Here is a 72,089-nt window from a genome sequence, read left to right on the forward strand (position 1 = left end):
GTGGTTCTAAGTGGAGAGGGGTCTGTCTCATAAGTTCATTCATTTCAAAATAAATTTTATAAGATAGGACAGAAGGACACAAACAACTTTCTGAATTTTAAAAAAAGTTTTTCCTGTGCCAATAGCAAGCCAAGAAGAGTCCTAACATGCCTCACCAACTGGATTGTCAGAAACACACGCCTGCAAGAGCAGAGATCTCCACCCTCACCACAGGGAGGAACGTGACTGAAGGTGATGTACCTTATATTTCAAATATGTACAGAAAGTAAAGGCACACAGACTAATTACAGGGTGATCACCTTCATTAGCCAGCTATAGAAGTCCAATGACAAATTTGATCAGGACCCCAATTATAGGATGATGTTCCCACCACTCAAGGAAACAAATATGATCAGATGTAACTTCAGCCATGATTACAGGGAAGCCAGAGCCCTTTTCCTCATCCTCTAACTTGTTTCATTCATCACAGTTCTTTAAATGCTTCCTTTTTTGTTCACAGGTACCTTTCCAGAGCTGGTGGGTAACAGAGAGAGAGCAGAAAAAATCTGACAACAAGACTTAAAAGTCCCCCAACAATACCAAACCTGTGGATGCCATGGGACAGAGAGAAACGGCAAGCATTTCTCACAGTGGCTTGTGAGAATTTTATCATGTAGGGACATGATTTTATCATGTAGGGACATGATAATTTGTTAAATATAAATAATTATCAGGTGGTGTTTTTCTACTTCTGATTTTTCTCCTTCTCAAGGACAGTGTGTGAAGACGATGTTTTTGTTAGTTAGCCAATCAAACAGAATCTATCGTAACACTCTATTAAAACCATGCGGTTCTTTTGAATAAAGGCTTCTTGTTCTTTTGCACAAGATTGCCTCTGTCTGTTTCTGTGTTCTTCACGGCGCAAGAGTGACACAAACCCACAGCAGAATGTTTGAAGTTCTCCTTCTAAGGCTGTTCTATTCTATTCTATTCTATTCTATTCTATTCTATTCTATTCTATTCTATTCTATTCTATTCTATTCTATTCTATTCTATTCTACTCCCCTTCAGTGAGCAGGATTCAGCATACTCCTGGGACAAAATTTTCCAATGCCTCTTACTTGAAAACCATCTGCTACAAGTTCTTCTTTGAACTCTTGCACACTACAGTTCAAAACAGAAAATGTAACGACATCGAATAAAATTCTGATATCTCTTCCAAAAAACATGTCTATACTCAGACTTATCTTGCATTTGGTGAAGAAAAGCTGCTGCAAAATCTCTCCTCTTCAGCAGCAAGTATGAGGCAAGATCTCAAGCCTTGCTTGCAGAACTCCAGGTAAGGTCTTTACAAGACATTAGTAAACAGCCCGACTTTTCCCCAAAGTCTCAAGACTGAAACCCAAACTCCTATGTTTTCATGAAGAGGGGAGCACTTCTGGACATGGTATCAGGAATGTGCCATTCAGTGTAAAGACAAGACTTTTTCACCAGGGAAAAAATATGTTCTCTCCCATGGCACAGAGCAAAAAAATCTCTCTTCAAGGTATAAAAGAAGAGCTCACTGCAAAATATTACCTCTGCCAGTACTAATATACTAGTCCTCCTGCTCTAGTAAAGAAAGAGTGAGATGAGACCTATCACTGCCCAGCATAAAACACAAACAAAAGGTCTGTATTTTTTATAGAGCAGGGGATCATGCCAGTAAGATTTCCTAAATGAACTGCTGGAAGGCATGATATCACATGGGAAAATACCTGGACTCCAATTACAGAAAGAAATTCTAACTCAAGGCAGAAGTGCTTAGAGGTGGAGGCTCATAAATACACTCTTATTACAGAGTTGCCAAGCTGTCTAAATTGTACTGGAGTATTAAGTCAGTACAGCAGAGACCCGAGTCACAATTATAGGGGGATGACATCATTTGCAGTCATTGCTTTTTCCTCCCTCTTCTGAGTCTTTTTACCTTTTATTTAGACTTTCTGATATGCTTCCTCTGGCTTGTAAATATATCTTTGAAGTGGTTTAATGACTGTGGATGGAGAGAGCTGGTGGGATAGTGGGGAGACAGGGCAGAACGTCCCCTCTGGATGCCACTGCACAGGGAAATCAGCCTAATCTGCCTCGGGAGCCACAGCTCCAGGAAGAAACACACAACAAACATGCCAGAAAGATATGGGTGGAGATCTCCCATTTCGAGTTTCAGTTCTGGAGCCATTCCAGGCCCAGCTTGTGCTCAAGGCATCTGTCATCAGACAGCAGCAGCACGATGGAAAAGTTCAGCTGTTTCCTTTTCCCTGGCTAAACCACAAAGCAGAGCTTTGGCTGTTTCCAGGCTCGGTTCCTTCTGCACCACTCTGTTATAGAGACAGAGCTCAAGTCTTTAGCTTGGCACCTGCAGTATTAAAGAGGCAGCCTTAATGACCTACACTACACCTGAGGGACTGATGGCTTAAAACATGAGAACATGCAAATTTAATGTCATCAGAGCTGGATAGGAAACAAGAACTGCTCAGAATAGAGCACAAGCCTTGTGGTGAGGGTTCCTCAGTGAAAAGTCTGCCTAAGCATTCCATGCTGGTAACTGAGAGTTGTAATGGCCATGCACAGTTAGACACACACCACTCAAATACACAGAATGTGGAAGCAAGAGGAAAGAGGGGAACTGAAAGAAACACTTCACAGTTCAAACCTGCAAATAGCAATCAAAAATGACTCCTCAAAGTAAACGTTCATTATACCAGAGAAAGTAATGCACACCCACAACAGCATGTTCTTTTTGTTAGTTTGCCTTGTCTTTTCACATTAGTCATTGCAAATGACCACCAGAGCTGAGCACAAACTCCATGAGTCACAACCATATTCAGTCTAAAAAGTCTGACATCCTGTTTTATGCAAATACTCAGGGATCTGAGTACCCACTCCAAGCCCCATCCCTTCCCAGGACATTGAACTCCATCAGCCTGTTCTGCAGAGCATATTTGTGCAAGTGTTTCAAGGGGTTTTGTAGTAATATTCTTGTTTGGGTAACAGTCCTTCCTCCCTTCAAGGTGGTACCATGTTGTCTGCCCTGTTACTGTTTTAGGCTGAGGAAGAAGGGCTGCCAGAAGCATTGCAATGTGTTTGAGAGAAGGCTGACTCCTAAGATATTTTACATTTTATTCATATAAAAATCACAAGCTGAAGCTGAAGGACATTCCTAGGAGTTCTAACACCTGCTTCAAGAGGTCTTGCAGTTATGCCTGGACCTTTTCCTTTTCTACAACATGCAGTTTCTACACATACCTACAAGATTTCAGTAACTTCCAGGTTTCTTTTTAAGGAAAGTGCTAAATTTTGAAGGAGCTGAAAAAGTCTTTCTCCAGTTTTAGGAAACTGCCACTGAGGAGAGCTGAGAGTTCACGGGTTTCTGTTTTGAGGGGGTTCTTTGGTCATTTTGGTTTTTTTTCTGATTAGTTTTTGTTGTTGTTGGTTTTTTATTGTTTTTTATTGTTTTGTTTTGTTTTGTTTTAAATTACTCTGTGAAGCTAACACAGAACTTAATTTATTGTTTATAACACAAGCACACTTGCTTATTTAAAGACATGGGTATTACTGGTTAACCAAGTTCGTAGTAACAAGAATTCAGGATGAAAAAGACTAGAAAAGGGAAAAGGCTGGTGATACCCACCTTCACGTGAATCAGCTCATGCAACATTGTTTGTGATAGCTTGCATAGTAACCAGGCACTTATGTCAACTATAATCCTAATAGGTGGTGTGGAAAGACAAATGAAAATGACATCAGAAATTTAAACACATTGAGAAACTGAAAGCCACAGAAGACAAATTAAGTAGAAGACCTAAGAGGGTACTAAAGAAATAAAAGTATAGGGCAGCTTGCTCTGTTGTCCCCAGTTCAGGAAGCTACAAAACATTTGGAATCTTTCAGACAGAAGGAAAAGTTATAATTTTCTCCACAGGTAATTATATTGCAAAACCATCCATTAGAAGAGATTACTCATTCTAAGGTCAACAATACTCAGTTACTCTGATAAGCAAAAATGCTGACAGGGTTTTACATATCCAGCTGATCTCTAAATACGTCATGTAGAAATGCATCTCAGGGTAGGACAAGTTACACACGAGGGATTTCTCATGTTTCAGCCCGACGATCGGATACCAGTCACTCTTAAAGGAGACAGGATGCTGGGGCAGGTGGATGGGCAGAGCTGCTCGATGCTCCAGCTGCAGCCTGACAGGGCTGGAGCAGCTGACAGACCCCTCACACACTGCTTTTCCCAGGGCTGTGTTCCTCCTGCAGAACCGATCCCGCTGCACTCCTGGAGATGCCAGAGTCTGTGTTGCACAGGCAGCTTCCACTCTTCTTCCAGGAACTTAAAAAGTTTCAAAACACGTTTGGAAGGCTGAAAGATTTCATGCTTGCTCTCCAAGAATAAATTCCACTTTCACGTACATGGTTTAGTAATTTGAAATAATAGCTTGGATGAGGGAAAAGGGAAAACTTGCAAATGCAAATGGCTTTTTATTTTGAATGAACATATAAGGCACTGTGAAATTCAGGCAGATTGTAAGAAATGCCTAAACATGATCATCTGGATAGGGAAGTGCCAGTCTTTCAGAAGCTCTGCACGTGCTCAGTAAGCTGGATGAGGACATCCAGCACATATACCAGTGATTACAGTTTTACTTCTGGCCTCTCCTAAGCTCTACTTCAGATAATGAAGGCATCATATTCTGCTGCCAAAAAGGAAAGAGCAGAAAGAATTCCTTAGCTACAGATGACTTTAAAAGCATAAAATGAAGGAAGATCTAATATGTAGTTATTTGAATTGTCATTGTTGTAGTAATTATCTTTTACATGATGCTAATCATGTGAGAATTCTCTTGATACACTCCAAGAAGTAGAAATGTCTTTGGATTTTAATATGGACAGGAATCATCAGAATCTTGTGAAGAAAAATAAAATGTTCTCAAAAGAGACTTCAATCCCAGTTATTTGCTAAAGTTGTAACCGCACTTTTCTGGATTCCTGAATTTGATATAACAACATCAGTTTAAGTAAAGACATGCAAGACTGCTAGAAATGGTTTTCTTTTTTTTAATTCTAGAGGCTGATAGGTAAAGAAATTGCATCAATAAATCATTACAGTTTGCCCATTTCCTTTAAAATTCCCAACACAAGTCTATCAAATATCCTGGTATGCTAAAAATCAGAAGTATCTGTGATTCTGATTATATTCTACCTCCTTTATGAAAATCTGAGATGCAACAGGGTATGTAAAACCCCCTCACACTTTTTTAGAACTGAATAAACTACCAGCAAATACTATACAAAAATTTAACATGTATTAAAATATGCAAAACTGCTTTTAAACAAAACATAATTCAAGTAATTTTTACATAATAACAGACACGTATTTGGGGTATTGCATAAATTCATTGCCAGCTAAGCCTCAGACCTCCCTGCTCCCCGTACTGGCTACTGAATTTCTGCAGGGTTACATCCTGCCTGCAAAGACAAATACAGTCCAAAACTTCCAACTGCAGAAATCAGTGACTGAAGTTTTAATTAGCTCTTCATTTATCCACCTTGAAACTTCTTCATAAAATTCTTAAAATCTACCTGGTGAAAAAACTTGATTCCACATTTAATATTACTGAAGAGCTCTTGACTCTCAGGATTACTAACAACTGATTTTGGCTTTTTGCAAACACCAGCCATGACAAATCTATCTTTTCAGTATCTGACCCAATTTACAGAAAGCCAAAGCAGAACAAAATTACCTGCCCCGCTCATCTTTCCTTCACTGCCATGAGAAGCACTACACCAAGATTAATAAATGGGTTTATTTCTAGTAAGCTTCAGAACAAAATAAAGAACTGAGCTAAGTAACGCTTCTCAGGGAGCTGCATCATGCGCCCTACCATTGTAAGAGCTTCACAGGCTCTAATTTCTTCTACAGGAACTTCCATACTGCTTCCTTGGTTAAAGACATACAAGATGTTGCATTGTAGAACAAAGACATGAAAGGGATACCCGCTGTCAGTATTTAAAATACTGAACATTTGAACTCATCACCCAAAGACTTGCTTAGCTGGGGCTGGGAAGCATCTTCCCTGGGAAATCTTAAATTTCTAGTGAAACAGACATGTGTTATACTATGCAATGTGGAAGACACTTAAAGAAAAGTTCAATTCCTAGAATGGCTAGAGAGCTACTTTGGACAATTCAGCATATTATTTAAGCAGATACGAAAGTATGTCTTTTATCTCTTCTCCTAAGCCTTACTTAAGTAGGCAACAAGCTTGTTGAACTTCACAGTATTTCCCTTGGTGGGATTAATCTTTAATCCGTATCTTCTGCTACAGTGGCGTGATCCAAGCCATCGTAAGAGAAACTGTGATTTAGATCACAGAATGCTGAGTTGGAAGGGACCAGGGCTTATGTGGTCTGACACCTCTGCTCAAGCAGGCTCATCCCAAGACACACGGCACAGGATTGCATCCAGATGGCTTTTGAATTATCTCCAGTGAGGGAGACTCCACAGCCTCTCTGGGCAATCTGTTCCAGTGCTCAGCCACCTGCACTGTAAAATTCTTCCTCATGCTCAGGTGGAACTTTCTGTGCATTGGTTTTCTGCTGTTGCCTCTTGTCCTGTTGCTGGGCATCACTGAGCAGAGCCTGGCTCCCTCCCCTTCACACCCTCCCTTCAGATGCTTAGAAACACTGAGGTCCCCTCTCTGTTGTCTCTTCTCGAGGCTGAACAGACCCAGCTCCCTCAGCCTTTCCTCATAAGAGATGCTCCAGTCCCCTCATCGCCCTTGTGGCCTCTGCTGGACCCACTCCAGGAGCTCCATGTCCCTCTTGTGCTGAGGAGCCCAGAACTGGACACAGCATTCCAGATGTGCCTCACCAGGGCTGAGCAGAGGGGCAGGATCACATCCCTCAACCAGCTGGCAATGCTCTTCCCAATGCACCCCAGGATGCCATTGGCCTTCTTGGCCACAAGGACACTGCAGGCTCATGGATAGTTTGTTGTCCACCAGGAGCCCCAGCTCCTTCTCAGAGAGATACTCTTGCCATGCCTGCAGATACTCTATTGATCAAAAGACTAAAAGCAGTAGCCCGATTCCTGAGATGTTTCAAATTCAAGGTATTTCCATGAGACTAGATTGTTAAAATTTAAACCAAAAATCAGTCAGAATGGAGATGTACTCTATAATTAATAAAAAAATAACTATATTCTCTGTGCTGTGTAATAATTTTACTGAACAAATAGCTTTAAAGATGTACTTTTCATACTTTTTATATACAAAAACTATACTAGAAGAATAAAGCTTTAAGAAATGATTTTACAGAATATGTTGCAATTAATCATGGCATAATGTGTTCCCAGATATCAATACCAAACTCACAAATCCAAAGCATCTTCATGGAGCATTTGAAATGTTAACATGCTCTTCTCATCTTCACAAATACAAACGATTTTTAAGATGCCCCACTCTTCAGCAGCACTTATCTTTCACCCAGTGCACATTACTTTACAAACAAGCACTGAAATCCTGAAGGTCTGATTTCGGGACAACATTCAGCATTGCCTCAGATGTTTATTACATGATAAATTAAGTTACTAAATGGAAAGTTTCTCTTATGTAATTCTTTGGGTAACTTAAACACATTTAGGTAAGGACAACACACAAATATAAGGTATCTTCTCCAAACAATGAGTTTGTGCTAACATGCAGAGTAACACTACTGGCGCAATTTAACTGTTGTAGCTTTTAAAGCATTTGCAAACCATAGCTAGTACATTTTCTCCTTGAATATTTGATTCAGGGGCTATAGCAGTTAAAATACAATGTCAGCATTTTCAAGGCTACATTAAATAAAAATGTAATCATATTAATCATAATTTACTTTTTTGTACCTAATTATTCCATTGTAGTCACATTTCATTAAACCAAACAGATAAACAAAGTTCAGGAAACTAAGTGTAACTGATTGTGCTTTATGAATTAATTCTAATGTGTCTCTAAAAAAAGGCCAAAGAAAACCGTCCCAACTTAACGAAACTGAAAAAATCTGTTATTAATCTATCAAAAAGCCCAAACCCTTGAGTTACCAAAACATTAGCAAGAATAAAGTTTCTGAAATATGCAAGTGTGATTACATTTTGAATTTTGTAATTTTAAAGCCTTTACTTTCACTGATGTAATGTAATTAATTTTTACATCCCTTCTTGTTTTTCTTTAGATCACAGCAGAAGTCAAATCTACAAGTGGTGAGTGATTACCCACACTAACTCTAAATGGCAGACAACACAAGTTACAGATACCTGGACCAAGACTACAGTAGTTATAAAAAGCAAAACAAGGTTAACAGATATGCCTTAGAAGGAGTTTAGGAATTCTGTATCAAAACTCATTTCAGATTATGTGGTGTTTTCTCCTCCCTTCCACAGGTCTGTGAAATAAGGTGGTAAACATGTTTTCTTCAATATTCAGTTCGGTAAGAGTTTAGCTGGAAAATGATTATAGTTGCATAAATATAAAACCACATGATAAAGCAAAATATTTTAATTAGTAAGCCAATCATAAATAAATTCACCTAAAATTAACAGAAGCAGCAGCTATATTCCTTCTACATTGATACTTTTATCATGTTTTAATAGTCAACTTCATTGTCTAGCCTGGGACAAAACAATTCATCATCATCGAGCACTCAACAATTCTGCACAATGAGCTAGGTCTTTTTTTAGTTACATTTTTTACATTTTCTTTACAAATGTAATAGCTATGTACATTATATATTTTATTTCTACAATTGATTTACTTTACTGAAACTCTACAACTTTCACAGGGAATTTGCAGAAGTCTTTAGCAAGTATGAACTATTCCTTTTAAAAAGAAATTCATATAAACAACCAACATACATCACTGCCCTTTGACATCTCTGTTAAGGATTTGGATCTGGAAGGGCTACTATAACAAATGTAAGAAAAAAGGCTTTACCTAATTGTACATTTTGTTAAGAAATATCATCCCACATAGCTACATAAATTCATCAGCTTGCAATGAACAGAGCACCATACTGCTGCACAACTGGAAACGTGTACAAACCAATTTTAAAGTTTACTAGTGAAACAACTTCATCACTTGTAGCACTTTTAGACTGAAGGAAACCTGCAAAATTCTTTTGGAAATGTATACTCCTTTAGCTGTAAAGCTTTCAAAACAGTGCTGGTCACTGTATATTGTGAAGAACAAATATCCACTTCTGTAACTTCCCATATGGTTCTCTTGGCCCATGCTTCTGTCTGAAGTCAGACTTTTTCCTCTACCTCTTCCTTGGTCACTTACAAATCTGCTGTTGAATATTAAGTAGGAATTCATAATACGAGAAAGCTGCTTCTGTCCGATCCTCAATTAAATGCTGGAAAAAATCTGTTTTGGCAGGGTTCTCATCTCTGAAAGAAGAAGAGAAGGTACTGAGCAAAATCAAATTTTGAGCAAAAAAATCCACTGCAAATTCAGAGTGATAGGTTCTAATAAATTGCTTACTATCTGTCATTTGGAATATAAATTCAGTACAAAGAGATTACAATTGCCAATAATCCAAAATCTAGAAAAAATATTGAAGTTTGCAATACACTATCAAAAAACAGCATCTTTTAAAGTATATAAAATTGTAGAAAAGCAGGTGAAATACAGCACTTAGAATTAGAAACACAAGAAAGGAAATGTAAGAATTTTGTTTTTGAAGCTAATAAATATGCTGATGGCAATGAAAAATGCAAAAACTACCTCTCTGTTTACATGTAATCTCAATCCCCTCCCCAGACTTTCTTCCTTAGCAACAAAATAGAAAAGGTAACATGTCAAAGATCTAGTATCCAAAATTATTGCCCCCATAAAAATTTGCTGGGACACAATCCTCTGTTCCAGTGTTGTGCAGCATGCAGCAAAGCTCTCCTACTTATTATGGTCTCTCAGAAATTCCTACAACTCAAGCAGCAGCCTCACTGCCAACAGCTCAAGACCTTCAGTCCTATATTTCAGTACCATTTCTCTGAGCAAGTCATCATACTCTCTAAAATGTGATCTCCTGCCCAGCTCAGTAAAACAAGTACTCTACAAGTGAAATGTAATCTCAAGTATAAACATTTTATAGAATTTAAACCTCCTTAAGCAAGTCATAGCTTGAAAAGGCTTCAGAACTTGGCTCATCTATCAGCTGCTGTCCTGCAGATCTCAGTAACAAACACATATAATTATTAAACGATCTACAGATTACTAACTTTACTTGAATCTTTTTTATAGACATATAATGAAATTATAAAAGCTATACCAGAAACTAACCTGGTTAACACCATTGATCATAAGGACATCCACTGAGGTTTAGTATATTCCTAATAAATATATGCAATTAATTCCTACCCATGAAACTATGAGCAACTGAATTTGCACTAGATTCAAAGAAAACCTTTGTCACTAGACAGTTTTATAAACAGCAGTTTATCAGCTGGGAAGGTGATGTTATTCAGTTTCTTCCGAGACAGATATACTCACTTTTCATCAGTCTTAATTAGAAATTGTAAATACAAGTTGCTAGCCAACAACTCAGTACATAACAGAAATACTCACTTTATTACTTGAAGAACTGGACTTAAAGGTCTACTATCTCTAAGCCAAGATATAAAAGATCGTGTCCTTTCTGAAGAAGGTGCATCCACCTCAGGAAGCTGTGTCTGGTTGAAGGTAATTGAAAGAAACCATCACCTGTTATTATTGAAACTATTAAAAAAAAACAGATCCTGAAAGTTGTAACATAATTCAAGCCACAATCTCTGCTAAGAAATTACCAACTATGGATTTACATACACAGATGTTTTTCTTCAGCTTAAAGGACAATAGTTCATATTATCTGTGCTGCACTGCTATCTAGGAGGGGGTACATCTAACTTAACTGTGTTTTAAGTGCAAAAGATTTTAGACAGCAAAGTCATCTTTTCAAAATGCTGCTTTTGCAGTCTTCTTGCCTGTATCTTCTTCTGTCAATCAAGTTTTTACATGTTGCACTTTGCATCACTGAAGAAACAAAAAGTAAAATCTGAATTTTATGTAAATATCAATGGAAAGATGCTACTCGACTTTTTGGCTAGGGAATAAGCTGAAAAAAATAGATTTAAAAGGGTTGAGCAATTCACTGAGTTAAGTGTATCATTTACTGAGTCAAGTGTATCACCTCTTCGGCCAATACAACACTTAAAGACAATTAACATGACACAAAGGAATTTATTTCAGTTAAAGTAGTTCTATTGCTACCTTTGTAGAATGAGGGTGTAATTAAAAAGCAAAGATAACTTTATGTAAGTTTTTGTCTCATTTTCATTAAAATAGATGCTATATAACCATTAAAAAGTATCATCCTTCCTTTATCTAAGTTCCTCCTGGAAACTCCATTAATCAGCTGGTCATAGGGGACAGTTCTGAATTGCTAATACATACAAAATACAAAATTCTGAACAAACAATCCAGTTTTTTAGTAGTCTTATAGATCTTAACCTGTTCTTGTCACTTTCTTCCTTGATACTATGCAACTTTAAGTGGAAAATACCTACCTATGTGTTTTTTGCTATCATTTTTTGGTACTATTTAGATATAACCATTTGATTCTCAGCTTTCCTAGAGTGTCTTAAAAGGGTCCATCCTTATTTGCCAATTGTTGATATTATGGAATCACTACTTACTGAAGAGGAGACTTCTCTTTAATTGCTGCTCTGTTTTACACACTAGACTACAAGTACAGGTTATAACATAAAAACCCCTCCACCAAAACACACATCCAAGGGTCTTTGAAGTTCTAACAGCTGAAAGTTTCTCTTTTTAACATTGAGTCAAGGCGTGGAAGCTGAGTAAAACTTTACTCTTACTGTTACCTACAGGTCTGTTGTGCCATACCACAGATTTGGTAACTTACACCATGTTTAGAGAACACAAGGCTTCTGAAAACTGTTATCAATGAACTAACTCTAATCTTAATTATTAACAGATCTGAACAGATAATTTTTGTATTCATCCTGTGAAATTATTTCCTATTCTTGTGAATGCACATGTATTTCCATTAAAATATTAAAAGCAGTTATGTTACAGAGCAACTGTTTGGCATTTCATGAATTATGAAATTTATATCTTTACATTCTTTCCTTGAAAACATCCGACAACTTCTATCTGGTTCCTATGAAGCTGACAAGAGGTTAGAAGGTACCTAACTATGAAAAAGCCCAACCTAACTCATAGTTACATAATTAAAAACTGAAAATGCAGAAATAAGTAGATTAAATGCACATTCCAAGTGTAAGCCGTATACAGTTCAACTCATTAGAATGCCTACCATTTTCTGTGGCACTGATGCATAATTTGGGTATCCAAGGACATCTTTTATGAAGTTATTATCACAGTTTTTTCCAATCCAAAGGTAAAAAATCTGTAAGATGTCAGAATCGGTTTTAGAAAAGGCCATGCATACATTTTAGAGAAAACAGTCAAGGGGTGATGCAACAGGAATAATACCAGAATAGTAACTTCCATGCAAATTAATCATTTGAGTGTTCCAGTTGCAGTTCATACATACATGTCTATATTCATAAGTAAGTGTGTAAATAATCAGTACATTGGTAACACTTAGATCATTAAATGTAAAAAAAAAAAATATAGCTAGAATTCAAATACTGAAATAATGAGGTTGCAGGACACATTTATAATGGAACACTTAATGCAGTAACTTCTCATGTTATCTCCTTAAATGAAACCCCTCAAATTATCTGAAGTCACACCATTCTGTTGGTTACTGCACACTGGCTTCCCAATCAGAAGCAAAGCACCAATTATCAAAGCTTATTGTAATAATTATTTCAGAGGTCTGGAGACAAAAGCTGGTTTTACATTCACACTCAGCCCTGAAGTGATTCAAGGTTAAAAGAACCTTCTAGACTGGAGTATGCCACTGGAGTAGCATAATGCTTTATTCAATTGAGTGTGTTTTAGTGCAATTTCTACAAATACCTTAAGCTGTACCTACAGATTTTGTTCAGTCTCCAATTCCCTCTCACTTGCAACTCTTACATAACACAGGCCACAAATCATAAACCCACTCTTTGTGTGTATCTGAGAACATTCCTGCATCAAGGGTTTGTAAAATCCTCTAGTATGTGCAATTTAATAGCCATTAAAAGAAATTCTGGAAAGTAAAAAATACATAAATTCCATAAAAAAAACATCTTGATGTGAACTCTTGGTATATTTTGACCAGTCTTGCATGAAAAAAATCAACCTCTACAGCCTCAAAGATAAATACAGCCTCAGATCAAAATATGAAAGCTTTTCACTGGAACACAGATTACTGTCAGGTTACCTGGAATGCTGATTCACAACACTGCTATTGCTGAGAGCTGACTGGTTTTAACAACACAGCAGGTACTGCTTTTTGGTTTTCTTTTTCCCTTTAGAAAATTTTTTTTAAAAGCATGTGTAAAATTTTAACTTACTGAACCACAATCCATAAGAAAAGCTCCTTCTCTTGTCAACTTCTCTGCAGACAACTTCTGAAGGGGTGGCTGAGGAACAACTCTGTCATTTACATGTATTGTACTCTGCAATAAAAACCCAATACTCAGTAACACTAGAATTTTACCTTTAAAGATAAAACAAAACAGGAAAAACACTGATAATATCTAGTAAAATTCTGAGGATTCTCATATAATCATTTTAGGCTTAACATAGTATTTTGTTATGTACATCAAACAGTTCTAGAATGTTACTTATTCTAAAGGCTACTTTAGTACCTAAAACATAATAATGCAAATTAATTTAAGATGCTTATGTAACATTTTTGATGCTACAGATGTCAAAATTTCAAAATTATTACTACTGTTGACACCTAAGTTTTCGACAAACAACCTCTGTTTTTTTTTCCATTGCATTCAATTTCACTAGAAATGCTGCAAGAACAGAAAACCATCAAATTCTAGTCTCTGTAAGGAAGGGTTCAGTGTATTATTGCATTCAATTAACAGGAAGTCCCCTGATTTAAGATCCTGCCTGAAGTGATCCTTGGGTTTGTTCACAGAGCCTGTGACTGATCTGATTAAAGAATCTGGCTGTTTGCACTAACATTATTAAAAAATACCCTGCCTTTCTCCCCAGCAATAAATAAACAAAAACAAAAATAAAAAAAAAACATGAACACAACCCCCCAGTATTTTCACAATAAAGTTGCTTCCTTCTCCAAAACAAAAACAGGCCAGACATCTCAAGAAACCCTGAAGCATTCTGCAAATAATATAGGGGAAAAACACTCTACTGACTGAGCACATACCATGTAGTATAAGATTATTTTAAAAAATCACTACTTAAAAAATTTCGTACCACAACGCCACAGATTAGCAGCTTCTGGGGATTTAGACATAGTTATGAAAATCAAGTTACTGAATTCCACTAGAGCAAGTTCCAGGCTTTACTCAATACTCTCAAGAATCAAGTGTTAAGAGAAAAGAAAACTAGCAAAAACATTTAAAAGGAATTCTGTATTATTTTAAAAATACTTCAAAATTTGAATTAAAATTTTTAATTTAATTTTTAGGTTTTTTTAATTTAAATTTTACATAATTTTTTAAGCAACAAGACATTGAAGAGCAGCCTCTTTCACAAATACTTTAAACTGAAGCAGTACTAAATGGCAGATTAGCGTCCTGTTATGATTTCACATCTGGTTTGACAATTAATTTCAGTAGGTAAAATAAGCCCTATTTTTGTATTATTGTACTCCAAAAACTGATCTGAAAGCATTTGCTAATAAAACTGGATCTCCTGAAGACACTGCAGATTCTTTACAGCACAAGCACACAGTTTGAAGTGCCACAAAAAGAACTTGACAAGGCCAGTTGAAGTTGGCATCTCAACGACTGGTAGGGGTGGAGTATAAGAAGAGCAACTCCACTGAAGAACACTGAGTTTAGACTCACCAATTTGAGTTTATGAAATACCTTAAAAGAAACTTTAAGACTACAAATAGCTCAGAGGTTGTGCTGAACAATACAATACCACTGCCAGTGAAACTATTCAGTTTACCATATAATCTTCTATCACGTAGAAACAAACTCTTACATATACTTTTCCAAAACTAGGGACTAATAAAATGATAAAATCTTATTTATAAACCCCCTCATTTTTGCCATTATAACTAACTTTGACCTTAAATAAAACCCCATCTCGCTTCTTACTATTAAAAAAAATGAATGCATTTCCTAGGCTAAATCTGTAGAAGATGAAATAATAAAAGCTGGTTTTGTACATGAAGTACTTTCTCAGTCTGATCACAACCATCTAGAAGTAAAATTCTGTTTTATCCTCTTCAATCTGAGAAACCACTGGAAGGCTGTTATTGCGGGCAACTCTATCTGATTTCTGTATATAAAACCTTGAATCATCCATCAGATCGACGACACTCATTTACCACAGACAGTTCTAAATAATAAAAACACACTGAAATGTCTCCAATATATATAATTTCTTTACTTTCTTGGTATGATAAAAAATTATGGCATTACTATGGTCATTGAAACAAGATGAAGTAAAACCACAGTTCTGCTCATACTGCACTACCATACTTGCAACTCAAAACTTGAAAATAATGTTTTTCTTGATTTTTTATAACTCAGGGGAAATGCTCCATTTGTATTACAATAACAACATAAAATTACTGCAGCACAACACCAAATTTAATGGGCCATTAAAACTAGGAAATGCCATAACCAGGCTTCATACATTACCTCATCAGTCAACTTGTCTATTCTGTACAAGTTGGGATGTATCATCTTCATCAAATGAACAAGAGGCTGGCTCTTCATCTGGCACATTGCATAGACACGATCATCCAAGCGTGTACTTGTGCCTGTTCTGAAGGCTTTCTGCAAGAGAACATTACCACTCAAACAAATCCTGTACTTTACTTTATGTAAGAGGTCATTTCGTACTTTCAAAGTGTCCAGCGAACGTGGTAAAGCTTTTGTAAAGAAATGTATCTTATTGGTAGAATCTTAATCATAGAGTTTCAGCAAGATTTTTAAAACATAATCTAGCCCCTCCTTATTGATGAAGGAGAATAAATTTCTCCCTCACTTTGTCTAAAATTTGCATGCAACTGGGCCAGCATTTCTCATTTTTATTCTCGACAAGTGACACTGGCTAGTGAAACTCACTAGTGCAAGCTAGCACAGGAAAAATATGAGGCAAGCAGAGTTCAGGCAAGGTACATATGTGCACAAGATTAACTCTGACTTTATAGTACTAAGAATTCAATGTTAAGGAAAAGTTTTGGAAAGGAAACATACTTTCATGTTTTATAGGAGAAACTAGACTCCCATGGGATAAAATTTATTTTTTAACTCTCTCCTACTGAATTTTTCAGATCTCCTTTAGAAGTAACTGGTACACAATTGCTGTGAGAAGCAACACAATGAATTAAACATCATATTCTAACTCAGTGGAGAACATTGCTATAATCAGAGTTCATATTCATTTCCACAGCAAAGCTAAGGACATCACTCCTTCTTGTCTGCCACAAGCATTTTGATTTTGGTTTCTCTATATCCCATATTTTATTATTGCTAATAAAGATAATAAAAAATCCAAACCTAAACAACTTTTCCCAGCCACTCTTATTTCTGTCTTTTACACAGATCTTGATAATAAACGCTCTGCTTTTTCCTCGCCATTAACTGCACTTGTCATGCAAGTATCAAAAAAATCATAATCAGTATATTAAAGACTGAAGTAATCACTTAGCCAAAGAAAATAAATTATTACGCTTGGATCTCTTAGAAGACTTATATAAAGGTTTATTCATCATAACAGAACCCAGAACTGTCAGACTTGAAAAACTTTAGGCAGTGAGATTTATTCATAACAAAACCCTGCAGGAAGCTCTCTTTTTAAGTATGAAGTATAGTAATCCAAACAAAGATATTATTAAAAAATAATATTAAAAAAGTAGTAACTACTTCTATGTGATCTTTCAACTATATCACTTGAGTTTCTATAATAAGTTTTACTGTATTTCCATGGAAACTCATTTTTTTTCTTGGAAATTTAAAGGACAAAAATATGTATTGGAAAATACTTGTTTCTTCCTTCATAAAATAAAAATGAAGAAGTACTAATAAGCAGTTTCCAACAACCTTTATGGGCTACACTAATGAGCTGTCAAAAGCTGAGAAATGCTGATTGTAAACTACATCTTTATTTTAACTGTAAGAATATAAGAAATTCAAAATCAAGGAAACTAATAAAAGGTTCAGTCATTAACAATTTAAAATAAGCTCCTATGGTCATCTTCTACAACAAAGTCCAGTCAGCATAAAGACAGTAAACCAATTTCCATAATTTTAGAGAAGTACAGACATTGCCTGACCTAGAACTGAAGAATTCCTCAAACGGAACAATGAACTATACATCAAACACTAATCCACTAGATCATACATACCTGTTTGAGAAGGGCCAAAATATAGAGTGGGAAAAGCTTGAGGGAATTTGGTGCTATCAGCATGGACTGCTGCAGATTTGAGGCAGTTGACATGTATGCTGACAAGGAGTCCACCACGGCATTGACTAAGGCATCTCTTGCATCTGCAAGGCTGGATGAAACTGAGCGATCCACAGCTGGGGGGTAGAAGGAGGGAAGAAGTTACCAGACACAGCTTCACTCATTCCCTTGAACTTTGAAAATTTGAGTTGCACTTCCAGGTCATGTTTTAAGACTAAAAAAAACTCCCAAACCCACATCTGCGGTCCTAATTTTTTTTAGGAGTAATTTAGATGATTGTCCATACAGAAACTCACTTTCATAATGCTCAAAGATATTGTGTAGCTAATTTTGGCTCCCTGTTTTGTACTCTTGGAGAATTAAAAGAAATTTTTAAAGCAATCATACATAGTGAAGTCTAAATGGAAATTTAAACATTATACAAACAACTTAGCTATTGTTGAAATGCTGTTGCCCAACCTCCAAGATAAGATCTGCCACAATTAATTTTGATTTTTTTTCACCCCCTCACATAAGAAATTTCTTCCATTACTTCAGTGACATAATAGTGATTACTTTAAATGCTGCTTTCTCTTTGTCTGCTGAGCAAGGACTACAAATCCTTTGGTTGGAGGAAGCCATCTGCTGGACTGAATGTGCATTTAAGAGGAGATCACAGAATGGTTGGGCTGGAAGGGACCTTAAAGGTCATCTAGTTACAATCCCACAAGACACAGAATTACAATTTACTTCTTTTAAGTGATTTCAATATTAATATATAATATAGCACGTGCTAAAATGCTGCACAGAGTCATACACATTTAACAGGAGAGAGCAGTCTATGAAACAGCTACTTATGACCCACAATTAAGGGATAAGGAAGAATTTTCAACCCTGAAACAACAGAAGGATGGAAAACCAATACTTCAGATACACTGCTGTCAGAAATTCCCTTTTAGTCTCCAGCAACTCGCTAAACTGAATCACTGTTTCTTAAGTAATCCTAGAATGCTAAAGCTTGAGTGAACAACAATGATAATGATGATACAAAAATGAGAGTTTTGATCCAAGTGTGTTAGGATTCTTTGTCCTTTACTTACCACCAGACAAACAAAGCAAGAAGGCTCCTTTTAAAAGACTAAAGTCAACTAAGTATTCAGAACAAGGAGTATTTCAGTTCACAGTTGCAGTATAAATTTGGTTTTGTCATCTTTTACACACACAGGTGTTCAGCACACTTCAGTGTGTTGCACTTCAACCTTTTTTAATAATACTCAGGCTCCGTTCACTACTTCATTTAAACGTCTGGCAGAATTAGGAACATGCCAAAATACATGTGAATGTTCCTGACCTGTACTCACCCATGTTTGCTAAGAGGCACACAACTGCTTGTACATCTGCTCCTGCATACACATCAGACAGGGAACTCACTACAGGCAAGCAAAGTGTGTGCACTCGAATTCGACGCTCACCTAAGAGAAATTAGTGGAAATCATTTTGCATTCTCTCCTGGTAGAAGTAAACAAATTCAGTCATTAGAGCATCTCCTCCCATTTAAGATGCACCCATTCTAGAAACCATAGCAGTCAAGAAACTGTGGCAACACTGTCTCCCGGTCTCAACTTGTTAAAATTCTACTCTAAAGCAGCACAAACTGGTAACACAAACTAGCAACATCCACAGTGTCTTTGATCCTACAAATGAAGTACGCTGACATCCATCCCAAAGTTTTGTGGCATCTTCCACCATAGAAATTAGCTGCTATTCTTTATGCTCACCCAGTGTAGTAATTGCGGCTTGATCCAATCCATCACAGGTCTGTGTGTTTGGACAAAGTGCCTGCCAAACATGTTACTACTTCTAACAATAGCCAGACTTTATAACTAAAAAAAGCCCTGCTGAATCAGCACTATGTCAAATGCAGATGAAATTTTCACATTAAAACAGTGTTTATAAGGATTTCCATTATGTGATTAACTGCCAAGTAGGCTTACTAGCTCTGACAAGATTCTTTTAGGGTATAGAGAACAAGAAAAGGCTATGGAACTAACTTTACAAACATTACACCATAAAGAGAAACAAAAACCCCAGTGACTAATTTGAATTTATTTACCTTTACTGGAAGTATACAAAAGAGCTGTTTGAAAACAAACCAAAGATGTGTCAGTCAGACTTTCCTCTATGGACATTTGTACTGCAAATCCAGCATCAGGATTGACATTGGCAAGGGACAGTAAATCAGTAGATCGTACAAAAAAATTCCCATGGAAAGTGTGTATTGAAAGACCTAGAATCAGATTAAATAATTCAGAGTGAGGTTAAAACAGCACGGAAAACTCTCACCAATAACTAAAACCCTAGCCCTCAAGCTAAGGTCGAAGAAAACAGTAAAAATTCTATCATGTAGAACCAATTACATGAATCATTAGACATTTCAGCATGATCCTGTAGAGTTCATGTTCAATTCTGAACACTCCAGAGGGAGTGATGTCCTACACTACACATATCAACTTACAGAGAGATGATACTATCAACCAAAAAAACCAAAAAATCAAACACCAAAAGCTAACTTAACATAAAGAAGGTAACTCTTTTACTCTTCAAAGAAGGAAAAATAACAGTCAATTTAATGTTGCTAAAGACTAAGCACATTCAAAATGATTCTAACACATTTACACCAACGGTTCCATAGTAATCAGTATTTAAGACACACCTTTTGTACATCTTATGCGCATAACTGCTTCAAATCCAATCTTCCTTGTAAGGTACCTTTTCAGGTCTTTTTGCAATTTTTCAGCCTGAGCAGGATTATGGCTACGATGGAAAGATGGATAGTAATAGATGCATCCAGCAGAATACTTGGACATGCAAGCTGTGAAGGAAGCAAAGATACAGTTAACAAGTAAAACTGTAACATGAAATCAGGACATAAAAATTGTGTCCAGACTTCCACAAGTCACATCTACCTTCATCTTGTCAATATCACCCACATCAGAAAGACAATGAGAACTGTCCCAGACCCAGGCAAGTGAAGATAGAATTGAATCACCTCAACACATAATGATGTAATTACACACCAAGCTCAATAAGCATCCTACATTTGGCAGCTAAGATTGAAGTGCTTGCAGAAATATCTAATGGTGTAGAGGTAAAATTAGGTGTTTGTACAGAGACAAATCTTGGATAATTATCAAAGGATGAAAACTGTTCTACCCCTATAATTAAACTTCATTTATTCCTGGCCACGTTTCTGTTTCCTGTTCTTGAGCAGGAGAATACTTCTCATTTAAAACTTTGAAATCTTAGAATAAATTGTCTGATACCACCAATGTAATATTTCTGTTCTTTACTTCCATCAACTTCAAGGTCAATTCCGTTGCAACATGAGCTGCAATTACGGAAGTGCTAAAATATTTACATGACTATAGAATTCCTGAGGTAGCCCATCCTTCTGAAGAGAGCAACAGTGCAGAAAGAGGGAATCATTCCTTACCAAGAGAAGCTAGATCAGAATATTGTGAACTTAAGAGAAATAAATCCACAGCAGTTTGCTGGCCGGAGCAGTCCAGTGCCAACTTCTTATAAAAGTCTGTTGCTGGACCTAGATGCTGGACCACCTTTAGTAAATAAATCATACAGGGAGGAGTTATGACAACAATCATGCTTTTTAGACTTCATGGGCCAAAAGACATACTATTCAGCAGCATCTGAGTAACTGAGTCACAAATATTTGCAGCTTCTTTTGCTTGCCAAGAAAAATTATGGCCCAAAGGCCAAAGACAGCTCATGCACTTCAAAACAAGTAATATCACACATACACGTATAAAGTAGGGATCTTAAATGCATAAACATAGACATAATTAAAATTTAGCTAACTGCTATAAATGAAGACAAAGCAACTGATCTGCAGAACTACAGGTCAGAAAGACATGGCCAGTCCTTAGTCTTTTGAAATTAATAGTAAGGGAAGTTTTTTACCTTTGTGCTTGACCTTTGATTGGGATCCTCTCTGGAATGCAAAAGCCCTGCTCCCAAAGACGGTAACTGAGTTTGAAACACAGAGATCCGACCACCCGTTGGAGACATCAGTTTAAATGCAGCCTGAAGAGCAGGGCCCAATGCACTGTGTGTTTCCCTTGTATTGGTGAACATGTTTGGTAATGCATTCAATAGATCTTTTATCAGCTGCAGAACAGATTGAAAAGTATTTTATGAGATTCTGCAAGCTTGAGATTTTCTGTTGTTTCCAAAAAGTACACTGCCACGACTGAAGTGGCAGAATTGGTACCAAATATTTCAGTTCTATTTTAACACACTAAGGAAAACAAACTTGTAATTTTAAAAGCTATGATGTATTAATGAAACATTTCCAAAATGAACAATTAGCATTGGAACTACATATTATGAAGATTAAGTTTGAATTCAAAGTTTAACAGGAACATCTGTTTTGAATATTTAACCTTAAATTTAATGATGTGTTTTGAGCAATCATACCTCTTTGCTTTCATGGAGATTTACAAGTAAACTATCTGGTGTAGGTAAGAAAACATCTGTGGAGAGAATGGAAAAAAATTTATTAAAGAAAAAATAACACTAAAATAGAACAATACATTTCATTGCCCACTGCTACAAACACCATGAAACAGTCTACTTTTCTACTGTGTGTGTTACAGCAAAATATTCCTTGCAGATAAGTAAATTATATGCAGATAAAAGTGTGTTAGAGTAATACGGTCCATACAAAGCTTGTCTGATTCAAAGCAAAATTAACTATTGAATTTCCCATTTTAAACATCACCTACTCTCTAGTTAGTGCAAGACTATTTTTCAAAAAATATTCAATAACATTGACCTAATACCAAATAGCTGGGAGACTCTAACCTTTGTTCTGGGAAAAAAAAATAATAGATTCTCAAAAATTCAGCTTCCATTTTCTTTTTACTCACCATCAATATCTGAGACAATCAGCATCTGAGGCTGTGATAAACCTTCTTGCAAGTTGTAAAACTGAACAGTGCTGTCAAACGTTATGAACCCTATTCTTGTTCTTGAATCTCCAGGCAGCCTGAAGCATTAAAAAATAAACTATTAAGCCCTAAATCTCTCTCTCAAGACATATAGATACTCAGGGCTCCTGCTCATGAGAGGAGAAACTCAGTTCATGTGTAAAGAAGTGAAGGGAGAACATAAGAAGGAAACACTAATACAATCAATACTTCCTCAACATTTTCTGAATGATACAGTTTACAAATGATACAGTTTATAAGACCAAGTGTTACAGATAAGCACTCACTAATATATTGATGCTTTGTTCCATAAGAGCTTAGTAAATTCATTTAAACATTAGACTGATACATGAAAGAAGGCAGCCTTCCCAGTTCTTTAATAGAAAACAAGGCATTCTGCCCTTTCCTGATTCAGAACCCACATTTACTAATGCAGTTACAGAGTACTTACAGCTCTAAACCAAAATCCAGTGTCTCTATTTTTTCTTATGTGGACCATATTTCACTGTATGGCATAATGCAAAATTAAAGACTACAGGGGATTTCTCAAGTAAAATATTAAAAACATCAGAAAGTGCTGAAAACTATGACGTGACCAAGAGCATTAAAGGCAAATATTGTTGTTACCATCTGGGTATATAAACGAGGTGGATGCACTGATTCTCCTGTGGACTTAGCATAGAATTTTATGAATTTTCCTAAAATAATCAAACATGTTTCTGAAATTCTGTTGACAAAATAGCTATAAAAAACCGAACAAAGAAAGACTGAACCAAAAAATGGAAGCAAAGATTTTTAGTGTAGATGTTGTCTTCTTCATGAGAAAACCAAGTTCACCAAGAAAAACTTGTAGAAAGGAATTTTCAAGGCAAAACCTCCACAGGATTAGTTGTCAAAAGGCATGAACACAGTGAAGCTCATTAACCCTCACTCAAAATGCACCCAGAACAATCCCATACATGCTGTCCCAGGGCAAAAAAAAACCCCACAGGGTAACTGTGATCTAAAAAAACCAAACTGATAACACAATTCACCCAGGCAGTCTCAGTCTCGTGGTTACAATGTTCCAGTTTGCAGCACCTCAGATCTTTTAGCACAAGAATCAGATAATTTAACCACTGTAATTTATTATTTTTCTTGGTCTCAGCAAGGGGGAAGAATGAAATTTAAAAATCTTTGTATAATCAACATGTTATTAGAAGTTACAGCTAAATATTCCTTACAGATAAATGATTAAATTATATGCAGATACACATGCGGAGAAGGAATCCCAGGCAATGGAACTTCTGCCCTTTAGGGACAGAATATTTAGGCACTTTGAAATTTCCTTCAAAATTTTCAGTTACAATTTTTCATAACAACATGTTATCTGACTTGAAAAAGTTATTTATACTCTTACTTGTCCAGGTTTTCCAGCAATGACTGGCAGAGTATTGTCAAATATCCAGCCTCCACTGCATTATGAGACACATCTAAAACAAATAAATATACCGCAGGCTGAGGAGGACGAAGCTACAAAGTAAAAAAAAAAATAAAAACACTCAAAAATCATATTCAAAGAAATGTTAAAAGTGATTAGTCATTAGAAAGGGAAGTAGGAAAAGGGAATACTTAGAAAAATGCAAGGTATACATTATGCAATAAAGATAATTTACTAAGCAATATGCAGACAGACTTAACCACATTCCCCAGTGGTTAATAACTGTCATTTGTAATAACAAAAATGTTATACTTCAGGGGAAAAAAGGATATTTAAGCCCCTCCTTCCAACTGTCAATTCAAACATGATGAAAGATACAGACTTCCATCTTTTAAATTCCATTGCTCTTTCAGTACATGGACAATGTGATCCATAAAACAGGGTTAAAGCATTCTACCTACACCCTTCCCCCAATTATGTACCTGTTTAAGCTGTTTATTCACTGTAAAATGTCTGCCACAATGTTTCAATTCAAAGACAAGAGAACTATTTATTTTTGTTGCTGCTAATAATGTCATTATGAAGTAGGCCTTTTCCCAGGCAGACAAGACCACCATCCCAGCAATTGTAAGCTGACTCCTAATAAGAAACATTTCTTCACAATTACTAACTAAAAATTAGAAGCTGAATTAATTTGCTCATCATTCTATGACTGGTCTTTCAAAACATCCTCAAAATAAAGGAGAAAGGTAAAAATCACACTGCATCAGATTCAAATCTGACTGTGCCACATTAAACTACACTGAATGACAACACACATTCAATTACTTTTTACTCAAAAGCTTATGACTGCTTACATCAGACAAAACTTAAAATATGAATTTAACTATTCCTTGGTGTTAAGAGGAGCTTCACAGAAAAATTAATACACACCATTGAATTGAAACTTAAATTTCAAGCACTATTATATTAATATGCAATTGCTGTTGAAGTTACTATGAAAACTTACCATATAGTCTGAAGAAGCAATGAATTCCACTGTAGAATTTTGCACCTCTGGCCGTTTGTGAGGCTCTCCATAAGACCGTGTCAGAGGATTATACATAAATTCTTCAGGAACTATTAAAAAAAAAAATTACCCCCCAAATACAGATTATATTTTTGTCAGAAAATAAAAACCATTATTGCAGCTAAATGCCAAGTAATGTGAGCACACTTCAATTACTGCAATAGCAAAAAATTTACATTAAAGATACATAAAAAAAGGAACATTTCAAATATCTCAAGCGTATCTTTAATATCAAAGTTCAGCAATTGGACAGAAAATTTATATATTTTAAACAACAATAGAGCCCCAACTATAAAACAGCAATGCAAGCAGAGCATTTCACAACAAGCAGCAATGTGTACTGTTTCTCATAACCTCTGGCCCCGTTTGTAGCTGTCATCATGTTTCCATTTGCATATTGCAACAGCAGTCAGTGGGATTAGCTGATTTCATTAGACAAGGAATCAGCATATTATGAATACATTTTCTTCATGTCCATAAAGATTGCAAAACGATCTTTTGCTTCAAGAAAAAGCACAACACATCTGCCTTTAGACATTTTTCAAACTCTCTGGATCATAAGGACATTGTCAGTGTAGTTTATGTTTTAATCTAAAATATCCCATGGACTGATACAATGTAAATACTCAAAGAGATTCTATAAATGCAAGCATCTCCTGCTACAGTCACTTACCATCATTAACTCTATAGCACAGGTTGCATTTCCACCGCCTTTGATCGATGAAAGAAACAAAAGGGTTGATGTAAGTCCTGCAGGATCTGCATCTCACTATTGTGCTTGATGTTATTACTGGCAATTGCTAAAAAGGAAACAATGAAAAGCTGTTACAAAGGTATGTAATATACTTTACAGAAATCATCTCTGTGCAGTACAGTTCATAAAAGCTTTGTGAGGCTTCATTTTCTATCATCTTTCCTTTTAGCTGTTCAGTTCAATTTCACAGAGTATGATGTCTATTAAAAACAATCTCCCTCTAAAACCAAAAAAATTAATACTTAATTATTGTCTTAATATAGTCTCAAAGTCAAAGATGTAGTAAGATCTTAAATGAAACTACTTTAAATTACAGCTACTATGGCAAAAGGACAACTTTTGAGTGACTCCATAAGAAATATGATGGACAGCAAATCTTACATAAAAACCACACAAAAAAAAAAAGTCATACCAGACAGTTATTCACATTTTTACATAAATGCTAATAAATTAGATTGAGAGGAGTTGCTTAACATGAATGAATGAAACTTATAAATATAGCGTCAATCTTATATTGTGTTTATGTTCTATTGACAGCAAGTATCAGGCCAGTCACACATTCAAACCAAGCACCTCTCCTCAGGAGAGCTCTGTGAACACCTTTTCAGGATGGATCTGACAGCTGTGAGCCCAACACACAGAGTGGCAAATCTTCGGAGAACCACAGTAACAAAAAAATGAACTTGAAGGGCTTTTCCCTTATGCATTTGAATGAAGTAGAAATTTCAAGGCTTTTTTTGCTCTCCTCCTCTCTAAGTCACAGACAATTTTTTTGTACTTCTGTTAAAGTACTTCTTAAAGTACTTCTTAAAGTACTGCTAAAGTCTTTTTGTACTTCTGTTAGGACTTAGAGTTCATTGTATTTCATTGTTTGAATGAAAAGAGAACAAATACATATATAAAACAAACACACACACACAAAAAGTAAGGTACTTTACCGTCAGGTCCCTGAAGGGATGCAGCAACAAACCCAAAGGAAGCTTAGCTTTGTTTAACAAAGCCTGTGTCTGTGGAATATTTGTTAATGTACATCGAAATGAGCTGAAAGAAAATAGAAACAATATGTTAAAAATGAAATTTTAAGAGATGTTGAAAACATTGTGTTAACACCTGATTTTAAAGAATTTAGAAATTTAAGAAATCCTATGTTTTACAAAGATGATTTAGTTAAAAAAAAATGCAGGAAGACTTTTAAGAAGGCTTCACAAAGAAACAAACAAAAAAAAAAAAACCCTTGTCCACAGTTTAGCAGTTCAGCAATGCAAGTTTACCAAAACCAACTTGCAATTAAGAGACAGGACTGTTTTAGATACAACACTCAATCAACACTATGCATTTTTCTGTTCATTATAAAGATTCTTCCAGTGAACCAAGAGAGTATTTAACTAGTACTCAGAATGTCATATTTTATATAATGAAATATATAAAAACAGTAGAAAAGGATCCCAAATACTGGGAGAGTCAGAACCTTTTGTTCCGTGCAACATGAAGGGACACTAAAAAAGCCCAATGCACAAATAGTGCTGTCAAAAGTGTTCCACATATAAGAATGATTCCCAGGCCTTCAGTTTTCTGATTTCTGTTTTCTGATAGGACCATGCACTGTCACTACAGGAATAAGGATACTGAGTCACTTTGAGGCAATGAAGAATACTTATTTTGGAATGACAAATGAAATCTTTGGGGAAAAGCACTTTCCACTGTACTTAGCTGCACTTGACTTGGGATAGCTGATAATACTACTTAATGTTAATTAGAGGTAAAAAGGTACCTGACTGCAGAATTATCATAGTAAAATATACTCATAAATTATTAAGTGTATTCAGGCATAATCATAATACTTTTGTGAAAAAATCCTATGCAATATTACAAAATATTCTATGAAACATATTGTGCAACATTAAGGTGTTTATTAAAATATCTTTTTAAAATGCCTAAATACACTCATTACATATAATATACTCTGATGGTAGGACAGTTACAGTATTTGTGTAATGATTCAGAGGATAAACTTATTTTCAGTTAAAAGGGGTTTTATTATTTATTTTTCATCGCTAAGATTCAAAGTTAGGAGTCACCTGAGACACTTTTTGAAATTTTAAATAATTATTGCCCACTAAAAATATAAGACACTCTCCTAGACACAGTAAACTTACTCTGGACTGCAGTTTAATTTCCTAAGATCAGAATTCAAGTTAGGCACAGGTGCTGGAACTGAAGACACCGGTAAAATATTTCTATCGTGTGTAAGGTTTACTGGTCTCAAGCTTTCTGGCTGCTGAGAATGCTGTAGACTTAATCCTCCTAAGGAAGAGGACAGCTGGTTCACACCTGGATATTGCTGTAAATTTAAGAGCATGACAAACAGGTAAACACACAATCATATTTAAACAACAACCTTCAATGTTCTTGTAGTGCCCTCCCTTTCAGACACGTATTTTAAAAAGATACAGCAGCAATTAGTAACAAACCCAAACAGACAAAAGGAGTGTTGTACTGTAGAAATTTAAAAATGCTACAACAAATGTGACACACCTTCCAAATGTGTAGCATAGGACAAAATTCAAATTCATTACACAAATCAACACTGGAAGTCACACATAATCCTTCAATCTCTCCAGGCATAAGAAAACAAGTTACTAAAAAGGCTGACACAATTTCTCTCCCACTCTGCTCTGAAATTTAACTTTTGTTACAATCAACTTTTCCAAGTCACAGACACTGACTTGAAATATTTATTTTTAAATTAAAACAAAACACCATAGAAGAGGAGAAAAAGTTAGGTTGGAAGGCACCTTTGAGGTCTGGTCGTCTAACCCCTTGCTCAAGCAAGGCTAACTTAAAAATTAGCTTAGGTTGCTCATACAGATTCACCCAGCTAAGTTTTCAAAATATCTAAGGATTGACAATTTCACAGCACAATCTGTTACAGTGCTTCCCCACTCCCATCCTGAAGCATTTTATCCTTATATGTTCAACCTGAATTCACTTGAAGCAACTGCTGTTCTTTTACTGTGTGCTCCTGAAAGAGCCTAACTTCATCTCACACTACAGTAAAGATGAAGCCAACCCTTCCATTTAAAAAACAAATAATTAAATGAAACATTTCTTCCAAGTCCCATTTTACATTATGCCTGTGACAGTGAGAGCCTTACTGGATGTTATATGCAGTAAGGAATTTTGATCACCTACCACAGCAGTTTCACTGTCTTTGCCAGTTCGCCTTTACTTCAGAGAGCAGGATTTGTGTATCAGTACATTTCTTTTTCTAGATCCCTTCACACATACATTCCTCTGCACTTCTTCAGCATTTGTGTCTTGCCTCAGTACCTGGCCCTTTTTCTGCCACTGTTCTCAGGGGATTCACGTGTACAACAGGAATCAGGTGATTGTACACAATTTCTTAGGTGTTTGGAGCGAACTTTATGAGGAAAACAGAGCAGATGCAGGCAGCCTGCTCCACTACACACAGCCAGCACAAGCTCTACAGAGCTTTTATCTGGACCCTATGCCATGCCTTGCTCATAAGGTCATTTAATGCTTGAGATCACAGCCTATAGCAATGCCCTGATATATGCTGATCAAGTACTTCCTTATGCTTCTTCATTGTTTCCTATCAATAAACTTCAGCTCTTTTAAACATCAAACCTTAAGAGTGTGAAGTTTGCTAATAAGTGGTGAAGCAAACTTGTTAAGCCTAACTACTTGGAGGCACACTTAAAACTTTCCTTCAAAAGCCTTCCAATAAGTTTAGAGCTACGACATCAACATTATACCTAATGTTTATTGTATCACAAACTACAAAAATATGAAATACGAAGAAAAAGTGGAAATATATCACACAGAAAAGGGTTTTCCCAGGAATTTACTTCATTAAGTAATTTTTAAATTAAAAATACAAGCCTGTGCATAGTGCTGAAAACCAGAATGGTGTCCTGGATTACTGGGCTGCACAGGAGTAGGTGGCGTTGCATTTTGGTAGCCTGGCTGCAGTGCTGGATATCCATAACCAAAGGGCTTAGAAGCTTTTGATGTTTGGAGGACTGATGGAGAGGGAACTGGGCTGCTAGTCACAGAATGTGTGTCTGGAAAGACAAAAGAAATGCCACAGGTATTGAATATACTTATTATTTCCTTCTTAATTTAAATGTAAACTCCTAAATGCTTCAAAACAGCATTGCCATTCATAAATTTTTTCATTATCCATCAAGTTATTTTTCTTCACTGAAAAAAGTAATTAAAAAGAAAGATTACTTCAAGAATTTTGAGAAAGACTGTGTATGGAAGATGACCAGGGACTTGTGTCACTACAAGCAAAATGTTACTTTACAAAAAGAGGCAACTTGAAAAAAAAATCATTTGAATTGAATAAAAACAGAACCACAATTTATTCCAATATATACATTTGATATAAACCACAAATGAGACCATCATGCTTAGCCTCCCCTCCATTTCTGAAAACTGTCATAGCATGACTAGAATCATTCTATGATTCTACGATTACTTCATGAAAAGCTGTACCTACAGTTAGAGAACAGTTCCATTGGCTCAGCCTTATGTTTGGACAGTATTCATAAATGGTAGAGGAGAAATAAAGCATGGTCTCTTTTGAAATTTTCACCTGATGCAAGTTTCTCTTGTATATGCCTGCAGCACAGCTTAGTTCTGCTACTTTTCAAGGTCAAACTGACAGTAATCCACAGTGAACTTAACACCTGTAAAAAGATCAAAGCACTCTTTCGAAATATCTACAGATGTGAACTAAGTTTCAGAAGAATTTAAGCTTGGTGAAGTCAACTGGAAAAAGTTCAAGCAAAGGAACAAAGCCCTCAAGAAACCAACTGCCAAGAAACTATGTTTGTCATGAACACTCCATGAGGGAAAAAACCCCAATAAAACAATAAAAAAACTGCAACAGATTTAAGAAACCTAATGTTGACTGTTTATCTTAAAAAAAGAAAGGAACACGTTATTTTTAGAATATGGTTTCAGCAGAACCAAAATGTAAGTTACTAGGCCAGAGGGTACAGAATTTGTAGTCCTGCTAGACTCTATGTGGATAACAATATCAGCTTTCTAACTGAGAGAGATCTCACTTTAATCAGGAACCCATCAAACTACGGCAAACACGGGGGCCAGAACAAGGCAAAGGAGCCAGGAGGGGGTAGGCTCTCCAAATTAATCCAATTATTCATTTAAAATAGTGGCTAAAATACTTTGAATAGCATCTTTTCCTCTTGCTCTCAGAGGCAGCTCTACAGATTTCATGACCAAGGCAGCTCTACAGATTTCAAGACCAAGGCAGTCAGCCAGTAGGCTCATTTAGAACCAACCTGACAGTCCTGATATTTTTAGAGCTAAGAGTAAGCAAACAGCAGCCATTTTCTTTAAATGAAGAAAAGTAAAAGACAATAACCTGATCCAAGCATCTCTGCAAGCTGATATTGTTGGTCTCCCAAAACTTCTGTGATGTGTCAACAACTATTATCAGCTCCTAATGTCAACAACACAATCAGGCACACAGTATAATCTAGAAAAAAGATGCTGCTTTCACACTTAGCATATTTTCAACATTACCCTCAATACAATGGAAAGTATGACTTATGATTCAGGGAAGTTTTATTAAATGGCTATATGAACTTCATTGTTAAAACTGTGAGAAATTATTTAAAAAGACATGTATGTTTCCTCTGATGATTTCCCCTGTTCCTTTCATAGGCACTTTCACCTACTCGTTAATTAACAATAAACAACACCAGAAGCAATAAAATACCACATTTATGTACTTGAATAAATAATTTAAAACAAACTGCTTACCTGGATAGCCACCTCCTTCCAGAGCATCATAGTTGTTCAGAACAGGAGAGGCACTGCTTGTAGTAGAGGAACTATCAAGTGCTGGGGGAGGAAAATAGTTTAACTTTAGGGATATCAGAAATAGCAAACTTTTCATAAATAAAAGACTGAGGTTTTTTTTCTGAAACATTTGATAAGAAACTGACAAGAAAGATCCTGGGAAAAAAACCCACCACTTCAGCCCTAAGACTTGAAAACTATTACCACTGTAAAGAGGAGAGGGAGAAAATCAGCAAGATAACTAGAAACAAACAAGCACATGCCCAACAAACAGCAAGAGAGATTAATGGCAAAAAGACAAAAACAATGAAAAAAGTTGTTTCCTGAAATAAAAAAATATTTTTCTAGTAAACCAAAAGTTCTTTCTAGACTGTATCAACTGAGGCCATGCACATTTTAAAAACACTATTCACGAGGTTCTTCACAAGTGCAGGCAACAGAAGATTCCCATCATCTTCAGAGTGATTATCCACCTTAAAGCCAAGCTGACAAGGATTTAATTCTTCCCTCCTTTCTGTACCATTCTAATTCACAGCTAGCTTTCCTCTCAGTCTAAAGATTCTATTTTCCCTTATAATTGACAAGAGTGTGAACTTCAGCTGGTATAAACAATTACTCTTGGCTCAGCCTAAAGTACCTAAGTAAAAAGTAACTATGTAAAATTAAGTACCTAAAGTTAACTAGGCAGATATAAAAAAGCACAATGAGCACAGACACAGCTGTTAGGACTGAAGAGACTTGATTGCTTAATTTTCAGTTCAACCTATGCACAGATCTTGAATATCTTATTGTAAAACATCTGGCAAACAAAAAATTATTTTAAAACATCTCTTCCAACGCGATTTCACATACATTTATTTCCAATGAAAAAAGGGCCAAGAAGATTAAAGGTATCTTCTTTTTAAAACACACCAAGCCATGAAGTGTGATAGAAAAAAAAGTGTCTATTTAAGAATTGAGAAAAAAAAAAGAAAATTGTATATATCATTTTTGTGGCAGAAAGACTGAAAAGATTCACTGATACTGTTCTACTCTGAAGGATCAACCATGACCACACATCCCCGTGCAAAGCTGAAAGTATTTCAAGGGAGAACTTCAATGGTGGAACATTTGAGACTTCCAGGTGAAGAGACTCTGCATATGAAAACATAACATCACTGACATTTGGGACGCAGAAATACCATGGCACCATCCTGACAGTATAGATAATTCTTGAGCATTTTGCCTTTAAAGCATTCAACTAGGAAATAGAAAAGCTATTTAAAAAATCCGTAAGAATAACAATAATACATTATTTAAAGGAAAATTTAATTCTGTGACATTCAGGCAATCTTAGTTTTCAGATTTTCACTGTAAATTTTCTTTTTTTTTAAATGCTGGAGGTTACTAAAGAACATAATTGCAAGATTTTATTTTCCATTCTAGAAGCTGAAGGAATTCGTGACTTTTTTTACTCTATCAGGATTAGGGCTTTTAAAGCTTTGCTAAGTCTTACTACAGAAAAGTCAAAATATATTTTTGTTAGTCCAACAAAACAATTGAGAAGTTACACAAACACAAGCAACCAGATTTCCAGCACCTACTCTTCATAAAACCAGTGTGACAGTCTGAGCCAGAAATTTGTCTACTGAAATCTGTTTAGGATTTGCATTAGCTCCTGCTGAAAGGGCATAAAACAGTATGCTGCTTATTAACCAGACAGCCTCTGTATGGAACCCGGGTGCCCTTTCACTCTTTTCCGTAACACGAATTTAAATGCAAGGCTACAGGTTTTAGTAAAGTGCAGAACTTGAGAAAGAAGGATGGTAGGGAGTATGAAACTTTGTTTAGGGAACAAAGTAAGGAGAAAAAGGTTACAACTGATAAAAAACCCATTCAACATCATTTGGACAGAAACCTTGGCATGCAAACCCAACACACTGTTCTTAATTATGACTTGGATGTCATCATTGCTTTGTTCCATTCTTCACAGAATTATTACGAGTACACTACACCATTTTCACAGTATTGTAGGTGATGATTTCATTATTTTAATAAAACTGGCACTGCTTTTTTTTTTTTTTTGATGATATGTATAATAAAATTAAAGAAAAAGCTACAATAGTTTCCTATTCCAAATCAATACTAAAAGCCAGCAGTACAAGGTATGTGCTGTTACTTCTATCTATCAACAGCGGTAGTAGTCTCATGTTTATCTCAAAAAAAACTTTTTATACTGTTAGCATTCATGCAGCCAGTAAAGACTTCTTCAAGTTTCAAAAGAAAAGGTTACCAAAATTGAAGAAACTAAACTGGTGAGGAACATTAAACTCACAAAACTGGGTCATTGTGACAAAACAGGCAAAATGCAAACAAGTATCTAACACCTCAAACAATTAAAAAAAAATCAACAAACTTTTAAAGTTTTCTACAGAGCAAGCAGCTTAACGCTGAACCTATGAGCCTGACCATTGAGACATACACCTCTAGAAGGAGAAAAAAATCAGCACTGATTAATTTACTGTCCTAAAAAGCACACTTACAACCTCTCAATGTTTACTACCTTAATTGTATGAGTTCCTTATGCATAAAATGAAAAATAAGGTAAACACTGTTTAATGTAATGATTCAAATGGCATCTGGTAGCTTAATCTGAACCATTATCAGTGTAAGTTCTACTGCTAATTATCTTCAGTTAAAACTCACTGCAAATCAAAATAATAACATGACAAAAAAAGGACCCATTTGTTGGTCACTACTGAAGTCCTTTTTGTTTACTATCCTAGTAACAGATGGGAAATCTCAAGCTGAAGAGTCAGGGTGATGCTTTGTCTTAAAGGAAGAAAAAGTTTCAGGGGATGGAAATATGGGGAAAACCTTGAGTAGGAAGAGAACAAGATACTGGTGTAAAGCTAAAGCCAACCTGCTTCCTCATCCTCCTCATCCTCTTCCTCATCATCTGAACTTGATGACAAGGGAGCTGGTGCAGAGCTAGCTTGATTATTAACATATCCACCATACTGCATGCCTGTGAATTGGAAAGCACAAACATCAGAGTCAGACAGACAGGAAAGACGAGAAATGGAAGTCACAAATCATTGCATTAAAAGTGAGAGAAATCAGCTGTTCCAGAGAAAATCCCAGCATGCAGCAAGTCAAATCTACACCCCTAGAAGCAGTTTTTAGTGGGCTAGTTCAGTAAATTATTAGTAGTACATGGAAGTTAGCAGATAATTTTATATGTGTGTATGTGCATGTGTACCAGGAAATTAAACACACAAACTTCCTACCTATCTCTTTAATACCGGTTTATCCAGTGGAGTACTTTCATAAATTAATACACAGAAATAAGGGATTATTTCCACATAAATTCAAATTATGTTATGAAAACATATGTTAGTATTAACTTTGGCTTAGCACACCTGTCCCTTTTAAGACAAGAATAATTCATGTTGGAATTCTGTCAGAAATGAATGACATATACTGCTGTTGCCACATGCAAGAGTACAAACACAGAGCACAACACAATCAGGGAAATAAAGCTAGGTAAACCTGAAAATTTGTGTTGTCTTATGTTTACCTGAGTGCCTAAATTCAGGCTCAAAAGCACGTGAGTATACCATGCACTTCTAGTATCTGGTGACAACGCAGCAACTGTTTGTTACTGCTGTCACCTCCACAGCACAACCTATTAGGTTTTTTTAGGTTTTTTTATTTGCTTTTACAATATCTACTCTAAACATATGTGAGCAATACACAAAAGCAACACAAACATACCATTTCAGAACAGAGTAAAGCATGCAGCAATGGCTTATAATTTATTTCCTACATTACTTGATATTGATGCATTTTCAGCATCTTCAAGAAATCTTACATTTCTCTTGTGACAAGGCAGGGTTAGCAAGGTTAGCAAATTTTAAATATGTTTCTAGTCAGGCAGTGACATCCTAAATAAATGCAAGTAATCACTGTTTCTCTCTTATCAATCTAACAGATTGCTATGGCAAGAAAATATCCTAAGTATTCAAAACTCTTCAAATATTTGGGAATTTGGTGCTCCATCTCTCTGTAGAAGTACTGTGGCACCAATGAATAGCATTCTTTATTTTAATACTATAAAACTACTATATTACAGAAGTGTTATATTACCTATAATCTGAAACCACCACGGTAACTAATAATATGCCCATCCATGACTTCAATCAACTGTATCAAACTTTATTTTATTAGAAATATGGTCTATAAATGCTATTAGTTTCATGACTCTTTCAAAAAGGGTTAGCAAACAAACCCAAGAGGAGCATTTTAATTTCACTTTAAAAACACCAACAGAATCAAGGTGAAGAGTATCTACTCAAATAGAAGGAAGCAAAAAGAAAACAAAGCAAAACTATATACCAACACTCTTGAGAAGGTGAACTTTCATAGAGAGACTGATGCAAGAAAAGATGGGCATCATATTCCTTTATCTAGTGCATTAGTACTTGTACAGTTTCAATCAAATTCCTCTTTAATTCAAGTAGTACAACAATGAATGAAAAATCATCCCAAGTGCCACTGAGTAGATTCCATGCTTCAGTTTTTCCATACTGTAAAAACACAGGGCTAATTTGAGTAATTTCTCGACCCATCTTTTATAAATTTGCTGGATGCACTTGGGAAGGAGAATATAAGGAAATCATTATCTGTGCAAGAACAGACTATGTCTTTTCTCAGGCCTGGGAGGAATAAAACAGAACAACTGAATTACTGCGGAAGAGAGGAAAAAAAAACCTACCTTAAAATAACTAACATGCAAGTGAAAGGGTTAAAAGTCAGGATGACAAGAAGGGCTGCACTGTAACAGCAAGAACCAAAGTAAAAGTAGATGTACCCAGTGTGAGAAGTAAAGAGCATAAAGACATCATGTGCATGGGTAAGAAGAAGAAAGAAAGGATATCTACCTGGTAAGTGCATGCCAATGCATAAATTCCAAACATGCACAGATGAGAGAAAAGGACTGGATTACTCATTACTGGTCACATGCATTAAGGATGCAGGTGTTCAGAAAGAATAATGAAGAAAAGAGATTGAAAAAGTATGGGAGTAACATAGATGTTTAGGAATCATGAATTATGTCACTATGAATGCTGTGAAGACTGGGCTGGCTTGATTCTTAGCAGCTTTATGAGTTTGCACAGATTTATTTTCATTGCCAATAGTATTACAGATTTCTGCCTTTGAGACTGTGCTGTGCTAGTACAACTGTCCAGCCAAAAAAAAAAAACTTTGGAGAATAGATCTGGCTAAAAAATAACATAGTTTAAAAAGTCATTGTCAGATGGGAAAGTCACCCTTTCTAGCTCACTGGCTAGCAATGCTAATAGTAGGCCAACACAGGGGAGAAAGCAATTGAGGGCAGAAATGGGTGGCTGCAGACTGCAATTCCAAGTGTCATCATGTGCCTAATCATGTTTTCTGTTGTGACAACTCAGTTCTGCTTAGTATCTTTTATAGATTTGATAATGGTGCAAAAATCTTCCACTTTTAAAAGTGCAAAAACCAATTTTGAAATCATTATTTTGAGTCATGTTAGTCCATAAATCTGGCCTAAAATGCAACGACATAATTAAAATCATCACAGATTTTTTAGACTGGAAATTTCTAAACCCTGCAAGCAGTGTACCTGTCATCTAATAATACTGCACTCTAAGGCTTTATCCCACTATAATTTAGGACATCTAGAAAGGTAGTGGCAGGACACAGAAGATAAATTGGGATAACAACACATTTGCCTGTGAAATAAACCAACTATTTAGGTATTTTAAGTTCAATCACCCACACCATAAAAGCTTTTCAAACATAAAGTGCACATTAAATTTTAACAGATTGTTATGTAAGATTAAATAGGCTTCAATACATTTTAAGGTTTTTGTCCTGTTAGAAGATAGTCAAGTAAACAATCAGAATTTTTTAGTTATTACAGGAATGCCCCAAGAGCAGCCTAAAACAATGAAATCCTTTTAAAAAATTAATTCAAAGTGTTATTTTTCAGAATGCTTTCATGTAGACAACGGTATTCTATAATTTAAAAAAATATTTTAAAAAATCAAGTCCGCCTGATTACTGCAGCTGAAACATACTTTGAATTCTAATCCAGACAATTATTTAGTACGTGTGTTCTGGTTTTTCAGTAGGTTCACTTCTACAAACAGTTATCACACTTAATTTTTGATAAAAAGGTTGTTGCTTAAAAAATGCAAGAGTACATTATTTATTTCAGACTCCTCAAACAAGACTAGCAGAGTTTGAAGTCTTCCAATGCTCATAAAACATTATCTGAACATAGAAACTTATGTGTGATGACATGTAAATAGATAAAATTAGATCAATAACAACTCCTGTCAACTTATCTTTATACTGCCAACATATTGTTGTTTTTAAAATGTGCTCATTCAGCTACTCAGTGCATTCACCTTCACTGAGTGGCAGCATCTGAATGCAGGGAAGTTCAGCAGCCACTGCACTGATCTGCTGTACCATTTCACAGGAATCACTTCCAGAACACACACGTTGCACATCAAGGCAATCACAGTTAAAAGAGCTAAAATCCTTTTTCTCATTAAAAACATGGTTTGCAATTTCTTTGGAAAAAGAAGCAACACTTTTTTCCTAGTAAGGACACCTACAATACAAAGTCTATCTAGCACCAAAATCAATTATAAAACCATGCAAGAGCCACAGTTCCAAAAATTGACATATTTTCTTTAAAATGATATGCTGTACACGGGACTTCATAGCAATATTTTTTTTCCTTTAATACATATAGATATGATTGATGAACAACCTGTAATCTGCATACTACCAGAAAAAGGAGGAAAAGGGGTAATTTAGTTATTTATGTCAGAGGATTCTGTAATTTAATAATAAAAAAATGCTCTGTGACAATCACACACCATGGGGTTGCCAATTATTTTGAACACCAGAGATACCATATTGTTCTGACAAAATTAATGCCTACTTCCACCCCTCAGGCAGAGTTCTTTATCTATAAGAATTTAAAACTCTGAAATTGCTAAGAGAAAACATGGCCAAAATTAAAAAAATAAATACATCATGCAGTCAATTAGACTTGGAATAGTAGATAGAGAAACATGTAATAATCAAGAGGCAAGTTAAAACATCAGTGTAAAGTTTAATTTAACTGAAGAAGGCTCAAGAGCCAATCGACTCTTTGTCGAGATGCTGCCAATGTCAGAATAGGAAGGAGCTTATACAAACACTCAGGTTTTCCCACAAGAACTCTTGCAGCAGCTTTCCATGGGCACTTACAGCTAGGCAGGAAGAAAACAATTCTACCAACTTTCAACTTAATCCTCAAACTCACTGTTTCCACAAACTAGCAGGTTTCTAGTTTACACTTCATTTTTCAATACAGACTAATTACAAGCTAATTTTAAGACCTTCCTCTAAGAAATTAAAGTAGTGAGCAGTTTTTTAGAATAAGGGAACTAAAAGAAGGTTTTTTTGAGCAAGAGACACGTTAAGACTGCCAACAAGACAAACAAGCCAAAGGCAACACATGGACAAAGGAAACCAAACACAAGCACGAAGAGAATCTAAAACCAAGGTGACACAAAACACCACCACTCAGGGAGCCTGATGAGACGCCAGAGATGTGCTCCAGTCAAACACAGAAAAGCAGCAATAAAACTTCCAGCATTCATGTGTGCATGTGGAACACAGCAAAAGCCTATATTGTGACTTCCCATTCCCTTTTAGTACCTTCCTGAAGGGCCAGCTCCGGGGACTGTGTAACAGATGGTGAAGATGGTGGCTTTGAAGACAGGCTTGGAGCAGGTGACCTTACTGACGACATCACAGCAGAGGAAGCAGATGTTCCAACTCCAGGCTTGGTAAATGGAACATTCTGGCTCACTGAGTGCACAGGCTGTGAAGAATCAATGCCACCTGAAAACAACAGCAGAAAGCAGGAACCCTTTGTATGTACTTGCACAGACAATTACATAGCACAAGCAATCACACTTGAGTCCACAGTAACTACAAAAAACAATACAGTACTTCAAAGAGAGATGCCTTCAAACAAGTGCCTATGGAAAGATTGGTTGCTTAAAAAAATTCAATACCTACAGTGCTAAAACCCCACTATAATGAACAAATTGCTCTGACAACAGCAAAAAAAGAAAGCATGATGCAGTACAAGCAAGATGAAGCTGAAGTTTCTTTTTGATACATCCTCACAACACCGTGCTTTTATAAGTTACTGTTCCCAGGTAAGTGGAATGTAGTCCACCTGAAATACACCCTTCAACACTCTTCCCATAGGAGGAAACTTTGTGCAGTAGACCAGTATTATGCCTCCCTTGCAGTGCTGGCACTTTGCAATATGGGTATTCAGTTATGAGACTCATATTCCAAGCAATCTGTTTCAATCAACCCTGAGTATTCCATAAAACTTCTGATGTGTTTTAGACATCTGGACTAGATATAATCTGCTTTTTAAAAAGTCAGATTAATGCTTTGAGAGATTTGACATAGTCCAGCTGAAACTCCAATCAGACAAGGACAACATAACTTCAATTAAGTTAGCTCTCAACTAAGGGCTGCTCTTTGCTCATAAATTGAGAAAATCTGTATTATGATTCTTTCTTAAAAAACCCTGACCAACCAAGCTGTTAAAAAGAAGAGAAAGGAAATGGTTTTACCAAAAGTACCCAGTAAACAAACACAGAAATTAAGCAAGAGCAAAATTCTCCATTTGTAGAGTACTTAAGTTACCAAATTTGCTAGAGGATGCAGAGGCAATATTAACTTTGCATCTTCTGCACATATAGCTGTGTAGTTCATACAGTCCCTGAACTTTTCCTTGAATAAGGGAGGTGTTATCTCAAAGAACTTCATGGGCAAGTTGAGGTTTCCTTTAGAGGATGAAGAAGAAGAGGCGGCTTAAAACGATCCTTCTGTTTTTATTATTTACAGTCAAAATTTACAGCACACATCTTTATTATAATCTCTTATATATTTTTCAATTTTAAAATATAATATTGAGCATACACACAGCTTTTTGCAACTCTTATCAAAATCTAAATGATGTCTTTTTCCAATGAACATACAGAGCATTTTTTTACTGCAATGGACTTGCAATAACCTTTGCTTCTACACAGTGTCTTGCAGATTCCCCATGGGAGCTTCAGAACCTGTCAGCAGGAATGCTCTTATTACAGTAGCTTCCTCAAGCAAGACATGCAAGATGAAAAGGGAAGTTCTCTGCCACCTCCATGTGCTCACCCAGGTTTTGTAGAGTTGTTTGTAGGGTGATGGTATTTTCCACTTTGCAAGGCAATATAGCCATGCTGGCAGCATCAAGCACTGCTGTAGAGTGTTAAATGCTGTAATGTCAGCGTCACGTGCTCAAAGCCAAAACCAATTTACACCAGGATTAGCTGAAGATGTAATACCTTCCTGCCAAGTACTATATCTATTCTCAAGCAAAGGTGAACCCTTCAAATGAATTGTAAAATAAATGTTTCTAAACTCTGAGAAATAAAATATATTTTTAATTTGTACAAAAATCCAACCTGCAAAATCAAATGTTAATTTTTATTTGGTGACTCCATAAAGGTTTTAAATGCTGTAAGCAACCAAGACCAAAGGAAACACTTGAACAATATTAACATTTAAAACCACATTTTCCTCGCCTTCAGTGTGTACTGAAGTTTTTCCTCCATGCCTCTCAACCATGAACAACTCTTGCACTAACAATAATCAAGCATAATGATCTACAGCTAAAAGACATGTTACAGAAAGAATCTGCAGAATTGGGCAAATTAGTGTTGTAATTCATCATTTTTCCCTATACATCATCACAAAGTTGTCATTTAATTTCTAACTGGAGACCTAGAGGTCATAGTTTAAAAGTATCACCACGGCATCTCTTCAAAATTTCAGAAGACATGTGAGAATTACCATTCTTGAGTTGCTTCAGCTGTGGTCTTGATTGCCTGCCCTCACAACCCCACACACCCCTGCAGCCAACACAACACAATTTCTAAGGAGAGAGACATCACCTCTCTGCAGCCTGTTTTCCCACAGCATCCTTCGCCCCAACTTTCAGTACTGGCTGCAGTCCTTCCCCTTTTTTCAACCACCCCTATATTAGCAGATTTACAGGATTACAGCCTACATTCCTATGGAACTGGGGCAGCGAGGACTTTACATCCTGATCTGACATAAGGGGAAGTATGTGCGTGAGATAATGAAATTAGAGTGTCTCCTGCTCAAGCAGACTGTCCACACCAGGATGCAAAGAAATCCATGCCATATACACAGAGGAGCTCTCCAGCTCCCTCTCCTCACAGAGGAGTCCAGTCAAATTCAGGCATTCTGGCTGACATCCATGCTAAGTTGAAAAGCACCAAGAATAATGACAGTACTCTGATTTCAGCTGAAATAAACTAGAAAAACATTTAAGAAAGCTACTGACCTAGAAGGACAAAAAACCTAAGTAATACAAAGTATGTTATTTACATAGCATAACACTCCTGAACAGATTTTTACCAAGACTGTTCTGTTGAAATACAGATTTTAAAGACAGAAGAGGGTGATTTTGCAGGGTTGAAGTAGTTTAAACCTCCAAGGAGAAAAATCTCAAATTAGAGATATTTATATTCTACTTTATTTATACTTCCTAAAGCAAAGAAAATTATTCTCACTGGCTATTATTCACCAAGAGCCACCAACTACCAGCAAAAAAAAAATTATCTTAAAATAAATTTGTTTTTTCTAGTGAAATCTTAGCAAGCTTGCTGAAAATACTTCAGCTATTTCAGAAAGGGGTTGCTAAAGTTTTAGGAAAAGATTTTGTTGCAGTTCTATGTCCTTCGTACACAACATACAGAAGTTCAGAGGTTTAATCTTAATAAATTCATCATGCTGGAGGCTTTGTAAGGTTATACATAAAAGTGGATATTTAAAGAAACCAATTTAAGTTCAGTGGCGACAACTTTTTTGATTCAAGTAAAAAACAATTCAGAAATCAAACAACTTCTAAAAACTCTCACCAGCCTCAGTTTCCTGAGTAAGTCCTGTTAGAACACACAGATTTTATTAACACATCAATCTTCTACATAAAGGTTTCATTTTCTTCACAGAGAGCTTTCAGTGCTGACTGTACAAAACTGCTTAGGAAAAATACACTAAAACTGTAGCATCTTGGCTGACAGTCTGTCTGCAATTTGCTTATTTATAATTTAAAGATTGTAAGGGCATCTTTCACAGCACAGGGGCAATGATATCAAACTCTTATTAGCACCCTGATGAAGAGGAGGATACTATATCCAAGTTTCTTGACATAAACAGTCATAGAAAGCATGCTTATGAATTTCAGTAAATTTTTTTTCAAGTAGTTTAGCAAAAAACTATACACAGAACAGATGGCAACTGTTTTCCATCACTGCTTCTTCCCGAAGAAAGCAGGGATGATGAAATATTCAGAAAGTTTCCTTCCAACAGATCATTCATTATTTCCTTATGCTCCTTGTGTATTGTATTCAGACACTTTCCAAGGATGTACAGGAACTAGCAAAAAATTTTCAAAATCCAACTCCTTTTCTTAAAGGCTGAAAACAAATAGAATACTATACATAAAATTACTCCACCTGAGAACAGTAAGACTGCACTGGGAAATTTAGAAAACATCTCAGCATCTCAAAACCAAACCAATTATGCCGGGATCAAACAATTACTATAATTACCTTACAATTTTATTATTATGCATTTATCTGTAATTATTTATGTAAGTATTTTACTATCAGGGTGTTGTAGCAATTGGATTTTTAATACATTTTAGCCAAAGATGTTGAATTCTAGATTAAAAGAAATCAGATATCATTGGAGGCAGTTTGTTTAGCCCCACACATCAAAAATGGTTTAAAGTGTTCAAGGTTTAGTAATAAAACTGTCCAGCACTTCCTTCAGCCTTGTTATCAGCTGTTGTGTTTATCTGCTTTTCTTAGTCAGGAAATACTGAGGTTGAACCAGAATTCAGGGGAAAGAGAAAAAAATTATTTTGCAGATAAATCACTTCCAGAAACCTGTGAACTGTGCAATGAAACACAGGGCATGCTTCTATCAGCAGCTTTACAAGCCCAGAAAGAGTCTGCATGTGGTGTAACTTTTGAGGCCTACAGTCCAGCAAACCAAGCAAGGACTGCAGCATTACCCAAGTACAACAGAAACAGTGGATCAGTGTTTATTTTCATAACTGCAAAGTGAGTATCCATGACACAGCATTATCACAGCCAAGCCTATCATTAGTTCTTTGAAATCCAAGTGTAATATTACTACTTTTTCTTGAGGCCGTATACTAACTCAATCACCCCCTTAAGAGCAGCATTGAATGGTTCAAAAATAAAACTAGTGCTCATACTGCTCTTCACTGTCTGGTCAGCTCCACTGTTCCACCTTTAAAACAGCTGCTCATTGCAAAAAAAATTTGCTTTGAACAAATCACTTCAAGACACCTCTACAGGTAATAAAATTAACAAGCATTGGAACAAAAAAAACTTCTGTAAATAAAACAGTAACAGTTAAAAAAAAAACCAAAACAAAACATTGTTTTTATATGCCTACTGCATATTGTGCTATTCTGGAAAGACACCTGCATTCTGTCAAGTCCAGCTCCACATTCTGCACTGAACAGAGTCAACTTTTTTGGCCAGTCCTTGAAAGAATCCATTTTTATGCACAACCATGAAATGCTGATAACTTCAGGAGCTTTTCAAGGAACTGCCTTTATTTCTTTTTTAAAATGATATTTTGTTTCATGGTTTGAAAATACTGGAGAAAATGACACAGAGCATTCATCAGTATAGAATTCAAATCTACTAATATTAAATGACACTCTACACATCCTAGTCTTGGGAGGGGGGAGGAAACTAATATTGAAACTAAATTCAAACTGTGGATTGAATGAGCTTCATTTAAGCTTAACTGCTTTTCCAAAAAAAAATCTTTAGCAAACCCATATTCTTTCTTAAGTCCTTGGTCTGAGAAAATCTCAGCTACTAGGACTCCTAACACAGTTTCAAAATTACACTATAATCTGAAATATGTAGCATTAAAAAGGAAACCTACAGTTATGTAACATCTGTCTTTAGTAGAGAAAGCAAGCTGTAGTCTGGCACTGCTTACAAGTCAAAACTGCGTGAAGTCAGAAAATTCCCAGTTTAGAAAGAAAATCAGATCAAATCCCACACAGACCATTGCTCTCTCCTCTGCAGAGCAAGATGTTTCATTGTGAAGGTACTCCCACATCTCCAGTCTCTTCCATGCTTCCAACTAAGTACTACCCTATGAACTGGTACTCAGTTTTCCTATGAAACAGAAGCTGAAAGAACTAATGAGGACTGAGTGTACTTGCCCTCAACTGGCACCTTCACAACCTTATAGCTACATCCATACTAAAACCATCAAGCAAAAATCAGCTACAACTTCCTAATTCTTTCACATGCTTATCAAAAATATTAATTAAAAAGCCCCAAATGACTCGAAATCCATGTAGGGTTCCCCTTGTTTCCTGAACTTTGTGGGAAAATGCATGTGTTTATTAAGATCCAATTATTACAATTATTACAGAGATACCTCTTCCTGAATTACGATGCAAACGAGTCCATATGCCAAAGTCAATAGTATGAATTTTATCTAACAGTAAATGTGAAGAAGACAGAGAAAGAATAAAATAGAAAGAGAGGAGAGAAAGGGAGTGACAAGTGACAGATTAAGACCCATCATGAGACAAGGGGCAGACAAGAAAAATACCTCAAATCCTGCAGGCACTGCCAGGCTGAGAATGAAACATGCTCCCACATCATTGGGAACTGCCCAGTTGTGCAGGATACAAGAATTAAAAGGCACAATTACATATGTGAAATATTATCAAAGGAAACAAAAAAGCAAGATTGGACAGTATTTCAGGAACCACATACAAGAGATGACAGCAATGAGTTATACAAACCAGACTTGATTTTTGTGAAGGAAATTCAAGCTTTCGTGGTGGATGTGACTGTGTGATACAAGTGTACTGACACATCCTTAGAAGAGGCCACCGTGGAAAAAGTGAACAAATACCAACATCATCACAAACATATCCAGGAACTCACAACTGTGGCAGACATCATATTTGTGAGCATTCTCTGCAGAGTGCAGGGGAAATGGTATCACAGAAACTTCTGAGGGCCCTGGGTCACTCCAAGTTAAGGCAGAAGAAGACAGCCCAGGCCCTGGCCTCAGAGTGCTCCACACTTCTGTAGATATTGTATGTGTGTCTCTGGGTAAAGGATGTGCATTGCTCAGCACCAATAAAGTTTCAGTGAATACCAGTGCTGTTGGGCAGCCACGAGCCAGCTGACACCACGTGTGGACAGCACGTGGGGGTGACAATGGACTCATATCATGAGGTGTCTCATACCAACCAAGGGGACTAAATTCTACTGATTTTCACTGAGGTGGGCAGGCCACCTATACTTAATGTAGAAAAGCAATATGTACAAATTATATGTGTTGGATAAACAGAAAGATATCACCACCTGGGAATCCAGACAGTGTCCTGTTAGTCCTCTTCGGGTCTTCTTGGTGGCGGGGGTCCCACACAACAGAGCTCAATGGGTTAATTATGTTCAGGTGTACATGGGAACTTCAAGCACTTCCCCTTGGATGCAGGCAGGGGAGTCTTACACTGTTTTTTACAGCACTGTGGATCTGTTGCAACACTATGGATCACGCCCACTCCTTTGGAAATTGAGTCTCGGGGCAATTCGGGGGTCTTTGATGGTTTTAGCCCCTTCTAAGGCACGAAGCTGCCTCTCACAGACTGACTTGACTCAGTCACAAGCAGACTTGAGTCAGTTATGCCCCATTAGAAGGGATGAGCACCTCAGGCTTACGTGTGACAGTTGTGTAAGGAAGGACAATTGGCATGATAAAAAGTACCAGCCTGCCTCCACAGGGCCTGCTTCTTACCTGGCTCAAGATCCAGCTTGTACCCTCTCACAGTGGGTGTTCACCCTCCCTGTCTTGCGTGGATTGATTTCCCATCACACACCACACCCCCATAAACTCTCCTCCTACTCCAGGGGAAGTGCGCAAACCTGGCCTCAGCAAAGCACCCTGCTGCCTCCACAAATAGCTGATTGTCTTGAGTAATTACCACTAGCATTTCAGTCTCTCAGTGTCACTAAGGCAAAATTTAAAGAAAAAACAACCATGACTTAGAGAAATTATCTAGCCAGAAAAGAAAAAAGTATCTTTGTGAATACCAGACATATTTCAGAAATTACATATTCCTTCAGAACTGCATGAAAAAGCTCCCTTCTGAGGCTTTCACTCACATGAAAACCACACAAATAAACTAAAACCATCCCCTAAATAGTGTATTTTTCTGTATCTCTCAATAGAACCAAATAGCTGCTATTGTGAGGAGTGAGGTAGCCAAATTAGAAAAGCTACAAGAATGAGTGACAGAACTCAAAATTACATTACAGAATTCCACAGAGTGAACACGAACAAGCCAACAAGAGCACACGATTACTTACATTTTCCAGACAAATCTGGCAGTTCACTATCTTTCAAGTAACACCATACCTGTATTTATTTGGTTGTTTACTTTAGGAACCGATCCGGTGAGATTCCTGCTGAGGTTGTCTTGCACAGCCTGAGCAGATGAAACAGTTGATAATGTTGTATTATATCCCACGGGAACGTGCTGTTGAAGGGAATGAGGTACTGATGTACTCTGGCTAGAAAACGCATTGGTCTCTTTGAACTGTCCAACAGCAGGTAGACTCTGAGAGGTAAATGTCTGCCCATACACACCTCCAGCAGCCACGGGAGGATAGGAAACATTAGGATACATGGCACCAGAAACCACGGGCATAGCGTAGTGATCAGAATTAAGGGGAAATCCCTGAGATGCAACTGAAGAGCTGACAGAAGTGCTGTAGTGATTATCAAATGCTGAATATGACTGCTGAGCACTCACATGCAAGTAGGATGCAGATGATACTGCCCCTTGAACAGGTCTGTCACTGGAGCCCCCTGAATGGGGAGGAGTGTTGTTGTACAATTGATGTGACTCCTGTGCATTCAACACGTTGCTACCCACAGACGTCATAACATTTTGTGCTGGTGCTGAATAGTAACCAGGGTAGTAACTGGCTCTGTACTGATTATCCAGATGTGAAGCAGCAGCTTTATTGGGCACTTGGGAATAGTGTCCTGAAGGCGCACTGTAGCTTGGAAGATGTGAGCCATAGCCAGAGGGGAACTGCATCTGACTCTGCATAGGACCTGAAATGAAGAGAAAACATCACATGTATTAAAGGGGCATCTGCTAGTAGTCCCAATGGATTCTGCACTTGAACTAACAAACAATTGCTTTCTTCTTTTCTATTTTTGATTCTCATCAGCAGAGAGAGAATAAACCAAGTATAATGCATATAAATACACTATTTGAAGTAATTTGTGAATACACAAAGAAGAAGCAGAAAAATGGATTGCTTCCATTCCTGAAAGAGGTCTCCACGCCAAGATTGTTTGCCTCTTGTCTGCATTTTGAATATTTTTTAAGAGTTTATAGGAGGTTAATACAAGCACCAAACTGATATTTGTAAGTGTTTGAACCGCCTGAATATGGAAACTGAAAAACTGCAGTCAAATCAGTATGTCAAAACATAACAATATAGGTATTCTTCTTTACAAGTCTTCAATACAGTGACCAAGATAAAGAGTTGCAGAACAGTTGTATTTGTCATTATGCATTATGCTTTCAGGAAAATGGATGTTTTTATGAAACTACAGAGTATTTGAGAAGGCATGTAATTTTCATTTACTGCCTGATACTCAAATGAGGAGTAAGAGATGTTGGTATCAGAGAAACTGACCTCTGGTATCCCTGCAATTGGCCCTGCAACATTAGAGGTTAATTACACACTGGCCCAGCAAGGGTCAAACAAGTACTTGCCTTCTAGAGACCAAATGTTAACTATGTCCAAACTGATTTTCTCAGCCAACCGCTCAATGGGAAATCTCAAAGCTCTTCCTCATGTCCCATTCCTTAACCCTGTTTTTATTTTTGGTGAACCACAGATGCTTTTGAGTGGATAACTTGCTTTCTTACAATTCCCACACCCTATTGCTTACATCATGCAGAATGACTACGGTGTTATTTCCCACTTCCTGGCCAATAAAAACATAAACACAGCACTGGCCCATTCACAAATTAAATGGCAGCTGAGGTAATAATGAATAGTTGATTCCCCTGCTTATATTTACAATAATTACAAAACTTAAGCATGACTTCTCTTGTCTTGAAATTCTGAAAAATTACTGTTCTCCAAGGAACCTCTAGATGTCCTATGATAAACTTGCAAAGCAATTTTAATAACAAATTTGTTAACAGACTCCTAAATGCAAGTATTGGGCAAATACTGCCCAAAATTGCTTTCTGGTAAAATTAAAAATGCCCTTTCATAACTAACAGGAAGTTGAGCAGAAGAGAAAGGAGCTAAAAAATTGCAGAACAGTAACTTGGACTGCTGGATGAAAAGACAGACAGGCACTTGGGAGAACAGCATAAAGAGCTTAAAAAAATTCATCTTGAGTTTTGAAGAGAGCATGTATGAGCTATGCTTCTGATTCACCTTCTTCTTGAAAAAGTGGGAGGTGCTTTATAGAGCTGCATAGGTTTTTCTCCTTTAAAGGAAAATGATTTTGAGTTAACAAGCCAGTAACAGCTACATGAACTCTGCCAGACTTTTGACCTGCTTTTTAAAGTCTGAAAAAGCAAACCCAAAGACGCAGCAATAATTTACATGTGTCAAAGTTTATGGCTTTAAGCAGCTATGCCACCTAAGGTGGCAAGAAAAGACATTTTATTTGAAAACAGAATGTGCATCTGTTCTACTGATATATGCAGATTTAACTAACTGAGCAGGTATAACTTAGAAACCGGTTTAGGAGCACCCGACTCCTAAATAAAAAGTTGCATATCAAATCATCTTCTGCAAACTCCTCTGGTATCTAGCTCTTGTTTCAAAATACACACCATAAACAGAGATTAAATTACCAAGACAAGATATTAGTCTCTACATGATAGAATGCAGAGTCCTTTTTATTCACATTTTTAAGCAGAAACATCTATAAACACACACAAGAAAACGTCACTGAGACACACAATATTTGAAAAATTATGTTGATTCAAGCTGCAGGTCCTTTGAAAGCAAGTTTTACGATTACAGATGAAAGATTATTCTCACTATCTGAAGTGAGTTTTTTGTCCATTTTATTATAAAGAATGTGAGTGGAAAGTAATTTTTGTACTGCAATTAGTAGCTGAAGCTACCAATGGTACTAGGTAACTGGACAGTTTTCAACACTGGAATTCAGAATACATCTTCAGTGTAATTTCAAAATCTAGTTAATTGCACAATCAGTCTCGATGTCTCAGGTACTTCCATCTTTCCAAAACACCTGACAAATATCTCAAAAAATTCCATAAAGGAGCTGAAACACCTGCTGTGTGCAGCTGAGGTTATCTCTAAAACATCATCTCTGTAACAAAAGCAGTGCATTTCTCCTTCTATGAACAAATTAATAAAGTATGCAATTATATAAAGTTACAATGTGTAACTATACAGACATTAACAGGCGAACCCCAAAAAATCCTAATTGTTTTTAAGGGAGGGGAGAGCCATAACACAAAAACTCCAAACTCCCACCAAAAACAAGGAGCAGTGCTATGGCTATACCACCATGTGAATTAGAAAAGTTTTGCTTGCTAATGTCACGTTTGGTTTTTATGTCCACGCATTCCCCCAGCAGCATAATTCAGCCATCTGCCATACACCCTACCTACATGGATGCCACACCACCAAACTGCCTTTCTATCTGAATCCACCTGTGAGCTTTCCAAAACCTCTAGCACCTCTTTACCCACGTTCAGAGAAGACTCCCACAGCCTCCTCACATGTCGTTTACCCCACGGGCAGGAGGCAGCCCCACTGCCCCTTGTTTACTGCTGGCAAACACACCAGCAGATGAAGGCGGTGCTGAGCTCTCACTACAGCTCAGTCACAGAGCTGGTGTCTCCTCCTTCAGGACGATTCACACAGCTTCCCATTTTCACAAAATATTCAGAGGCTTCCCATCTTTCACGTCCCTGTTCTCTTTGTTAAATTGACCAAAACTGTCCCCAGTCTGAGGAGGGATGAAAAACAAGACAAAACAACATAATAATGAAAATTTTGCTTCCAAAATGCCAGTAGAAATGCCAATGGCAGCCTTACAAACCAGCTGTAGACAGCACCAGACAAAACTCTTAAGAAGAGTCATGGGAATCCAATACAGTTATCCTCTCAGTGCTGCATTTCAATACATTAAATTGTCAGCACTGAAGTCCTCCATCATCCTTCAGTACTGATTTAACAAGAACCATTTTGTTATGCTCAAATTAGGAAATAGGTCATTTTCCACTTAAGATACAAAGCCACTTTCAAGATTACAAAAAAGCTTCCCAAACTTGTAAGAGAGAAGGAAGAAAATAATACCATACTCAAGAAGTTACTTTTAAAAACTCAACAAAACAATCACGCCTAAATTTAACAAAAACTGAAGTCTCCAAGGATCTCAAATGGACTTGGTCATTGAATCAGACAATATTCGCTAATAACAAACCTGAACATCCTTTTTAATATCATTCTATGTACAGCAGGCTGCTTGCTTTCTGCAAAAAGCATTGTCTTTCATTAGATGGCAGCAACTACATAGTTTTACCTGAAAAATTCACATTTTATCAAATTAAACCACAGAGCACTCTAAAGGAAAACATACACCAGTGTTTTCTTTCAGCCAATCCAGAAACAGCTCAATTCACATCAGGATCTTACATTTAAACTCCACTCCAATGACATAAAATTAAATTTCAAAAGCAGTGACAATCCTGTTGATGAAATTTAGCTTCTATTATACAGTAAAGAACTTTCTGCTAGTCTTTTTCTATTGCTATTCCCCTCTACTTCCTCTCCTATTTCCATCAAATAAAACCCAAAACCTCAAATCCTGTGTTGTAACTTCAGGAGATTAGTACTCAGACAACAGACAGACCAAAAATTTTTGGAATGCCATTGCTAGATGTCACAAAATGAAAAATTCAGGGTTATTGACTAAAGTCATCAAAGACATCTAAAGGAACACAAAAACCAAAGTTATGCAATAAACATTTAAGGCTGTTATGGAACAGTGTATACATTTCTCAGAATTAAAGAGAGTTCTGCAGAAAATAAATGGCCTATGCCCTGGTTTTACACAAGCTGTTTCTACCAATATTAGCAGCAACATGGAGTTAATTAATTACAACAACAAATAGTAACAATGGCTCTTTAAAATTATTAAGTCAAGAACACAAAGAGAAGGCAGGATGACAGCTTCTATTTGTTTCTGTAAAACACTTCCAGGTTATTCATCCTGTAGCAGCTGTATCCTGAAAATGACATGTTTTTTTGACTAAAAGCCACGTAAACTAGCATTTTCTGAACAATTTTTACAAACCTCAGCATCACAATACCAGTCTGGATACAACTGAGGCATCAGAATCTCCTTAAAACCTAGCATTTAATTACCTTCATTTTCTTCGGTGACTGCCTCAACGTGTACTGTATAGGCATTTAAGTGCTTAGCCCTTAACTACCCCTTTGGACATGAGAAAAGCTCACAACTCTCACATAAAAAATTTTGTAGGTCCCTGCCCTGCACAGAAAACACACCTGTGCAGAAAACAGCATGACTACAGAAGATTTAACAGTATGAGCTAGAACTCGATGCAAATAAGAGGCCAAATTTAGACACCAAACCAATATTACTCAATGAAAATTATTATATAGGGATTTTGAAGAGTTAACACGGTGTGTCAATAAAAAACTGATTTTACAGCGCACCAATTTAAAAATGCGGAAGTGTACACTCATTACTTTCATTCATACTACAGTCAGTCTCACTACCTCTCTGCCCGAAATGGGCGTCAATATTTTGTGACTTCAAACTATTCTGCCTTTGTTTTTCGGTGACCCACATTTCACTGGTGCAATGTTGCCTGTTCAGCTCAAATCCCAAGATCCAATTGTGTGAACGCCTCCCCACCCAGTACTTTTAAGTTAATACACAGCTACAAAGTGACTACTCTGGCCCCTGATACGCGATTTTCTGCCCATTCTCACGCACGACAGCCAGCGTCGAGGCCTGGAGGTGCCTCGGCCTCCAGAGCCTTCCTAAAACGCCACAAAACAGGCGCCACAACCGGGCAGATCCAAATCCGCGACGAGATAATACCGGAGTGGATACCCCTCCCTCGCCTCTTCAGCGCAGCGAGAGAGGCTGCCCCTTCTCAAGTTCTTTCCGCACGCAGCCGCGGGGGCCCGCACCTTCCCCGAGCAGCTCCGCGGCTCCCGCTGCCTTTCAGCCGAAGGGCTCCGCTGCGTGCCGGATCCACGGGCCCGCGCCCGCCCCCCGGGACGAAGGAAGAGCACGCAGGCCCCGGCACCCACGGGGGCCTCACCCCCCGCGGGAGCGGCGCGGCTCGTCCCGGGGACCCCGCGGGCGGCCTTCCCCCGCCCGCCCGGGCCCCGCGCAGGTCCCTCACCGTTCTGGCAGCGCGGCGCGCCGCTCGCAGGGGCCGCGGCCTCCAGGGAGCTGCCGGGCCCGCCCGGGGAAAACGCGGCGGCGGCGGCTGCGGGCCGCGGCGGCAGCCCGGCGGGCGCGGACATGGCTCTTCGCAGCGCTTCTTCACCGCGTCCCGCTCCCGCCTGCTCCTCTCCTCCCTCCTCCTTCTCCTCCGCCGCCCCGATCCGCAGCCGGGCGCCGAGCGAGGCCGGGAACGGCGGGAGGGCCCGAGCGCCGCGCGTGCCGCCCTGGCCCCGAGCGCCGCCGCCTACAGCGCCCCCCGGCGGCGGCTCCGCCGTGAGGCCGCGCCCCGCCCGGCGCTGCCCGGCCCGGCCCGGCCCGGGCGCGGAGGGTGGGCCCAGCGGGCGGGACGGGCCGAGCAGCGAGGGCGGGCCGGGCAGCACAGGCGGGCCTCGCCTCCTGCGAGGGATTCACCTGGCCCGGTACCGGCGGGAACGACCCGTGTGGCGGGGAGAAACCGCCCGGTCCGCTTAGTCTGTGTGTGGCGGGGCTCTGTGCCTTGTCTGTGACACTGTGGGCAGGCCGGGGCAGGGTGAGAAGAGGCTGGAGGGATGTGATCCTGCCCCTCTGCTCGGCCTTAGTGAGGCACATCTGGAGTGCTGTGTTCAGTTCTGGGCTCCCGGGAGCGGGACCAGTGGAGGGCAACAAAGATGATTGAGGGCTGGAGCATCACTTATCAGGAATGGCTGAGGGAGGCTAGGCTTGTTAAACCTGGAGAAGAGACTTCCTTGATATATCTCCAAATATATATCTATATAGTGTGTAAATACCTAAAGTGGGGGTGCCAAGAGGATGGAGCCAGGCTCTTCTGTGTGATGCCAAACAGTAGAACACAAGGCAATGGGCAGAAACTGATGCACAGAATTTCCACCTGAACATGAGGAAGAACTTTATAGTGACTGTGCACTGGAGCAGATTGCTAAGAGAGGTTGTGGAGTTGTCTCTCACTTGACTATCAAGAGATGCTCAAGAACCATCTGGACACAATCCTCTGCTTTGTGCTCTAGGCTGACCCTGCTTGAGCAGGGAGCTTGGACCAGATGAGCCGCTCTGGTCCCTTTCAATCTCTCAGATTCTGTGAAGCTGCTCCATGTTCCTGCCTCAGGGCACACACATGTACATATGCAATACATGCACCTGTCCTTATTTTGCCTGAGACATTTTTGTCTGTATAGATAATACATGCTATTTTAGGTTATAAATGTACCCTGGAACACACAGAGAGGTAATGTGTACTGCACAGGGGAAAAGGTGAGGTGAGGTGAAAGCTCTCCCTCTGTAATTACTGTTGTAGAGACAGAAAAGCCTTAATGTGATGGGGTGAGCTGAGGCAAGGCTTTTCTTTCAGTGCTAGGACTGCTCACTGCTTTCTGTCTGTCTCCAGTGTGGATATATGCTATCTATAGACACAGGCCTTCACAAGAAATGGCAAGCTGAGATAAGGCAAGACTTTTCAGTCTCTGTGGAGAATATGTACTTCATATTCTCTAAACAGGAAGGCAAGTGTTGGAGAGCCTCTGCCATGGTTTAACCTCATCCAGCAACTGAGCACCACACAACCCCTTCCCCCACCCCCACCCCCCATCCGGCTGCAATGGGGAAGAGAATCATAATTGCAAAAGTGAGAAAACTCCTGGGTTGAAATAAAGTCTGTTCAATAGTTAAAACAAAAGCTGTGCACACAAGCAAAGCAAAACAAGGAATTCCTCCACCACTTGCCATGGTCAGGCAGGTGTTCAGCCACCTCCAGGAAAGCAGGGCTCCATCACATGTAATGATTATCTGGAAGACAAGCACCATTATTCTGAATATGCCTCCCTCCCTTCTTCTCCCTCACCCAGCTCTATATGCTGAGCACACCACCACATGGTATGGGATATCCCTTGGGTGAGCTGGGATCAGCTGCCCCAGTTGTGTCCCCTCCCAGCTGGTGCTTGTCCAGCTCCCTCGCTGGTGGGGTGGTGTGAGAGGCAGAAAAGACCTTGACACTGTATGAGCACTGCTCAGCAGTAATGAAAACATCTCTGTTTTATGAACACTGAAGCAAAAAGCCAAAACATAGTCCACACCAGCTGCTGTGAAAAAAATGAACTCTATCCCCTGCCAAAACCAGCACATCCTTCCCTGTTTGCTGCCATTAACCAAGGATTTCTGTTCAGTTTAGCACCTTCCACAGTCTAAACCACACACTAAACCATATTAATTTTGACTGTTTCCCTGTCTTGATCACCTATCACCTATCATTTACTCAGACACTACTCAAGACTGGGTTAATTGCTCAGGTTATTTAATTAATTATGCAAAAAGTCAAAAGCACTATAATATACTGGTGATTTATATTGTCAACACTAAATTCAGCAACACTGAGTCACATTTACTTTTTGCATACATTTGACCAGTCCCTTCCCTGTGTGTTTGCTGTTCTTCCTACTGGTTATTATGCATGTCTGTCCTGAAGTACTTTTTAAATTACTTTGCCTTTATGCTTAGCATATGGCCTAGTTCTGACTGTTACAATTATTACAAAGCATGCAGGGCATCTTTTAATACTGCAGGAACTGACTATATTGGAATATTTCTCAGCCTTTACACCCTGTCAGACTATGTGGAGGTGTCTTGTGCAGGCCTCTATTAGTCCTTTGATGGATTGTAGATCCATATCTGAAAGAAATAGTTTCTTCTCCATGACCTGATGAGCTAGGGAAAGAAATAATTGGCTCAAAATGCAGCAACGTTCAGGTAAGCTATTAAGAAATGAACGTTATTAGGATACTAAAGGACTAAGTGGCATGAGAATGGTGTGACATTGCTGTAATAGGAGTCTTAGCAGGGGTTACACAAACATTTTGAAAATCTGACTGTCAACCAGCAAGTGACCTCCTGAAGTCCTTTCAGGGCTGTATTGTTCTGACAGGGTTAACAAATTCTGTGGTTAAAATTCTTCTTCTTTCATTGTTACCCATGTTTTCCCCTCTTTGTAACCCATACTCTGTCCTACACAAAGTACTTCTGAGAACTGATTGCATGACAGCAAAATATTTAGATATCTGGACAAGCAGTTGATTTGTCTTTTCATTCTCAATGCTCTTTGAGCATTGTGCTATTTGAGCATTTGTGCTACTGCTTCCTTGTACTACAACTATATTTTGTCACAGCATGCAGCACATACAAATCTGTGTTTTGACAAAGGTTTTTCCTTTCCAAAGTCTCATTTCTTTAACTCCTGGTACTGTGAAACCATAAATATTCCTATATCACCATCTTTGAAAATTACACATCAATTTAGGATCAAGCAGAAGTAGTTAGAGATCATTGTGCTAAAAGCAAGAGAAGGCAACTGGGAATTTTTCCATTTTTGAATGCTTTTACAAAACCTTTTACATGGTTTGATCGATTATTTTCTACAAAGAGCAATGACACTGTGGTTAAACCATTATTTCCTAGGAAATCCAGATGAGTTGGCAGCTAGAGCACAATCCCCTAATGGAAATTCACCATAAACTCAAACCCATTAATTTTGTTTTCCTCATTTATAATGAATCTGAAAGCATTAGCAAGAAATGAGTATTCACATCTGCTTTTTATGCTACCATGCAACAACACAGGAGCTGTGCCACCTAGGCCATTGCTTCCACCTAATCTAGCAACAAGCTTATAACAGGAGTAATAAATTCTTTGGCCAGTTGATGAGACTTAATTACTAACAGAGATATTTTGACCTTTGTTGGACACAAAAAAAGTCCCTCTGCCATTTGGGTTTGCAGAATAAATGTGAAGGTGCATCTTGTTACCCCTAGCCTGGTAAACAGGGCATTAAATTTCCAAACCTAGAAAAAAAAAGTGTTATTGGAGGAAAACCTAGGAACAAATCATTGTAAACTGAGTGACAAATAATTTTGAACTTCAGCATAACTAAGCCAAGTTTCTTCCACTTTGTCACATGCTCCAGAAGGAGAATGACAAAATTAGTTGCTTTTGTAACCTCCATCAACAAAATATAGCTGTGGGTCACTCTGTCTTACTAATAAATTTTTAATTATTGTCCTGTATTTCTAACAGGAACTGGGCCACTTCAGTGTAAAGTAATAAGACTTCACATTTCCACAATAAGAGTCTACAATTGTGTTAACATCATTGTGTTTGTGTAGGTTGCCTCTAGTCACTGCAGTGTGATTGCTTTCCAGAATGAGAATGGCAAATCAAGACTCTTGATGTCACTGTGAAGTGTGCCTCTGCTTGGGTGACCTCTACATCTGACTGACAGATAAATCCCTGCATCCACTGTGTGAGAGCTATGCTATACTTCATTTGCAGCTGGCTAATTAGCAGAAGAGGCCCCAGGGTAGTCATGCTCCACTTAAAATAAAAATCTTTCAAACTTCTAAAACATACTAGAGAACAAGATATCAGTTGTGATGCTGCTCAGTTTTCTTACACATGTACAGATTTACTTTCCATGTAATTTATTTTATTAATTATCCAGATAATGCCAGAAGAGTTTTGTGTCTCAGCAGTGAGAATGTCTGCCTGAAGCACTTGGCATGCATTCTGGCTGGGTACACAAGACTGAACTGTGCTTAATTTTTGTGAGGGTTTGGGGTTTTTTTGCCTTTCCCCCTTTTCTTTTGCCCCCTGGGGTATTTATACCTATAATGGAAAAGGCTAAAAAAGCAGCAGGATCTACCTGGTTGTGGTTTCACCAGCTCTAAGTAAGTCTTACACATGCATACTCTTTTTGGACATCATGTTTGCCAATCATTATACAAATTATAGGATAAAGGGATGTGCGACTATCAACATAATGGTGGTGACCCAGCTACTTTTGACTACATTGGCATCAACAACAGTCTAATTGTCATTATCCTAGGGTAGCTGTAAATGATGTAAAATAATTATTTAGCTCTTGTCTGGACCAAGGCAATGAGCTCTGCTAACTGCTACAGCTGATAGTTGCTGGTGATGGGTGTTGTCTCTGCTCATACTCTAGTCCATAATTTCCACAATACCTCATCATATCTGGATATATGACATAAGTTCTCACTTAAATTGGTAGTCCTGATTGGCAATTATGCCTGCTAAGCCTCTTGAGTATAGAGTGTAAATAAACATATACATCTGTATCTCGGCTTGTAATATTCCTGGGTGGTTTCATCAGCTGCAAACTTCAGTCTATGGCAACAGTACTTAGAAATCACCAGGCGAGCTACCACTAAGGAAGAGCCTCAGCTCTATCCTGAGATCTAAATATTTTCATGAAATTATGTTCAAAGGGAAACTCTAGCCGCAAGCTTTCATATGACCTTGGGGCACAGTTAAACAAAAGCAAGACAGTCTGGGAAGTTTCTGCAGCTGATGTGCCACATCCCAGCTGTGCAGGCATAGTGATGCTGTGATCCAAACGGGCTGAGATTAAGCTCATGAAACCCTTTCAGTTTTCAGCTATCAAAGTTTTATGATTTTCCAGTAATTTTTACAAGGCCTGTAAAACTAATAAACCCCTGAAAGATTTTACTCTCTGGCAGTTTCATATTTTATAGTTTTCCATTAAGAGGGAACAGTGACTCATCTAAACCGGTGGAGCTGCCTTCTTCTTCCTGTGGCTCCAGATGTAATACTTGCGCCCAAAGCAAATCTTGCCATTACTTCTAGAGAGAAACATGCTACACATATAGGAACTTGTGTCCAAAAATATTTTTCCTGGATGTGTATGTCACTGATCCCCCAATGTATCTTTTTTTAATATAATCAGTAAGAAACCAACAGACCCAACAGAAAACTTAGTTCCTCCTCTGCATTATCTGACTGCACAGGCTTCACTGTTTATGTCCATCATGGGTCCTGAGGAGCTCAGTGACATGGTAACACCCTCAGATTCAAAGAATTTCTCACATGAACAATGGCAATGACATAGGCTCATGTGAACTGCAGATCAAACCATCCAAAACTAAAATAGAAGATAATTAAATGATTGAAGCACACTTAAAAGTCCCATGCTGTGGATTAGCAGCTTAATGCTGTAAACCTCAAGGACTTTGCAGTAACACTTTATAAACTCTGGGTTTTTGTGTACATTTGAAACAACATAAAAAGCTGGAATTGTGTCTGTCCTTATCTGAAGAGACTGCTGTCCTCTAAAATAAATTGAAAAATTCCTCTCACAATATTTGGCAGTATTAGGGAAGCTTGTCATGCCAATTAAATATCATGGACAGAGGCCTACCAAGGCCAGATTCTGCACTGGTCTCTTGTGAGACCAGCTGGAGGAGGCACATGAAGCTCTGCACTGTTAGAAAAAACATTGCTCAAAGGCATCACATGAAGTGACATATTTTCCCTCTACAGCAGTACCCCATCAAGTACCACTTATTTAAGGTCAGACTATTTTCATGAGTAGCAGTGCATTGTTTTCAGCCAAGGAAACCTGGAGAGTGATTTTCAATGTGCAGAAGAATAAATAAATATAATTAATGAAAAACTTATTGATTGATCCATGTAACATTATATGCATGAAAAAAAATAAACAGCAATGATTAGTTCCATTTTCAAGGGCAAGCTAAGTAACAGCATTCATGGAGAAAGACATGCTTACCTATAAACTTTTCAGACATGTAAACTGGTCATGTGAAAAAATGCTTCTGGGCTTTTAGCTGCTCTGACTGCCTTACCACTCAATCTTACTTGGAGCTTTTTTGAATGCTGGGTTTTTGCTGTTTGTAGCTTGTTCCCAGCTGTTGCCTCCTAATTTAATTTCATTTTTCATAGTGGGTGAAATTCACATTTTATTTCTGTGAAATTACTTCTGTTGAAATAAGTGTTGGCATTCTAATTTCAAAATCTCTGGAACAGGGGGAAGTGGGGTGAACACTTCTTTTTAGCACATCTTTTACTAACACTGCCACATTTTTGACCCCATAACATGAAATTATAACAGTACCAATAAAAGTCAATTACTTACTTTCAGTAATAAAGTACCTACACCTAAGTATTTTTTCTAACATACAATGTAAATTTTCATGCACAAAGATCAACTTACTTTTGGTGTGATGCTTTTGCTTTAAAAAGAAGTGAAAGTAGGTCTCTGCTACCTTATCTTTTTAGAGCAGCTGGTGCCGTGTGGTTTCACTTTGTACTAGAAATAGTGCAGATTCAAATCACACCTGCGGGAACCATTTTGTTTACAAAAGAACAAATAGCACAATTTTTGTGCATTATTTTGTAAGACAAACTGTTTTTCTGTGGATGGTTGCTAGGACTTGGGACAGCAAGACATTGCTGTTTCTTTGTCCATGGTGAGAAACATGTCCATTTTTCTCCTCCTCTGACCTCTATCAAATTGCTTTCATTGTAACTGAGGTCCCACTTTGGGACTGGCTCTACAAGTAGATGAAAATTTGCTGACAAATTATTTACTTAGCTACAAACAAGACAGCTCTGGCCTGACAGCACTTAGAAATGTGATTGAATATTTTCAGTTTCAAAACCACTTTCTTTAGCATTTTGCCTGCTGTGTAATGCAGTATAAGGAAAGGCGATGAAAGGAATGGTAGCGTGTGAAATGCAGCTCAATGATTCATATTGAGTTCAGATCCCCTCTCCCTTTTTCTCCTTGACATTAAAAAGCCTTTTTTTGTCATATCAATGTGGCTCAAAAGATCTGTTTATTTCTTTGCATTTTGGCCAGATCATCAAACCAGCTATTTTCTTCAATCTCTTTTAGTGTTTAAACAAGTCTGCTTCAGAAACATGTGTCCAAAGTTAACCATGTGTCTAAGTACCCTATAAATTAAGGATGTTAAGCAAATGTCTGAATATGTACCTGTGTACTTTCTGAGGACAAAAGCCAAAAAATGTTTCTCCCAGAAAAATCAACTGAACCGGCTTCATTCCCTGAGTTTGCTTGTTCCTAAGAGTGGAGGATTATGTTTTTTGGAGATAAATTAACCTGATATGTTCTGAGGTCTGGGAAAGTGGGAGTAATCACATTTGCCTCTGAGAGTCTGGGGCTCTTCAGGAAACAGCAAAAAAAAGAGTGCTTTTTTCCTTTCCAGCTCTAGGCTAGACTTGAACAGGGCAACTGGGGTTAAACTTAGCTTTCCTCTTCAAAATTTCATGCTGTTAACTTCCCATAGCTGTGACAACTTCTGTTGCTTTTGTTGCACAGTGTTTGGTTTTACACACTGGTATTTTGTCACAGGAACAAAACCTTTATGTTCCTATGGGGTGGAGAAAGCAGAGAAATTGAGGGACATCTTTTCCCTGCTCCTTGGAGACCCATCAGCAGCTAAGAAACTGTGCTCAAAGATTTTATTTTACTATTCCTGAAGTAAACACGTTCATGAAGAGATCTGGTCAAGCTCTGTGTGGACCATAAATAAACTGCCGTCTGAGAATAGTTCCAGGTATTTGCATTTCCCAGATACAGGAGCTATTACCAACAAGGATTCTGGTAGCTCTGAACATGAATCTATCTCCAGGATTTACATTTACTGTGCTGAGGTCATTAGTTCTTAAGGATTTAAGTTAGAAAATGTATTGATTTTCAACAAATGGCAGAGAATAATATTAAATTTATTAAAAAAAATTAAAGCTGATTGTTTATTTTCAGAATTTAAAAGAGAATGTGCGGTTTACTGATTTTTTTTTTCTTTCAATTAGCATATAGAATGTCAGAAGTAGTGTACAATATGGCAGGATTACTGATAATCATATAACAGGAGAACCAGTAGGATGTCCCGAATTTGAAATAATATTTGAACTGAAGCAACATCACCAGTGAAACTGGTCACTAATCGTATACAGGGGCTTTTATTTGCCTAGTTTGACAGGTTGCACAATACTTCAGAAAAAACTGATTGCCCTGCAATCTCTGCAGCCACTTCCTTCCACTTTATGAAGTGGAAGGAGAGAGAAGGAAGAGAGATAATCCTGCTCCCTTTGTCCTGCATGGAATTCTTTGGGCTTTGAAGAAAAACAAGAGAACCAGTTCAGATTTAGATTTAAATGGAATTTACTTACCTAGAAGATGCAATACAAGTAGGGAGACATGCAGAGAGGATGACGAGTTTTTGTCACTTTTACATATCAAACATATAACATGCTTCTGTGTCTTATTTCAGACTGATGAGATTAAGGAGCACCAACAGCCAGTCCTTTTGAAGATTTCATCCCCTAGTTCTTCAAGAGTGCTTAGTCTTTCTGGATGCAATGCAAAAAGCTTTTTATCTGCCTTTTCTACTTTACAGTGAAATCAGTCTACATTTTTCTCCCAACACCCTTTATCTTCTGAGACTTTTTATATCGATCAGTAAAAAACCACCAACAAACCAACCAAAACAAACAAACAAGCAAACCAACTTTTAAATGTAAATGGTGAATGTTTTGAGGTTCACATATTTGGCTCTGATTGTCTGGCCAATGACTTTAAGCTGTGTTGTTCTTCCTGGCTGCAAGACCCTTGAGACAGGGCCTATGTCTCCCCCCCAGGTACTGTAAATGTCAATCACACAGAGAGTGCTCAATAAATGAATAATTATAGTTTTCTTACTGCTGTAGGATGTTTCCCTTGCCAGAGATATTACAGTGGAGCCAAGATCAAAACCCATATGGAGAAAAAGTACTCTGATTTATCTGTGCAGGAAACTGTGCAAGACTGCAGTCCTGCACAATTTCAACGTTACTTCTTTGCTTCTTTTTTGACCTCTGGAGATTGAATGCTTAGTCTGTTTTAATGTTCTTCAGCAGGCTTCAGAGAAAAAAATACCACAGCTCTAAACATTTGCAGATTGGAGTATTGCAAGCATGGATATAATGATCAGGATTAGCAATTACTTCAGTGGGCAAGTATCCTTCCAAATAATTGACTTTGCTTGACTCTGGAAAGTCCCGAAACATGTGCCTGACATTTAATCTTGACTTCAACAGGAGCTAAGCGGGCGTATAAGCTGCTCTGAATAGTAACTGTTTCTTGAATATGGACTTTTTGTGCTGGGCCCAGCAGTGGCAGTGGCCACAGGGAATGCATGGGTGTTCAGTGGCTCAGAGGATTCCCCCCATCTTGTGAGTGTTGGACACACCGTTCTTGGTTCTGCACACACTGATGGACCCAGCTCCAGCCTGCCAGCTACAGATTCAAGCTGCAATGTTAACAGCATCTCTAATATCTCTGCCACTTCTAGTGTACTGAAACGCTATGCATCTCTCTGTCCTGTCTACAGAAAGTACCAAAGCATTCCCCCAATCCCTTGTAAATTGGTGTCTGTCTGGAAACTATCTTCAGTACTTCTTTAACTTCATGCAGCACTTATCCCAGATAAAGTGGGAATACACTCTTCATTATTAACTGCTCAGAAAGCAAGCAGACACCTTTTCATTTAATCTGTCAAAAGTCAAGAATTCGGTAGTGTTGCACTGGTACAAATTAGCACAAAATTAGATCAGATAGCAGGTTTAAGCCTTGAAGAAACTCTTCCTACAGAGGACCCTTGGACAGGGCTGTTCAGCAAAGCCCACCCTGCCTCTTCCAGCAGAAAGGATTATAACCCTCACATTGCCAGGTCCTGTAACTCTGGGGCAAACCACATTTCCACCAAGGTAACTACTGCTTTTTATTATGAACACATGGTCCCAGCTGATTCCTTTTATCGCATAAGCGCCCGGAAATGTAGTGAAACGATGGGAAACAAATTCCCCTCTCTGCTGCCTTTCCCAGGCAGCAAAGGCAGGACGGCCACTAGGAGATGCTGCTGCATGCGGAATGCACTCGGCGCCGCGGGAGACAAAAACCAAGGAAGAAATACTTCAATACTTCAGTCCAGACTGAACCATGGCTTTTTTTTTTTTTTTTTTTTTTTTTTTTTTTTTTAGGCATCTAGAGGGGAAATCTGAGACAGAAATATGTACAAGACTGTTGTGTTGAGTGAAACAGTAACTCACAGTTTGCAGTAATTTGTGAGGACTACTTTAGCACTTAAAAAAGGCATTGCCTCTTAGTTCGATATAAATTACTAACCCAGGAATTCACTTCTCTGATCTAGAGTAATGACTGCTGGGATTTGGGTAACAAAAATGTCTGTGTCTCTGTACGTGGAAGACTTTAGCCCACTCGATGATATGACTTCAACATGTATTGACAAAAACCTTCCAGGATAAAATGAAATTAAAATTCAGGGATGTAATTAAACAGAGAAATTAGAAATGCACCTGGGATTCAAGTAAAGGGATTTTCTATGTCTAGGAAGAAATGTGATAGGTTTAATGGTAATTCCAGTTCAAAACTAAGGTGTTAGAAAAGCTTTTTATTGGAGCTCTGCTGAAGGTCTTTCAAAATATGAAGAGTAACTGAAAATTCCATTTCTGTGTTTATATTTGCTTGTCACTGTAGCAGAACTCCAGCTGCTGTGTGGCTTTATCACCCTGCACAGTGACTGAGGATGCTGTGAGTGCTTATGTTGGTCATTTGCCATCAGATAGTATTGTTTTCTGCTGGCTTGTGATGATTGCTGCCATAAAATGAAGAATGTGAAAATTAGTAAAACAATGTCAAATTTGTATTGTCCTCTGGCAACAGAAATGGTTATTCATCTGCAGGGAGCCCACTTATCACTAATGATCTTTCTCTGTGCCTTTCTTGACATGTTCACTCAACTTTGGGAATTTTTGTGAAGATTTTTTTGTCTTCTGTACTTTTGCTTAGGGGTCTTTGAGGGATGGGCGGGAGAAGGGATTCTTTTTAGGAGTATTTTGGACATTTAAGTTGCTGCAGTTCTCTTGCCCCTATTTTGTAAAATAACGTTAATGTCTTCATACTTGTGTGTTTAATTTTAGATACCCTGTTTCCATATTTAGTAAACACAGTTCTCAGTATTGCAGAAAAAGAGGCCATTTATTTGTGTATCTAAATATATAGAATTAAAAGTCCAGAATAGTGTATAAATAAGTATCTCAGTTCCCAGGCAGGCTCAACTCTCTGTGCAGTTAGCTCCCCCTTCACCCTCCCTTTGGGTATTCCATATTGTGCTCCTAAACTAAATGTATACAGTGCCATTTTAGGGGACATTCTCCAGTGACTTCCTCCACACAGCTTCCATCACTGCTGCTGCCAGATCCCACTTGTTGCCTCTGCTGAAGGCAGGCCTGGCGGCTTCTCTTTGGCAGCTGCATCTATGGGAAACAAGGCATTGGCCCATGACAAAACTAGCAGCACGAGAGGCAGGGGTGAGATGTGGGGAGTTGGGGTCTGAAGTTCCAGGGAAGATGGAAATCGATTTGGTAAAATCTCACGCTGTGGGACACATTTGATATTTTTTGCGTGGGTCAGCGGTAATCAGGTGTTACAGTACAACTCCAGGTCAGCTTGTCAATAAGCCAACTATAAGTCTGGGAGACTTTGCAGGGAGAAGACAGGGAGGATATCCTTTCAGAATACTGAAAGGATAAAGTAACTTTAAATTTAAATGGCTAAGCTGAAAAACTTGTTCTTGAGCAGAAAGCTTATGCTGATAAGTCCTAAGCTTCCAGGAAAAGTAGACCTTGTAGAACAGGCACCATAATGAAGAATAGTTTAATTTTTGCTATTTCCATTTTATAAGGTTTGCAGGTATTCCTTGTGTGAGGATGTACTTGCGAGGCTTCAAAGTGTTCTTGTGTGCAATACAAATATTTCCTTTTTTGTTTTCTCTTTATAAACTGCTTGGAAGATTGTGCTGTTTTATTCAGCTGTTCTACTGGCATGACCCAGCTGGAAGGTCTGAGATCAAAATTTCATCCTGGATTATATCAGTTTCTGGTTGCTTTTTGGGAGAAAGGAAAGGGGATGATCTTACGATACATATAGACTTTGCAAACAGACTGGGTTCTTCTACAGGCAGCACAAAGTCTACTTTAGGCTCAAGTTGCTGATATTACTTTACCATAAAGTGGGTGCAGATGTTATTGGTGAGCAGAGGAACATTGGAAGCCTTTCAAAGGAAATGAACTTAAGAAGGGATTTGAAGGAGGAAGTGGCGGGAGCTTTTCACGTGAGAGGTTATGATGAAATGTTTATACTTGATCCATAAATGATAGGATGACATTCAGAACTGTGTCACCAAACAAATCACAGGATACTTGATCTGCAAGTGTCAAGCCTGAAAAGTCCCTTGGCTGCCTGTGAGAATTTCACAGAGAATTCTTAATCTTAAGTGTTTGGTCTCCTTTGGAAGAAGGATTAACAGTGCTCCTAGGAATATCAAAGTAGAAGACCTACTCAGTTGGACAAGAATCTTGATTAACCAGTCTACAGTCACAGGGACTGAGAAAGAAACTAAAGATAGTGGTTGATGCTAATGCTGATTTTGCAGACAGGTCAATTATGTTATATGACCATGTTATATGAAGCCTTTTGTATGAAATTAATTTCAAAGATAGCACTGGGGAGATGAGGACCCCTTTAATGTGAAGATGATAGTATTTCCAGTGCTCATCAGAGCAATCAGGAGCTTCTTGGAGCTGAGTTTGGACAATTTTCCTTTGCCTTGTAGAAATATGAAAGCACCACTTTAAACTTTCTTAAAAGTGCATCTTTCCCTAGTGATTAATTAGCAAAAGAAAAATACACAGCCTGATTGAAGGAATAAAATAAAATGTAAGAGGAAGTAAGGAATTGGAACAGCTAACCGAAGAATGGTCAAATCCATTCTTCCCTACTTTCCCATGTTCCACTGTTTATTTTAACTGTACCCCACCACAATGTTCAGTTCAGGGTACATAAATTTATAAGGAGTCTCTTCTCTATTTTTAATACACAGATGTATCTAAACAAATTTTCACCGAAGAAGGAATTTGTTCTTACAAACGCTTTTAACATTAGTGGAAGCCGTACTTCTCTGTCCTTTGATTTCCCTGAGACTCTCCAGATGGGGTCAGATCCTTGTCTCCTATCAGTTTTCTACTGACCACTCAGCCAAGTGAGTTACTGCAGGCTCATGCAAACAGGAGCACTGTGGGACTGGGCCTTTTGGTTCTCTGCGTGTACCCTGCTGTGTTGATGATTAGTCTTTCTAAAATCAAGAGAGATGAGATAAGAGCAGTAAGTTCTGCTAGCACAGCCAAGTTGTGTATAGATATTGGGTGATCCACTCATCTTAAATCACTGCTTGATTTCTTCAATTACTCAAAAGCCAAACCCAGAAATGAACTATCTACGGCCAAAATATTTTTCTTCCTAAAAAAGCCAGACATATGCAGATTTGTGGCACTTTTTGCTGTTATGATTTTAAGGTGATGTCTTCTGAGCAGCTGCCATTTCTCATTGCTGTCAGAGCAAACCAGTACTTCAGACTGTTGCTGCTGGCACTGTGCCTTGTTGCAGAAATAGTTTATTTGTATAGGTTTTTGATTCTTCATATGTTGGAGACCTAATGCATTTTATTCATTCTTCTTCTGTCTGAAGGTAGCCAGTTCTCATTCTCCTTTTATAGACTGCATGTAGATAACAGCCACCAACTGCTCTCATGGAATGAGGATGAGGCTTTGTAGTAATTCTCTGCTCTGTTACTGCAAAGAGCTCTCTGGGTCTGTGCCAGCTTCTTCAGTGCTATCCCACTGTGATCCCTTCACTTGTGTTTCAGATCCCTCGGTCTCTCCTTCGCTATCTAATTCTATGCACTTGCTTTCCAGCGAGCTCTCTCAACAACATGATACCAAGGAGTGAAGCTAACACCCTCCACGCTGGGGTTTTTTAGGAAGACTTGAAAGAACCTCTCCTGCTTTGGCAGGCTGGCATCTGAAAAGAAGGAATGTTGGCAGCTTGCTCTTGGATTGGCCATTCTGGAGAAAGTAGCTTCATCTCTTAATTTTTATGCCTTTTACAGTCTCATGTGTATGGAGTTTAACTTCCTTTCTTGGTGGAATAGATTAAGAGCTGTTGATTAGGCAGAGACTGCATCGCAGCTGGTTGAAAATCGAAGGTCAAGATTTTCAAAACGTTGAGGAAGATGAATAAGCAGCATGCTTCCTTTGTAATTGTCTGAGCTGCTGGAGCACAGAATGTATGTAATTTGGGCCATTTATTCGCATTCCCAAATATGACCTTTTGAGCTAACTTTAGGTACTTCTGAAAAAAAATCTTGGCCAACTGTCAACAACATAATCAACAAGCAGAGAAGCTAGTTCTAAGTAGACCACCCTGAAATAGTTCTGCTTTTGCTGGCAATTTATATTATTCCCCCCTGGATCTCTCCCTTGAGCAGAATATCCGGTTGGATTTATTGTGGCTTCACCACAAATATGGTAGGAAAGTCCCCCCTCAATTTTCTCATGAGGAAGAAATCAGATACAAATGAGAAAATAAGGTGTTACAGATAGCATACAGCTTGTTTATAACCTTTTCCTTGAAAGAAAACACCTTCCACCATCTTTAAGCCTTACTTTTGGGATTCTTTATCCTGCAGGATCAGTAAATCTCTGGTAGGCAAAGCTATTAATAAAGAATCAATAACATATATTCTGGCCCTGCACAGAGAATTTGGAAAGCAGTGTATCTCAGTTGCATTGGACAGAAAAAATATTTTTAGAGGATATTTAGACTTCTGTGTTACAGCTGGGAGCTGCTTACCTTCTTTTATGAAAGACAGAGGAGCGCTGAATTCCTAGCAAACCCACAGGAAACAGTAGAGATATTTCTGATGCTTTAGAGCAGAGGTGCTCCAATGGGCACCCTGGCATGGGTGAGGATTTTAAGCACAGTTTACCCAGACCTCACTGAGGTCAAAAACTGACATGTGGGAAACTTTTTGGTATTATTGGTATTTATTGCCAGACCTTACAGGTCTCCCAGGGGGCAGCTGCAGTTCACTGCCTCAGTCCCCAGCTGTGGAGGTGACATGTGGTACTTTTTCAGGAACCAATCCTCAGTAAAACTAACAACTGGCCTTGAGCCTCCCCCATTTGGGGACACTTCCTGTGGGTCACAGTTGAGAATGTACCAATATTAGTTTCTCAGGGGTCACAAAGAGTTGTACCATTTTGTTAAATGATGATCAGTTTTGTAGATTAGATCCTGAAATATAAATTTAAACTTTATCTTCCAAAGATTTAAACCGGCAGTGGACTATTCACCTTGGGATGAGTATCATGCAGGGGCATTAGTATTAAGTGTTGAGGGGCATTACACAACCTTTTCTTTGCTGCTGGCTGGGAAGTCTATATTAAATAAAACCTGTGATGGAAAAGTTGAGAGTTAAATGACTGGTATTTGGTGCTGACACTGAAGAAATAATTAATGAAAACAATCAGGTATGCAAAGAAAACTTTAATAAACCCCATGATAATGAAGTTTAATACCAGTATGGTGCATATTCATACATTATACTCCATGAGCCTCTAGGGTTAACTACTTACAGACAGAAAAAAAACCCACGAGTAGAATGCGAGGAATCAGTTTCAGTACTAATCAAAATTGTACCTCAGGTGCAAAATACCTTAAAAATAGATATATGTGGTAAAAGCAGTGCTATTTGCACTAAATATTTTACAGTAGTGCATGTGAAAAAAGTAATTACTTTGTGCTGTAAGGATAGGCGAGTTTAATTGAGAAGATCACATAAAATATTGCCTTCATTTAAATTGGTATTCCACACCCATGAATAACTTACGTTGTTAACTGCTTTTTACCTTTCTTCTAGCCTCTGATTAAATTAGAATCCATTTTGGTGTCTTTTGCATCCACAAAGCATCAAATCTGAATTTACTTCACAATTTTGTGCTTGTTTATTTTCTACGGATTTACAGCTTAGTTATAAGTAGCAAACCCTTTTTTGTCCCTGTTTATTTCAGTTCAAATATTGTGGTGGATGTTGCAGGTACCCACCACTCTTGGCACTCTACAAGCAGAAAACAGACACGGATCTTTGCAGGAATGCATATCCCAGTGTAGGACACTTCTGCTAACGTGATTCAGGTGCATATATCCATAAGACAGAAGTATAAGAGAAAGGGAAGACATTCTCTTGGCTGATGGGTTTTGCCAGCTTAGTAGGACTGTGGTGGTTTCCCACCTTGTTAAATTTTTAGCTGGTGTTTGAAAGGAATGCATACACATCATTCCAGAGGTTGTAAGAGAAAAAGGGGAACCTGGATTGTCTCATAATGAAGAGCAGTGCAGGGAGCAGGGTGAACTATTGAGGCACAAACTTGTGTCAAGTCAGCAGACACCTTTGGCTGAGGCAGCATTCTACATTCACAGTTGTCTACAGATTATTTGCGAACCTTGCACCAGAGACTGAAAATACCAGAAGGCTCCTGAATAAAATGTATCTGGAGAAGAACTGTTCAGGATACTGGTTGCTGTTTGGTTCAAGGACACATTATTAGCAGGTCATTGCTTCATTTTCTGGTAGACGCAATTGCTCTCTTGGAGACATTTCTATTTGTATTCCCCCTAGGGCCACAATTTTTCCTTAGAGAATGTTTGCTTAGTTTTAAATCTTAGCAAGAACAAAATACATTGAAATTGCAGACCTGTTAGAAGGAGTAATCTATTTCTTATTTTCAGGGAGTTGGGCTCACTTGGGGCAGGTCTGAATTGGTTTTGTGACTCTAGGAATGAGATGGATTTAGAAATACTGTATTTTGCTTAATTTCTCCCTACAAGATGATTTTTACCACCTTTAGATAAGATCTTTGTATGGAATAAATTTCATTCCTACCTAAATTAATTTGGATTTCGATTTGTTAGCAATTTCTTGTATTGAGTATGAACCAGAGAAATTAATTCATCAGTATTAATTTTCTGTCTCCTAGCACCATAGGTAGCTGTAACACAACAGTGGGACAATGAATGGCTATTTCCCTGAAGTTTCTTGAGATGCCAGGGCTGCGCTGTAATCTCCTCGAGGTTTAACTGCATTTACTAACAGCGTAAGTTCTAGCCACAGAGGATATGATTAAAAAGTGCTGAAAGAAATGTTGATATTTAATTTCCTTTACATTAGCAGTGACATTCCAAAAAGAAATAAGAGTTCAGAAATTGAACAAGCAAAAGGGAGAGTTGGGGAAAAGCTTCAGTTTTCTACTGTGCATTTGATTTTACTTAAGAGAATGTGATTTACTTATGCATGAGGAATGAGAAGGCAGTGGTACCTCTCTGCAGGATCCTGGAGTATTGTGCCCTGTTTCTGGGTATGTCATTGCCAGAAGAGTCAGTGGCAAACTCATTGTATTGTTTTTCTCGGAATTGTCTCCAGTTGTGGTCTGAAACAAGCTTGGCTAAGCAATAGGCAACATGATATCCACATATGTTAGCCAAAGCAGTAAAAGCTGATAGGAATGAGTTAATACAGCAGGAGTGGATAATGTAGGTGAAATTGAGGTCTCTGGTTTGTGACCCCTGTCAGAGTTGACAGTGGCAGCTAAATCCTAGCTGCCCCAGCTGGCTGACCTACCTTTTTTTTTTAGGTTGCTGCTCCTGTGGCAGAAGTGATGGAGCTGCTCTACCTGCTCCTCAGCAGCAGAGCACTGCTTGGTATTTTACCATCAACTAAGACCAGTTGTGCTTTATGTTAATATATTGTGCACTGTGGCATCAGTGGAGCTGATGTGTTGTCTGCTATGTTATCTCTGCCATTGGAGTAGCAAGTTTTGACAAAGGGACAGAGAGGATTTAAAGGGTAGCAAACTTTTTGGATGTCATTTCTACACATGCTGGGAAGTGTACCATAGTACTAAACTGGGAAAATG

The 72,089-nt window shown here is 38.0% G+C and overlaps 1 protein-coding gene across 2 annotated transcripts; it reads right to left on the minus strand.

Annotated features, from left to right (window-relative positions):
• Nucleotides 1-8,544: 8,544 nt before the first annotated feature.
• SEC24B (SEC24 homolog B, COPII coat complex component) lies at nt 8,545-53,622 on the minus strand. Of its 2 annotated transcripts, XM_038135151.1 has the most exons (24): nt 53,335-53,622; nt 47,286-47,990; nt 39,411-39,596; nt 34,570-34,674; nt 31,629-31,709; nt 29,715-29,896; nt 27,968-28,152; nt 26,750-26,852; nt 25,731-25,857; nt 24,998-25,107; nt 23,968-24,080; nt 22,509-22,627; nt 22,057-22,112; nt 21,541-21,747; nt 21,056-21,179; nt 20,276-20,434; nt 19,676-19,849; nt 18,924-19,034; nt 17,524-17,699; nt 15,812-15,949; nt 13,529-13,633; nt 12,376-12,468; nt 10,626-10,729; nt 8,621-9,448 (listed from the first exon to the last, which is right to left on the minus strand). In XM_038135151.1, the coding sequence occupies exons 1-24, from the start codon at nt 53,456-53,458 to the stop codon at nt 9,334-9,336; spliced, it is 3,702 nt and encodes a 1,233-aa protein (XP_037991079.1). In that variant the 5' UTR covers nt 53,459-53,622; the 3' UTR covers nt 8,621-9,333. The 2 variants fall into 2 exon arrangements, with proteins under 2 accessions (XP_037991080.1, XP_037991079.1); XM_038135152.1 differs by lacking the exon at nt 34,570-34,674 and having other exon boundaries at nt 8,545-9,448.
• Between the last annotated feature and the right edge of the window lie 18,467 nt (nt 53,623-72,089).

This window comes from Motacilla alba, chromosome 4 (genome assembly GCF_015832195.1).
Source record: "Motacilla alba alba isolate MOTALB_02 chromosome 4, Motacilla_alba_V1.0_pri, whole genome shotgun sequence".
Lineage (NCBI taxonomy): Eukaryota > Metazoa > Chordata > Aves > Passeriformes > Motacillidae > Motacilla > Motacilla alba.

Coding starts and splice junctions, on each gene's coding strand:
- SEC24B (XM_038135151.1), bottom strand. CDS start 53,458: ATGTCCGCGCCCGCCGGGCTGCCGCCGCGGCCCGCAGCCGCCGCCGCC. Junction 26,853..27,967: donor AAATTAAACTGCAGTCCAGA/GTAAGTTTACTG, acceptor ATTTTCTTTCAG/CTCATTTCGATGTACATTAA. Junction 13,634..15,811: donor TAGACAAGTTGACTGATGAG/GTAATGTATGAA, acceptor TTTTTATTGCAG/AGTACAATACATGTAAATGA.